The sequence below is a fragment of the Corvus kubaryi genome, unplaced genomic scaffold (genome assembly GCF_017639235.1).
Source record: "Corvus kubaryi isolate FWS band 111438036 unplaced genomic scaffold, C.kubaryi_AGA036_p1.0 37308, whole genome shotgun sequence".
Lineage (NCBI taxonomy): Eukaryota > Metazoa > Chordata > Aves > Passeriformes > Corvidae > Corvus > Corvus kubaryi.
The window spans coordinates 9237299-9288796 of record NW_024581096.1 but is presented as its reverse complement, the minus strand read 5'-3'; the positions used below and the strand labels follow the sequence as shown (position 1 = coordinate 9288796).

Sequence of the window (51498 nt, the reverse complement as noted above, 5' to 3'; positions counted from 1 at the left end):
ATGAAGAGGATGCAAAAGACATGCATTTTCTTTCTTTTTGTCTCTCAGCTAGTGCTATGGCACTGAGAAATGCTGCTGCCGTGGAGAGACACAAGAGTAAATATTGTCAGTGAAGGTTCAGTCAGAGACCTTTGGAAGAACCAGAAAAATCAGTTAATCTTTAAGGCTGAAAATCTTAGTGCCAGCAAAGCAGGCTGTTCTAGCTCTGGTACATCACCAGGTAAGATTATGGACAGTATTGTGTCTACTCTGTGATGCTTGCTGGAGAATTTCTTCAAATTTCTTCAGAGCTGATCATGAATATGCTTCCTGAGAGGCTGCAGGCTCTTAATGGAACCTGTTTACTAGATTGAGGATATAGGAGGTGAAACAAATCAATCCGCTTTTACCTGAAAATACAGCTGTTACAACATGCACCTCTTTGCATGTCTTTATTTCCTGACCTGTTTCCTGCTGTCACTGTGGTGCTAAAATGATATGATGTCATTTGTAAAATGCTGTGAAGAGTAAAAAGATTTTGGTCTTGTTGCTGCAGTTCCTTGTGATGCTTTTGTTTAATAATCAGGAAGGTGAAAGGGTGCCCTTTCTTGAGAGAAAGTGTTGCCATCATGCCTTTGAGCTTGGGGTGATGCACCCGGCGCATGAGAACTAGGCCTTTTACTGCCAGAGGCTTTGACTGTCATCCTGACAGCAGGTGACATCCTGCCCTGCATAAGCACCTGATAAGTCAGAGTTTGTCCTGAGAGATTGTGACCTTCTGGAATGCCAGATGCAATTTGTTCAGATTGCAGGGCCACATTAAGCATTTCTTGTTTTATCTTGCTGGCCTCCTGGTGTTAGCCTGCTGGGTTTGGAAAAACTGAACAGACTGTTCCTCACTTATTTCTGGTTCCCATTTTCCCCTATTGGCAAAAACTGTCCTAGAAACCTTAGCAGGTCTTATAACTTGATGTTTTTAAATGTACAATCACATGAACCGCTAGTGACATTGTGTTGCCTTTAGTAGTATACAAAGGCATCATTATGGTTTTAAAGCCTTTTTTTTTTCTCAGTATGTTTTCCTGCTGGTATATAATTTCATGTACATACCACTTAAACAGCAGTGTCATTCTTAAGTGTCTCAACAAAACTCCCACTCAATAGGTTTTATAGTTTAATTAGTCATAAATGGAAAAAATAAGTTATGCTCAAGCAATTCTCACCATTAAAGTAGTATAGACCCTTATAATACTTTGACTCTGTCCATTTTCTTTCTGTTTTCTTTCTCTTTTCTCCTAAACACTAGTTGTGAACTAGTTCCACTGATTGTTTTCCTATTGTCTTTTTCCCCCTGCTTTACAAAGTAAAATGAAACTAGATTTTTTTGCTTTTCATTGAGTTCTGCTGCACTCAAACAGCTGCTTTTCCTTGAACTGATAGAAGGCTGCTGGAACGGGGTGTAGCATTAAGCAAATCCGGGATAGATTAGTCAGTGAATGAAATGCTAGCAGCATTACATTGTTGTCTACTTTAAAATAGATTACTATTTTAGAACTTTAGTCTAATAGGAATAGCTTATAAAGTCATCTGCATGCCTCTAGTCTCAGATACATTTCTGGATAAATTCTCCTGCAGATTTCTTCAGGGAGAAGATTGAGGAAAGGTGAGAAACTGGAGTCTTTTACCTATAGACTGCTAAATAAACTTGGGATTTTGGATTGTGTTATGTGAATGGTTGTTGTCCACAGAACTGCATCAGGGGAGTGGATGCTTGCAGGGAAGATTATGGCTTAAAGATGTTCTAAAATTTTTTTGTGCTGTACTTCTGCATGTTATTTGCTTTCTGCTTCCTTACTGAACCTATACTCCTTGAAATCGTGGAATGTAATTAGTATCTGTGTAATACCGTAGAGTAATAATAGTTACATGTAATACCATGGATTTTTTTCTTAATTTCCTTTTTTGCAGATTTGTCAAAATCTCTTCCCTAAACTTGAACATTGAATGTGTTGTTACTCTTCACCATTTTAACAAAATATCAGCTGTAAATGTTAAGATCTTTTTTACTCAGATTTGCACTATTCTTTCTAATGGAACATAGTTCACATAACCCTTCATTTTCACAGTAATAATAGTAATGAGAACAGCAGCAATAATAATAATAATAACAATATTATTGTTATTATTAATAGTCTGAGTTCCAGGACAGATGCTCAACAAATGTCTATAAGATTACCTAATGAAATTAAATGCTAGCCAAATTGATTAACATTAATATTAATTCAATTCTGGAAGGCTTTCACTGTTTAAATGTGATATGAAAAGTAGGATGGGTTTTAGGGCTTTGAGATGCAGCAGATTTTTCACTGACTTTGTCAGTGGATCAGTAGCAAGGTCTGTATTGCTTGGAGCTCTGAAGTATTCCTCTTCTGCAGTTTCCCAGGTATTGGTCTGTGCTTGCCCTCAAACACTGTCTGCTCTGCTGATCCTCGCATCGGGAGAGGTCAGTTGCCTAAATGTGCTGGCAACTTTCTTGGCACATACTGCTGCGTTTGGAAATTCAGTCTGAGACAGCATTATGAATTTTTCAGTGCTCCAAAACCAGGTCAGTTAAAAAGGGAAAAAAAAAGGGTCCTAAAAGAAGCCTAGGATGCATGCGAAGCATTAAGCTGCAGCACTGAAGCCAAAGTTGTAAAAGAAGAGCAAAATCTAGAGTTGCGCTCTATCCTGTTTGGGTTAATATCCCTCACTTAGGATCCTTGTTGTGCACCACAGTGATGAAGCTGATAGAACATTTCAATTTGCAGCAGGCTGTCTTGGATGTTTCTTGCTCCCTTTGTACTGTTTCTCTAGGCCCCAGTTTTAAAAATACCTATCCTAATTTCACTTCTGTTCTCAATCCAGTGGAAGAGGAATCTTTGGTGAGCAAGATTTCTTTGATACACAGAGATCAGTAACTTACGACCTGTCAAATAGGATCAGATTTCTTCCTGCTAAGCTCCTTGCCATGTCCTGAAGATGTGCTGTGCATTAAGCAGTTTCCAGAGGTTAATCAAAGCTTCAGCAACACTGGGGAGCTTGTGCTTATTCCCCTGCTCTGTGGCTCTGTGCCTGCAAAGCTTGGGGAGGTCATACAGATGGCAAACCCGGTAGCAGTGCACTGCCACATGCAGAGGTTTTTCAGCATGTGGTACCCAAATAGAGCTCCAGAGATGGGAGCTGGTGTGAAGGACTTGTGCATGGCAAGGGGACCCCTTCTGAGAACATGCTTCACTCACAAATTACTCGAGAAATATGTCTGGGACTGTTTTCCATTTCCATGTTGTTTTCTGGTATATTCTAGACATTTCCAGTCTGATGGTCAGTCAGATAAAAAATACAAATACCTGTGTTTCTGTCTAGGTTTTTATTCTCTAAAAGCTCTAGAAGTTCTCAAAGCTGCAGTCACTTTGGGATGTTTAAAATTGGCAGGGGCAGAGAAGTTGCAACAACAGTTTCAGGGGATAATTCTTCAGCATTTTTAAAACCAAGCAGACAGTCTTTATGATGCTGCTCTCCTACCACTTTTATGTGGGTACTATATTTCTAAATCTGTGTCTTCTATTAGTGACTAATATAATTACTGTAATGCAGTGTTTTGTTAATACTGACTCAGGGTAAATATCAAGTGTCTTAGACATTACTCTGAACAATTGGAAACTCCAGTCAGTATAAAGTATATTTCAAAGTGCAGTGCAGGATTTATATATTTTCAAGTAGGTCTTTGGAGAATAATATCAGCTGCTTATATTCTGTCCAGTTACATTGAAAAATGACCTTAGAATGCTTAGCCTTTTAGTACTCAGTACTTTTGAGTCGTGCATATAGAGTGATGCAACTGAATTTGATTACCTTGTAAGAGGTAATCAGCCAGAGTTGTTCCTATTTGCTAAGGCCCAACTAGTAAGTGGGGAGTAGTGAAAGAAAACTGTGATAGACAATATAAGCCAGAACACTTTCTGCTTTCCTTGTATGAGAACACATTTTAGGTTTCTCTTCCTTGAAAATGATAGTATGTTTTTATTGCAGGCCATCTTCTTCGCAATGCATATCTGCCTAAATATGCAATCATTTTCTTGATGTAAGTGAAAACTGATTTCTTCAGTGATTTCAGCAGGACTCTTAAGTATTGCCTGTTTCTTACTTCTTGGACTATAGCTTGCTTTATCCAGAGGATTTATTTTATTCTCACTGAAAAATGAGTCAAACTAAATTTTAGTGAAATAACCAAATTGGTTGTAATTTTTTTCTGTTATTTAAAAGGCTAATAAAGACTTCGTTGCATGTCTGTTGACTCAGATTACATACTTAATGGAAATTGATTTTATCTTGGAAGAACAATTCTGAGTTAAATTGACCTCATTTGCATTATACGTCAAAGAAGGAAACAAAATAGACTGGCCAGGCTAAAGTTTTGAAAGGGAAAATTTAATTTCAAAATACAGTCAGACTTCAAATTAATCCCTCCCATGTATTTCAAAGACCTGGAAAATCAATGGGTTCTACTAATAAATTCTTATTTTTCTTTGTTTTTAATGCTATTTTCTGCATAATTCAAAGACTAATTAATTTTAATTCTCTTTCTAGCTGTTTTATCAGCATTGCTGTGAAAGGATGAAAGGAGTTCCCCCCCCTCCCCCATTTTAGTTTCTATTTCACAAGTCTTAATGTACTTGCTTGGTACTGTTTATGTTACATTGATTGCTATGCTTTGATTATCTTTTCCATATGCCCTGTACACTGCAGACAGCGGGTTTGATGTGAGACTCCACTAGCTGGGTGGCACCCAACCTGTGTTGGCAGCGTTATGTAAGCTCTGACTGCTGAGGGCTCTCTGCAGCCTTCCTTCATCTCGCCAAGAGCTTACTCCAGCCTGTCAGCAGATAACCCCTGGGGAGGTGGGAAGGTGAGTTTGTGCTGCACCCTGACACCAGTGTCGCATGAAGTGTCTGTCAGTGGCCCTGCAGGACTCCCTGAGCTGCTGCTGCCACACAGGTGCTGGCAACCTGAGTGGGTGAATGCTTGTGCTGGCCCAGCCTGGGGGTCCCTCTGCATGGGTCTCTGTGGGTCACGCTGTAGCACTCCTGGACACAGCCAGGGACTGCTTGTTGAAGATCATGGAGAGACCTTTTAGGGGTGGACCACAGAATAGGGCACACCAGTGTGGTTTTCCTCTATTTCTCATTTCTGGTTTTGGCAAGAAGGAAGTTGGACTAAATAAATGTGGGAGGTTGCTTAGATCTATAGTTTTGTGCTGCAGTGACCTGTGCTGGGTAATGCTCAGTCAGCAGGTCTGGCAATGGGCTGGTCAGGTAAAAGCCTTGAGAGATCCTGTTCCATCAGGTTCTAAGTAATTGTTTTTGTCTTTAGGGATCCATCCCAGAATGACTGTGGGGTCAATACAAAAGATGAACGTTTTAGTCTTTCTGCTGAGGTTAGGGGACACTTGAGTAAGCATCCACCTGTATTCTACTTCAGTATGAAGGGCTCAGACTTATTAAACTTCTAAATAGGTTGCAGAGTCCCCTGTCATCTGCTATAAGTCACAATTACAGAATTAAGTTGCAGGCAAGAGTTAGTGTGTTCCAGTGGGGAGGGGTATTTTTTGGCTGTTTTTTTCTTTTTACACCAGGATTTCTTGGGTTTTTTTGGTTTGATAATGGTGTGTAGAACAGGATTTCATTGTGCAACTGTTTGTTATCTCTTCCTGCTTCCCTTCTTGGTGCTGTGGCCAATAAGTGAGGTTTTGTACAGAAGCCTTGAAGGTGTTTATGTTCTCTTTCAGCCAGGGCTGATGCATATGTTAATATTCCCTGTTAATATTTGTGGGAAAACAATGCCATGTCTTAGGCTAAGAACATTGGAATCATTTAGGTTGGAAAAGATTCTTAAGGCGATTGAGTCCAACATGTCATGGTTTGACATTGCTCCCCGAGCCCTTGCTGCAGCTTGGATTTACCCATAGTCTGAAGTGCCTTAGGGCTGCACCTGCTTCAAGTGGAGCCATATCTGTGAGCCACAGTCTCCTCAGGGCTATACCTGCTGCGGCATAGATTCACTCAGGCACAGCCCTTTGAGGTGCACCAACTCCAGTGTGGCCTCCATGAGTCGTAATACCTCCAGAGGTGAACCTGCTGTGGCACAGTCACAACCGCAGCCACAGACACTTTGAGAGGTACCTGCTCCCATGTCATCTACAGGTCACAGTCCTTTCAGCTCAAGTTCACTCCATAGTTCCAGCTTGTCCAGTGCAGCAGCACAGAACCAGCAGCTATGCCCTGCCCACCTGCCAGCCCAGGCTCATCACTGTGGCTGTTATCAAAACATTCCCAGGCACAGCAGGAAGGTGATAAGAATGGTGTTCATTGTGTCTGGTTTTCATCAAGTGGTAACTGGCAAACAGAATGCTGTGCCAGCTAACAGTAGCAATTCTGGGATATATGGAAATGGGTGGTGTGTGGGCCTGGGCAGAGAGGGCAGGTTGTTTCTGGAGGTTCTGTTAGTATTTCCTCCTACCTGAGCTGGGAACATACAAGTCTGTGTTCAGCCTGGAAACACGCTATATTTTGTATTTTGAATAGTTGGGTCTTTTTAACAATTCACATGAAGCTCTGGGGTGTATTTTATATAGTCATTCTGTTTTCTGGCATTCACAGAAATAAGACTGAAAGTGCTTCTCATGTAAATCAAAAAAATGTGCTCAGGGCAAACTTTGAACAAATGTTGACTTCCTTTGGCCACAACAGCCATGCATTCAATATTACTTGCGCATAAGCAAGGAAGTGGAGCTATTACTTTCCCTGTGGTGTCTGTCTGTACAGGAGAGCTTTTGTGTCACCTGTGGTCTGTGCCACAGGTCTTGGGGGACTGTTCTGCTGGGCTCTCATCTTCTGTAAAAGATAGGTCTTCTATACACAGCAGTATACTAGGTTGCTGGTATTTTCTTGCAACAACTGAACTTTCAAAGCTATGATTAAAAAAAAGGGGTCGATATTTTTCTTGCAGATGACTTTAAAAAAATCCCTGCTACTTTAAATTCAGTTTTGTTCCAGAGCTGGGCGCATGGTGCATGTAATCTACTAACCACGAGACATGCTGTTCTTCAAGGGATTTAAAAAAATTGAACTAATCCCCTACCCTAGGGAAATACCTTAAAAATCTTCATCTCCTCAAACTAGACAGCAGAGGGGCTGAAAAGGGAGCTCTAGTGAATGAGTTGCAATATCCAGTGACATCCTCATTAAAACCACCTGGTATTCTGACAAAATGAGTGGTAAGAGACCCTCCAGTGTGACTTCCTTCATATTCACTGTAATAGGAGCTGCAGCAGTTTAAGCACTCAAAGCCAAGTGGCTTTTTGCCTCTATGAAAGACAGGTTTAATGAAAGAGACCAATTTGTAAAACACAGTGCTTGGAGCGCTGGTCTAACTGCTTCTGTGCTTTCATGTGCTCCATTCAAAGCTGCTTAAAACCAGGTCACTTTTCATATATCTATGAAGATGGGATTTTAGGAACCAAAGTCTGTATACCCAGTGATCTCTTTCTTGGTTTAATTCTTTTTCCCTTCATTCAGAACTTCCTCAGAGTTGTGATGCAGGGTTTAAACTGAGCCTGCAGCAGTGTTAGGCTGGCACAGGTCTTAAAGGATTGATACATTTGTTCAATCTGTCTTGTGTTGCTTTTTATGGTGGTTTTGTTTTGGTTTTGGTTTTCTTTTGTTCGCTTATTTTGTTTTTTAAAGTTACTATTTGGTCAGATAAATTCTTGAGAGGTTCTTCAGGTCACCAGTCAGCCAGACTGGAGAAAAAAAATTGTTGGTCCTTCATTGTATTTGGATCACTCTTGATTTCCTTGCTTTTCCTCTGTCTTAGAATTATTTTCTTTTACAGTCAGTGCCCTTTTATATGATACCAGGATAGATTTTGCTGGGTTTGATTACAGGAAGGAATGTAGGCCATAAATAGATGGTATATGTACTGCTAACACCAGGTATACTGAAATAGCTCATCTCAAAAGACAGGGGAAGCCTAGCCAGCTGGCCAAGTGCCAGGAGGTTGCAGGGTTGACAGTTAAGCATCAGTCCTGAAAGGGAGATTAATGGTAGGCTGTGCTCTAAAAAAGAGCATGTTGAGCCACAGGAGAAATTCTGCAGGAGCAAATTAAGGAAGAGCTGTGTGCTGATGCCTCAATGCAGTTTTACCTTTCTCTTGGCTCCTCTGTCCTGACAGGGTTCTGGAATTTTGTCTCTGTGATCCATGTGGACTGGCTAGCTGCCTTCTGTGCTTTGATGGAATGTTCAGGAGGGGCTTGTCTACACAAGTTTTTTGAAGGAAATCCTTCTTCTTAGTCAGCCTTTTCTGCACAGCCAGTTAACTGCAAGGCCCCTGATAATTTTTGCAGAAGATGGTAGTAGTTCTGTGTTTCTTCTTTTGCAGGAGCACAATTGTCCATACCTGCCACTCTGGAGGCTATAGCCGTAAGTTACAGCTATTCTCTGGTTATGAGGATGTCACTGCCCAACTAAAGACACTTGTTTAAATAATAGTTTATAGTTTGTACATGGCATGCCTGACATTGCTTGTGGAGGTTTCCAGGCTTTTCATACGGACAACCTGTGCTGCTGTTCTCAAGATCAAAGAGCAGAATGGGGCCAGAATTCTGCCTCGGAATTGCTGTGACACTGTACAGCAGATGAGTGGCTTCCCTGCTCTGCTAGAGTGTCATCCACCATTTAAACTGTGAAATAGTGAAATTTCATGTAAAGAGTTTTTTATTACCTGAAATACTTTTACAGTTGTGATGTCGAACAGATTAAAGCAGAAAACAACTGTGGGCCAGAATTCAGGCCATCCTGCAAGAAACCGTCCTTTCCCCAAATGGAGGAAAAACAGAATGTAAGGTGTGGGTTTAGGTTTTCAGTTTTCCTGTGGATGGAGTGTCCTTCCACATAGATTTTTTCCTCTGAGGTATAAAATAATAAAATTAGGGGGAACATTTGGTGCTAAGAAAGACCGGCTTGGTGGGAGAATACAGAAGAATTTTCTCATTTGTCACTTGGTCTCTTCCCTAATAAGAATTTCAGGATTTGGCCATTTGGCTGTATGTATACATACAGTATTTTTCACAAGTTTCACTCTATTTACATCCAGAGAATAATACAATTATGTATTATTTTAAGTTTATGTCAGCCATGAAAGGGCCCTTTTCTTCAAACATGAGTAAGCCAAAAAGAGTAATGAAGGCATTCTGGAAGAAGTACATTTTCCCTCTGTTCCAGTTACAAACTGCATCAGTTAAGTTTGCAGCACACACAGTAAGAAGCATCCCTGGTTCAGAGAGGTGAGAGAGTCACGGACTCTGAGGGGAAGGAGAAGCCAGGCTTTCTGCCTCACCCTGAGGCAGATTTGTCTGTTGGCAACGTGGCTGCAGCACAGAGAGGTGAAGTGGCTTGCAAAATTTCTTCAATGTGTCTCAAGGCAAGGAGCAGTGTCCCAGAGCCTGGGTCGGTCACCTTGGCCTCTCTGAAGGAGCAGACGAGTGCTTCTGTGCCACCCCAGTTCCCATTTAATGAAACCATCATCAGCTGCCTTTTCTTTGCCCTTAGGTCGTGCCTCTGACCTCTCTTCCTCTTGCTCACACAGGAGATTGGGGGGGTTTAGAGGGCAGCTCCACCTGGCAAAATGTCACATGCCCTCTGCTAGTGTGGCACCTTAGGTGACTGTCTACCTAAGCTTCAGGCATTGAGTTACTTACTGGTCTGATTCACTCCCCCTCAGTCGGGTGCATCTGCTCTGGCAGTCGGGTGTCTCCCGTGTCCACCAGTCGGGAGTGCTGCAGGCTGAGAGCCGGGGAGGTGAGCGTTGCCGCTGCCTGTGCTGTCTCAGAGCTCTCGTGCCCAGCTCACCACCCTCAGGCGTGTGGCTGCATGATCAGCATTTGCTGATCAACTCCTGCTTTTCAAGGTTAAAAAAGAAAGGTAAAGAAGAAAAAAGTGATGTGCTGCTTTAAGGGTAAGTGGTTGCTCGTGTATTTAGGGTAAGTACTTCTATGTCTGTGCTGCCAGAGTTAAACTGGTGAAACAGTATGGGTCATGCTGTCATTCAGTGAAGTGTATGGCTGTTATGTAAAGGTTTTATATACTTTCTTCATATGTCTGCTTAGGAACATCACGCGTCTGGCAAAATTTTGAGAAGGCTCAAGGCATTAAAGAAAGCTCATCTAAATAAAGGAGGGTTAACATGACATTGCAGTTACTTAATCCTGTATTGTCCTGCCATGTGACTGCAGGGATACTGAGGCGCAGCATTTCTTTTGCCTGGTGCACAGATTATGCTTTTCCTGTCATCTTCCAGAATCAGTTGCTTTGTTGAACACACCATGGGAAAGAAACGGAGGGGCAACGTAGTTTTTACAGCAAGGCTTCAACACCAAGTGACATTTCCAAGGTACAGTGACAAGCTCACAGGCTGAAGAATGAATCAAAGGCAATCCCTACAGTTAGCTTTTGGACTTCTACCAGAATTAAGGAGAACTACGCTCTTAAGGTCAGCTATTCAAAATTAACTAGAAGTATCTAGATTTATTCAGAGCAATTAATCAGCTTTCTGTTTGACCTTTATCTATCAAGTTAGTTCTCAAACCATCAAGCTAAAGTCTGAAAATTTGTGTCAAATATTTTGCATGTGTCAAATGTACTGCATAGACAGTGAGCACCCCACTGCTTTCTTGCACAAAGTTCATAGTTTTAATTGCAAAGCCTCTTTTACCTTGCAGCTGAAGATCCTGACACACTAAATCTGTTAGTGAGGAATGGATTTATACAGCTTCCAGTTTTATCTCTGATTTTGAACAAGAGGTGCAATATGTAGATGTGCCAGATTTGTTTTTGAACAAATTTACAAATCTTCAAACTAGTCTTTGGACTTTCTGTAAGCTGCATTTTTTTTTTTTTTTTTTTTTTTTTGCTGCATTTGTCACAGTGTCCATAATGTGCAGGATTGCACATTCATACAGAATTACTTCATTTAAACTTCAGGACATCTTGTTAAATGGGGAAGTGATTACCCTATAGACTATGACAACAGGATATGTGAATGAAGGAAGTCTTGGAAAATACCGCTGTTCCAGGTGGCATCATGAGGACAGCAGAGAAGATGATGGGCACCTGGAGTGCCATGAAGGAGATGAAGAGGGCAGACAAAACAGGCTGACCCCCTTTGAGAAACTAATGCAGGATATGTCTCATAATGAAAAAGTGGTGAAAGAATTAACCCTGGGAAAGAGAATTGCCTTCTATCGAGTCAGAGGAGAAATAGGAAATGGGAATTTCTCACAAGTGAAGCTTGGAATACATTCCCTGACCAAAGGTAGGCACCATTGCATGCTGAGTGCTGTATATAAATAGCTTCCAATGGGAAGAAAGATGCTGTGTGAACCCTAAATACATATATAGTGTGTGTGTGTGTATTTTTTAATGTTACTGAGTTTATCTATAGGCAGAGTCATACATGAATGCTCAGGGTTGGATTAGGCTTTAAAGAAACTAGGCATATTTTCTCTAGATGGAAGCTATTACAGGAGAAGGTCATCGCTGCACTTCATGGAGTTAACACATCTCATCCTGTGGCTCAAACACTCCACACTTAGAAGTGTGGTGTTGTGCCTCCCCTCCTACAACCTGCCCTGTCCATCTGCTCTCTCCCCTGCCCCAGCGCCTGGCCTGCAGGGATACAGGTGATGAATGCCCAGGACAGTGGGCCAGGCATGCTCCTGCCTGCAGCCAGAGGTAGCAAGGCTTCCTTTGTTTCATCATAAATTTTACTAGTATGGACAAAAATTGTATTTGGTCACAGTAATTTTGGTGAGAAGTGTTATGCCCACTTTACTACTCATTTGCTGATGGTTCTTCACTGTAAAAAGCTGGGATGGGGCTATAGGAGGAACAGGTGCAGGGAAACAAGCTCTAGTATTGCCAAACTGGTGTTTGTGTTGAATTGTCAGTTATTTTTCTCGTTTTAATTATCAGCTGTCCTCTTTCTTCTTCTGCCTTTGTCTGACAATAATATAAATTGTTGTTTTCCATCAGGGTGACTGGTGTTCTCTGTATCTTTGTACACTACTGTCTTGCTTTTCTTCTCACAGTCTTTACTTTTCAGTTTGATTTGCTCCCCTTCCCTTCATCCTCTTACAGGTGAGAGAACAAGATATGCCCCCAAACTGTATTATCTGTTGTTATTTTCTCTAATCACCTCTTTCAGCCCAGATATAAGAGGGGTGAAAAGTCACAGTTGTCACTCGGGTGCAGCAGTTGCTGCCCTGGGAATCTAAGTGGGCAACTGTTGGTACTTAATTTTAAGTACATTTAAGCCTGCCAACACCCAAGGGTTGCTTTAACTGTGTGTTGATTTTTTGGTTATGCTTGTTTCAGCAAAGCATCTCTGTTTTACTTGGCCCACAACAAGTTGTTTCCTCTTCTGTGATTTTTTTTTTTCTTCCAGAGGTAACTGTTTTGTGCTTACTGTTGGAGGAGGTGCTGCTCCTGTACTGGGAACATAAGGAATGCTAATGAAAGGCAGTTAGAAATTTGATCAGGATGAACCCTTTACTTGCTGAGCTTACTTAGGAAACAGGTTGCTTTAGTATCTGAGTAGAGCTGATTGCTCAGACAAACTAAATACCAAAACCAAAACTGTACTTTTTCTGGAAAAGGTTCTTTTTCAACAGAAACCTCTCAAATTATTTTTCTTTTGTTTGTTTGTTAACTTTTTTTGTTCAAATATTCACTAGAAAGGGAGTTGATTTATTGATGCTAAGTTTGTAACTGCCATGGGGAAGGAAGAAAGAAAGATAAACATTTTCTGACTTGTTTCTGCCTGTGAGCTTATCTGTATCTAATAAAATACGGTACATGGACAGAAGAACAGGAACGTGCACACAGGGATTCATGTATACACACTCACCACCACCACACACAAAGAGGATTCTGTTTTTTGCAGTAGATACACATTGTTGTGTTGGCAATGAAATGATGTTCCTACACAGTATTAATGAGCGCAAGTCTTTTTTTTAAATCTGATTATGTAAATAAAAGGCTTCATCATTAATACTGTTTGGATCTCTGTGGTAGAGGGTGGTATATGTGTCAGAGGGCTGTTCAGCTCTTCAGTTACTGCCAGTTTTGCGTGGTCTCTCCCTTACATGTCATCCTGTATCAAAAAAATAAACAATTTTGGTTTTTTACTAAGATGAGCCTTTGCAACAATTACATCTATGTGCTTTTCTGTTGCCCTTGTGATCTGTTGCAGCAGGACACGTGATTTCTAGCAGAGGGAGGGGGAGAGAGAGAGAGAAAGAGAGAGGAAAAAACTTCAGGATCATACTGGGTGATGAACCCTGTTTCCCTCACAAGGGCTGTCTTGGTTGTTTAGAAAACAACAGAATAATCTTTGGTGCTCTGATGCGGATGCCATGTCCCATGGCTTGGACAGGTGCTCTCTTCACTGGATAAAAAGCTGGCTGGCTGGCTGGCTGGACCCAGGGGGTGGTGCTGAATGGAGTTACATCCATCTGGGGCTGGTCACTAGTGGAATTCCACAGGTCTCAGTACTGGACCCAGCCTTGATTAATATCAGTCAGTTTGCAGGTGACACCACATTGGGCAGGAGTGTTGATCTCCTGTAGGGCAGGAAGGCTCTGCAGAGGGATCTGGACAGGCTGGATCCATGGGCTGAGGCCAATGGTGTGAGGTTCAACAAGGCCAAGTGTTGGGCCCTGCCCTTGGGTCACAACAACCCCAGGCAGCGGCACAGGCTGGGACAGAGGGGCTGGAAAGGAGCTGGGGGTGCTGGTGACAGCAGCTGAACATGAGCCAGGGTGTGCCCAGGTGGCCAAGAAGGCCAAGGGCATCCTGGCCTGGATCAGCAATAGTGTGGCCAGCAGGACCAGGGCAGGGATTGTCCCCCTGTACTGGGCACTGGTGAGGCTACATGTCACATCCTGTGTTTCATTCATTTTGGACCCTTCACTACAAGAGAGACACTGACGCGCTGGAGTAGGTCCAGAGGTCAACAGAACTGTGGAAGGGTCTGGAGCACAAGTCCTTTGAGGAAAAGCTGAGGAATTTGGGGGTGTTTAGCTTGCAGAAAAGGAGGCTCAGGGGAGACCATTTCACTCCCTACAACTGCCTGACAGGAGGGTGTACCCAGGTGGGGGTTGGCCTGTTCTACCAGGTAGCAAGGGACAGAACAAGAGGAAATGGCCTCAAATTGTGCCAGGGAAGGCTGAGGTTTAGGTTGGACATTAGGAAAAATTTCTATACCAAAGGGGTGGTTGGGCCTTGGAATGGGCTCCACAGTGAACTGATGAAGTCACCATCCCTGGAGGTATTTAAAAGATGTGTAGATGTGCCATTTAGGGACAACATTTAGCGGTGGGATTGACAGGTTGGACTTTATGATCTTAGAGGTCTTTTCTGATTTATGTTTCTATGTGTATTGTGTTATTCAGGGGCATTGCCCACTATATTAACCTGAATTTTGGCAGAGATTTTCTCCAGATATCCATGGAGTTTCTTGCTAAGGACTGTTACATTCCTAAGCCCTGTATAACCTTTATTTTACATGCCTTCCAGCTGACAAAGGAAGAGTGAGAGCGCAGCTGAATAGAAGTAATTAAGAGCATCAAAAATTTACAGCTAGCAAGAAGTCCATCTAACGTGACACAAATTGGAAAAGTAGGAATGTCCAGGCACCCAGTTTACTTTTTTTTTTAAAGCAATTTTAACTTGGTTTTGTGGTTTTTTTTGTTCTGCCATCACAGCATACACCATTTCTTTCTGAAGTTATTTCCCAACCTTTTCCTAGTTTCTCTTACTAAGATTTCACCTAGCACTTTTCAGACCTCAGCATACACTGCATATAGTCAATCAAAATCTCTTTCAATTATTTTTGTAATTATTTTGGTAAATAAGCTGCCTGCTAAAAATGCCTTTCTGTTCAGCACAGCTGCTAAGCAAGAGTAATAGAGGATTTGTAAACCAAGCATTGTTTGGAAGGAGAAAGGAAGAGTTCAGAATAGGAAAGGAATGTGCCAGATCTTTTGCACTCTAGGTTTCTTTGCATATCATGCATTTGCAACTGCACTGATGTAGATTTAAAGGGGCTTGGTCTGAATTTATGGTGGTGTTTGAATAGGATCAGGCCCTTAGTTCTAAACATTTTTTTTCCCCTCCTCTTTCCTTTTAAAACTTTGCAGGGAAACTGACCACGAGGAAAAGTAGATTCCAGAAAAATGAAAGGGAAAAAAATATAACTTAGAATACTTTATTTTAATGCCCAAATATCCCCAATTTCTAAAGATCAAGATGCAATGATGAAATTACATGGTGGAGATTGTAAGAACCATAAGCATTTAGTTGTGCAAATATAGCCTACTGCAAGCTGCTGCTCTTCCCTCTTGGTTTGAGATCAATGTACTACGAACATGACGAGGGTCTTTCACTAGGTCAGCAGTCAGAGTGCTGCCAGCACCACTGTCAGTAGCTGCATTTCCTCCTGGTTCACCCCACCTCCACACCACGCAGGACGTACTTGCTTCCCTGAGGGGCTCCCTAGAAAGCACGGAACAAGTCCTAGAGAAGCAGTGTGGCTGGGAGAACTGCCCTGTACTAGCACAGACTCCTGAAAACAGGCACATAAAGGGATAATTCAGCACCTTCCACCACAAGAATCACATGTGCTTCAAGCATCTGCTGCACTTCAGTAGGGATATCAATTGATGCATGTATCATACTAAAAAAATGTAAATATACCAAATGTGGCATTTTCTTGATCTGTACAGGTACACACGTAAGTATCCTTTACATGCATAAGTATCCTTAACATTTCCTTTATGTATACTGAAATACTAAACTTGAGTTAAAAACTTAATCACATTCAGTAAAAAAGTCTTAAATGCTTTTATACCAGAACATGTGTACAAATGTAATAGCCTTCTCACTCTTTTCTTACAGCAACAAGTGAACAATACCTTTTTTCCTAATTTATTCCCGCTTACTAGAAACCAAGGTGAAGTTTTTTTTCTAAAAGATTTATTAAAAGTGATTAATTAGTAAGAAATCTGATTGTTTGACTAAGATAGTCTTGAGGGAAAAAAACAAAACAAAACAAAACAAACCAGAAATCCCTTCTTGCCAGGAATAAATAGTTGTTTTTCTTGCTGTGATGCATTTTAATTTTGCTGTCCTGACAAGTTATACGAAGCCACTGTAAACCTGTTTTAACCAGACTAATCCTTCAAATAGCAGCTGTATTCAGAAGAGCAAAGACAAAAGCTGTAACCTACAGACTAATATAGAAACATAAGGGCAATTGTGACTGACCTACTCATACTGCTCTGAGCTACCCTGATGATGTGGTGCAGCTGCAGATATATATATGTGGTTTATGGCCCATGGCTTCACTTTAGATATGCTCCAGAAACATGTAGGACTTAATAGCAGCTTTGTATTACCAGAACAGCTTATGCTGGCTAGATTTGCTGTTTTACAGGATCCCTGCGACTTACTCTACTTCACTGCTCAGAATAAAATAGCCAAAGCCTCTAAATTCCCCGCAAGTTTGTCTGTCTGGTCTGAAACAAAGCACCCAAATTTAGCACCTCTATTAGCCCCCAAGTACCTGGCTCATCTGAGGAGCTCTGAGCTAACAAGAAAAGCACAGACTTTCTCTACCAGCACTGGACACCAAAACCAGATGCTGTACCTTCAGACCTGTCACAGCGAAGCACACCAAGGCAGATGATTTGATCAGCCCTTGTAATACTCTACCAGCTTTCAGCTTCCTCAGCACTGAATAGAATGTCCTAGACAGAAAGGGGCAGGGGTTGTATGGAAGAGTGCAGGTAGGCCCCTGCAACTTAGTTTATACTAATAATGAGAAATTTTACTGCACTTCTACAACCAAACATAGTTGTAAGTAAATAGTATTACTGTTTGTACCTATTGCATTAACAACATGGAAAAAATTTTTTTCTTCTCAGAGAAAGTTGCAATTAAGATTTTGGACAAGACAAAGCTAGACCGGAAGACTCAACGTTTACTGTCTCGTGAGATATCCAGCATGGAAAAGCTGCACCACCCAAATATAATCAGGCTGTATGAAGTGGTGGAGACGCTCTCAAAACTGCACCTGGTGATGGAGTATGCAGGAGGTGGGGAGCTCTTCACTAAAATCAGTACAGAAGGAAAGCTGCTAGAAACAGAGTGTAAAATAATCTTCTCCCAGATTGTGTCTGCCGTGAAGCACATGGTAAGTTGCTCTTACACAGGCACTCACTACTCTTAGTACATTTTGTGGATATTTCTTTTGACTTTCAACAGTAGGTTTACTGTTAGCCAAAACTTCAGGCCCACAGCCTGAAGCAAAACAGCTACAGAAGAGCTATGTTAAATGTATCTGAGAGTTTTCACATCCACCTCGAGTTACTGCCTCTCTGTTGACAGCTTTTAGAAGGAGGCTGAACTGGGAACACCTGGGTGGTGGAATCATCCTTTTAGCAACAGTGTTCCGTTTGCTTTAAGGTGCTGTGGGCACCAGTGAACAAAGCTTTGTTTCTTCTCTCCCTGTTTCAAAACATAGCATCAGTCACTCCTCTGCTTCCAGAGAGGCTGCTTAGGTGTTGCAAACATCCGGCTTACTTATTAATGAATATGGGAGTCTGTCACTTAAAGACTGTCAATTCCTGGTCCTTACTTCAATGCAAATCTGTGAGGTTTGACCCAGCAAGTCACTTCTTGCCTAGTCTTCAGTATATACACTTAGGATGATGCTATCTGTATAGAGCCCGAAGCACCTTGTCAAGGCAGAAAAGGAGCAGTTAACTACTTCGGTACATCTCCTCTAAACTTTGCAGAGTAATTACAGCTACTTCAAAAAAATAAAAACACGGAGAACTGTTCTACAAGTCTGAGACGTAGCATTCGTTAAAATTGGCTCAGGGTGCCCTCCGGTGGCTCATGTTCTCCTTGCCACGCAGTAGCTTCTGGCGAAGTCAGGAACAAGGGTGTTCCCAGGTCAGACATAGAGAAACTGCATCGCACGCTGCTCGTGGCTTACATAAACAGCATGCATTTCTTATGGTTTTTGACGAAATGATCGTATGTACTTTAAGTGGTGGATTAGCTTCAACACCTTATTCACAGGACAGGCATCCTGCAGCTACAGGAACTGAATTTACGTGTCAGCATTACACCACATCTATTTCTTAGAATTAAACACAGACTGTTGAGCTGGCTAACCTCCTCACTTGTACATAAAGGCTTCTGCACATTTCACTTTTGCTAAGTCATCACATCCAGGTTACATAAATCCCATCTCACTGCTGCCAGTCCACAAGGACAGAGGGTCCCTGGCTGTTACTGATGAGAGTTGAAATAGGATGCCAAAGGGTTGCCGTATTGCCTCCAGATACTGCACGATGTTACTCCAAAGGATAAAGCAGAGAGTGCTCATCCATTCCTTCTAGTTATTCCAAAGATGAATCTAAACTCTTACTTAATCAAGACAGCAAGTTCAGTTTGAGTCCTTAGCTACTTCTGACATTTCCAAGGGAAAAAAGTAGAAGTTACGGTGTATGTATTTTAGATTTCTAAAACTAGAAGAAGACACCACTAAACTTGGGTGTCCTGCAAAATGAAATACTACGAGGCACAAGTCTATGGTCCTTTTCTCCTGCCATCACCAATTCCTCATAGGACATTAGATCACAGAATGTAATTGTCGCAACTTTCTTACTTTATCTGTGATAATGTTCAGTTGGTGAACTAAATGCTTAAATCTGTAAGTTACATGTAGTAACTGCAAAAACAAGTGCTGTGAACTTATTTTGCACATATTTGAACGTATTTTGCACATGAAGGTGTCTCTTGTAGAATAAGCCACATTGCCCTCATACATTTGCTTCATGAAAATAGTTATGATTAGTTAACAAGTTGAGACTGCTGTGCTTAAAAAGTCCCAGCATCCTTCTTCTCCCCCTACTCAATTCTTCTCCTATCTTTGGAGAATTAAGTTAAATTTATTTATATCTTCCAACTGCAATACTAGTTTCTGACTTTGCCCAAGATAACTCCCTTTCTCCCATGGGGTAATTAACAAATTAGAGGTAGCCATTGAGAACTTTCTTGGGAACAAACCAATACCAGCTTTTCTTCTTCTTCCACAGCATGACAATAATATCATTCACCGGGACCTGAAAGCAGAAAACGTCTTCTACACCAGTAACACCTGTGTTAAGGTGGGAGACTTCGGATTCAGCACAATAAGTAAAAGAGATGAAACTTTAAAAACTTTCTGTGGCTCTCCTCCTTATGCCGCTCCTGAACTCTTCCGAGATGAAAACTATATTGGCATCTATGTAGACATCTGGGCACTGGGAATCCTCTTATACTTCATGATGACAGGTAGCATGCCATTCCGGGCAGATACAGTAGGCAAACTGAAAAAGTGCATTCTTGAAGGCACATACACTTTGCCTCCCTGTCTCTCAGAAAATTGCCAGAAACTGATAAAAGGAGTCCTTCAGCCAGTACCAACCAAGCGATACTCTGTCAAACTGATTATGAACAGTGAATGGATGCAAGGAATACAGTTCCCCAAACCCTTACAGACATTTAAACTGGATCCAAAGTATTTATCAGATGTCAGTACACTCAAAGAAGAAGAAATTGAAGTGAAAAATATTCTGGAAGATTTGGGAATCACAGAACAGCACATTCAAAACAACCGGGGAAGAGGAGCACGCAGCTCCGTAACAGGGGTCTACAGAATTGTGTTGCACAGAGTACAGAAGAAAAGGGCACTTGAATCTGTTCCTATCATGTCCCAGCCAGATCCAAAAGAAGACGACTCAAGGAATGGAATCAATTCTTACAGTGGGATTAAGCACACATCCAAGCTGTGTTCTATTTTATAAAATTGCACTGCAGGCTTTATGCTCAGCACATTTGACAAAGGGGATTATTCACTTATCCTTAAATTCTAGTGTTACATTTTTTTGTAATTTTTGAATAAACCAAAAATGCCTCATTTTCTTTGCATTTCTCAAGTGACAGTGAAGCACTCAAATACAGAGCTCTTGTGCATTTGTTTGACCCTTTCTCCAGACACTTGGTATAGCCAGTGCAAGAACCCAGTACCTGAAAGGATCATGAGTGGAGGGGATCTTTTAATAAACACCATGCTACTGCACTTAATCTGCTTGGGAGATTCTCTGTACAGGCATGTTAACAGCTAACTTCTGAAAAGCTGTACCTAAGCTTCTCACAACTTTACCTCTGCAAACCAGGACAGTTTTTGCAGAGAACTAAATTTAAGCAGAGACCAGCCCATAATCCAAGCAACTGCAAATTCTGCTTTTGAACTTCCTCATCAAATTTAACAAGTTCATTTTAAAAAAGCATTTTATTTTCTTTCAAGAAACAGCAAAGCTGTTGTTGGCTGCAGTTCCCAACTTGTCATGACCCCAAAAGACAAATCAGGATTCAGTACTTTAACCCTGCATGTGTGGGTGCCTGACTGGTTGGGCAACCATCAATTACCCTTCTGACACCTCTTCCACGGCTTGCACGATTCTGCCAATCTGGAACTGCTTGGACTCCAGCTGCACTCCAATAAATAAAGATTTAAGCATACTCCAAAACCCATGTAGCTTTAAGTTCTTGCCTTAACCCGTTACCAGTAGCTGAATGCAAGCATATATAAGCAGAATATAAGCAAATCTGCTTATATCAACTGAGCATTACAGGCTTGTCCTCACTCCTGCCATCCTGCTTTGGCAACCAAAGCTGGCACAAAGCTGATTTTGACACTTGACCACTGCACGTTAAAAGCTGGACAGTCTGACATCTCCAGTTGTTCTGAGTATCACCAAAATGCAGATACTCCAATTTTCAGCTTTAATGGCTTATTCTGTACTTATATCTTCAACAGCATCAACTCCAGTGCAAAGGGCAAGTGTGGTAGCTGTTCTCTGGACAGGGACAGCTGACATGCCTAAGCTAAGAGGTAGAACCTGTGAGTTTAGTTAAGGTAAGATACCCCATACAAGGTGTACACAGGTACAGCTGGTGCTTTCACATTTAAAGGCAGATGCCTTATCTGTCATGACACCGATGAGACAATCAGTTCACTTTAGGAGAAATAATTCATATAAATGAGCAACAGAATGACTCAGAAAAGCCACCCATGGGAAACTGGACTCAGTGAGGCTCAGGTATGTACAAAGCAAGAACTAAGCCTCCTTCACAGAGTTTCTGAGGGTAATAAAACAATACATTTTTAATAAAACAGTAATTAATTCCTCCACTATAAACAGTTTCTATATAAAAGCATTTAAGTTATCTTGAAACATGGCCCTGATAAAATTGTTTTACACCAGCCTAAGCTACTCCTTTTTCCACTTTCATAACGGAATGACACTAAGAAGTAAGATGCAGAATGTCTACACAGTTTGTGAACCCGAAACTTTGGGTTTTAACCAGAGCCAGCTTCCTCCTTCCTGTTAAAGAAAAAGAAATCCATCCTGAAAATCCAACAAGTCAGCACTCTCCAACAGGTTTCAAATATCTCAGACTTTATTTTAATAAAGGATCAGCCTCACAGATCTGTGAGGTCTGTGCCAGTAGCTTGCTTCTTGGCTTGTCCACTGCCAGCAATGGACTTTGTTCCATGACAGTTTGTTTTACAGGTGCCAAGGTTAAGTTTCATGAGGGCAACCTAAACCAAAATACTTGCAAACACTACCATCATGCATTGCTCCATCACTGTCAGCAGAACAAACAGATTAGTATTCATCGGTTTATAATAAACAACTATTTTACCAAGGCTTGACTGTACAAATACAGCAAGTTATCAAATCCTATTGAGTGACAGGTAATACAAACACTTCATTACACACACCAAAAAAATTGTAATTAACAGAGAAGTTATTTTTTGCTACTTTATATTAACTAATGTAGCTTTGTAGAATTAGCAAAGAAATAAATTCAATGAAACTTCATTCTGTACATTAGCTCAACTTAAATATATATATATATATGTATGTATGTATATATATATATATTACAAGCTTAAAAGGCTCATATCGTAGTTCATTTCCAATCTGGGCTTTAAAAATCAACCAGAAAGGACTCCCCATAACCACTGTATATTTATCTACTGCTTGTAAAATGGATAGCTTTAGCTTGCACATTGGGGGAGGGGGGAAAGAAATAAAAGACTCCACTCCTACAGTATTACCAACAGTAAGAAGGACTTCAAAGTACAAAGCCAAATTCAAAGCTAGAAAGAGTCTTTTGGAAATGTGTTATATAACAACGAGTAATAGGCCAGAGTTCCAGACAAAGTGATGAAGATCACTCTCTTCCTTCGTTAGCCAATTAAAAGAGCTCCACAATATCTCTAAGTTTTATATGAAAATTCTGCTGTCTTGGATATTTCTACTGAACAATCCATTATGGTGCCAAATCAATGATCCCATTTCTTTAGAAGAAAAATTTACCTCCCTTCTTCTTCATCTTTCCTCCCAGACTCCTGTGACTTAAAATGCAGGTATAAAACACATAAAATGTTAGGAGGAATTACACAGTGTAACTAACACAGTGGATCACAGAGTTTCTTCTACAAAAACCACTTGTTAGCCTAGCCATTTTTGATCCAGTCACTTTGACAGGGAAGAGACATCTATTCCAACAATGGATGTTCTTGGTTCTATGCCTGTCCCAAAGCAATGGGGGGATGGGAGGCAGACTGGGATATGAAAGGGAAGGTGATAAAGTGAAAGAGAATTGCAGTATTCAGAAGGTTGACTGCTTATTGTCAAGGCACTGAGAACCCTAACATTAAAAGCTTGGAGTATTTTGCACACACTTGAATACTAGTAAAAGTAGAAGTTAAAAGTGTAGGTTTCAAGTCATTTTACATGGAAGAGCAGGCAGAAGATTCCTTTTTTTTTTTTTTTCTTTCTGTATATGAAGACTTTGTAATAGACTACAGCTACTTCTCAGCAATTAAAAAAAGTTCAGACATATTAAGGAATCCCCACAGCACCTGGCAAGTCCCTCTATCTCCAATATACTCCTGATTTTAGTGTTCTGAAAATAGAATAAAATCAGCAAACCATAATATGATGATTTTTCTCAAGGAGTTTAACAGTTTTTTCATGCTCCAATTACATGCTTTACACTGAAACTTCAGTGCTACTGCAATCCTTTTTCTCTCTCTCTCACCCTGCCCTCACACCTCGTTTCTTTCCCCACCTCACAGAGGTATCTTAATGCTCCCCATTGGAAATGGCGACAGTAACGCCTTCAGATTCTGTTGTTGCAGGGATTCTTGGCACTTTCTTAGCAGGGCTTGGGATGTGCTAAGAAGAAGGGAAAAAAAACATTAAATACAGTTTTCTAGTTCACAGACATTCATACTTCATGGCTAGTCCAACTCTTAAACAACATTCATGCTACACTGGACGGCTTGGCTTTAAGTCAATCAAATTGGTCATGCTTCATGCAAACAGATTGTGTGAGAAGAGCCAGTTTGTTCTTCTTTCATTCTTGTGCAGTTTTTTCTTTTTAGGATGAAATGTACTTTTTAAAATTGCATGTTCAACTTTTTACTTCTGGCTTGCATGTTACACATGTTAACAAAGTACTCAATGTAACTCATAAAACCACCTCCTCTTAACATACATGCACATGCTAAGACAAACATGTAAATGGTTCCAACCATTTACATCAAACTTTAAAAGAGTGCCGAGTGTTCACCTCATGAACAATGCCTGGGTGGACAACTCCAACTCTTGCTTCCAGAGGTCCATCACTCATGAGTGGGCGCCGGGCGTAAGTTCTCCTGTGTTTTTCATCCACACGCACAAGGTACCATGTTCCTTCAAAGAGATCCTCGACTGAACACTGTGGAATATAATTGGCTGTAAAAAAAGGAGTAACACATTGTTAGTTGTTTCCTGGTAAGAGTTTTACCCAACACAGGCCTTTCCAGATTGGCTGCACTGAGACAGAAAAAAACAAGCCAGTATTTTTACTTCAGACGTATTGGGCCAATGAACACAAGCTACTCAGAAGCAGAAAGGGTTGGACATTTCCTTCATTCTACATCCTAAGCGTTTAAAGTCAGGTGGATTAAGTGATGAGAATTTTGCTCTAGGATTAGTAATGATGTACATTTATTAAGTTCTTACCCAAATGATGTGTTTCCTGTCTGAGCTTCATGTTTTCAGCAAAGACATCAGGTGCAATACATTTTCTTGAGTCAAGTCTCGTTTTGAGATCAGAAAGGCTGGCAGTTATTTTGTCCAGTGCAGAACCTGCAATATAGAACCATCATGTAAGGTGGAGCCAGTACTGAGAACTGCACACTAGCATGTGAACATTTCAAACCCAAAAAGCACTTTGCCTTACAGAATCTCAAGTATGAGACATTTAAAAATATTCCCAATTACCAACTCAAAACATTTAACAGTGTTTGAAGAATATTATTTATTTGTTCAAGACATTTAAACACTCCCTGGAGCTGCACATTCTCACTGTGGCACTGCTGTCATTAAAACTGCTATGCAGGCTTATTTATGCTAGTGGGTTGTGTAACAAGGCATCGAGAGCAAGCTGTGCAAGGGAGGTAGTTGATATCAAATCCTGTCACTCACCAGGAGTGGCATCCTGTGTGACCCTGATGGAATACAGGGTAGCAGCAAAACCAGAGCCATATGAGAACACACTGATTCTCTGTCCCGCAAGCTGCTCTGGGGAGTACCTGCAAATCATACAACAGTTTTTTGAAGTCAGAATTAAGCCAAAGTGCCAATTTTAAATACCTAGAAACTGCAGCTAGCTTCAGAAAAGCAGCCAGCAAATTACAGTGTCTATAATACACAATTAGCATGCTATGTGCATAAATGCTGACTTTTAAAAACACAAATTCAAATCCTGCTGTTACGTGATGGGTTCCAAAGCTGCCTACAGCAAAATATGCCTGAGAAATGCCCAGAATATGATGAAAGCAGCCAGATATCATTCTTAAATAAACTAAAGCCTAAAATGAATAAACACATCATGGAAGACAATGTCAGAATGAAGAAAAATGGAGAAAAAAGAAGAAAAAAAGAAAACCCAGGAGGAGTGGTTTAATGTAAATGTAATATGATTTTGCAAAAGACTGTATTTGAAAAAAAAAATTAATTAAATGCTAATTTAATGTGGCTTTGCTTATTATAGTAAGACAGAGAAGAAATTTGAATTTTCTTTTCCACTTCAGGAGTACTTCTAGAGGAAGGGAGAGGGGGAGGGTTGGGGCTGAGAAGAGATGCCACCTTACAAATACGATCCTACTTTGCGAGGCAGTGGATCAGTTTCTGACACAGACATTTTCACTCTGCTTGTCACTTGAACTGAATGTGTGTGCAGAATAGTGTCTTAACTTTAGTTTTTCTGCTTAAGGCAATCTCATAGGAAAAGGTTTGCTAGACAATGCTTTTAAAAAAGACTTTCTGAAACAAAAACCTTTTATGACCTTATTCATAAACAGCTTTTCCTGATTTTATGCTTACTGGGCTAGAAGAGAGGCAAGGCAACCATAGACTGAAGGGGTATACATATTTCCATTCTGATTGGATACAAGTAATGAAGCTTTGGTTTTCTGATTGAAGAGCTCTGCACTAGCTTTCATAAAAGCTTTTTCCACATCTCTGTCAAAGTATGTATCTTCAAGTTTTATATCCCTATTCAAAAGAGAAGAAAAAAAAAGAAGTTCAGAAACAGTTACTAAAATAGCAGAAAGTAAAAACACACCTTGGATGTGTAATTGATTATGTGAATAAGGAAGACAGCAGCCATTCTCACCTGAAAGCTTCCAGACCACTGAAAACACCATTTGCTGTTTCTGGGTTCTGGTCACTGAGAAAGTCATTCAGCAAGAGTCTAGCCACGGATTTCTGCACCAGTTTACAGTACGGAGAATGGAAGATCATGAATCCAAAGTCATTCAAGGTGAAACGTCTGTCTGTCCCCTCTGGAAATGGAAGAAGTGTTGAGTTACAACCTATGTTTAGTACTCACTTCAATTATGGAAATAAAGCAGGGAGCTGTCAGGACACCAATTATCCTAACATGTTGGCATAGAAGAGACACAAACATACAAATAAGACTAACTACTGCTGTCAAGTGCACTTTACATACTGCACTTCTTCTATTTAAAAATTCTTTTCTTAGCACCTTTTGTACCAGCTAATGTTTGCTCTTATTCTAGAATAAAAAGCTATGTTTAACAGAATCTCTGTATTCCTATCCAGTATTTTGACTTAATTTGCCTCTCTTCACACCTATGCCTCTTAATATAATTGAAGCAATTATTAAACATATTGGGTTAAAAAAAAAAAAAATCAGTATCATTACGTAACATTTAAATAGTAACCTAAGTTTCTTAAAAGCCTGGATGGAGGTGAGTAATAGCATGCTTTTAACCAAGGTACTGTATCTTACACCAACAAATGCCTGTGGAGATTACCGCTTACAGACTGCCAGAAACTCAGCCATGCCAAAACAGAAACAAGTAATTTCTTACAGGAAAGAGCAAATATTTCAATTGCTTCAGAACATACAAATACGAAGAGACTTCTAGACTAGTCTTTAGATCAGATACTAAAACTGTCTGTGTAGGACACACTCCAGCATTTGCCAATCTGCAGTATCATCAGGAGAGGCTACGCACCCTTCTGCCACTGGGCGTGGATTTTGTTGCGATAGACGGTATAGCAGCGGTCTAATGCACTGAGGTAGCACTGTATGGAGAGCTTGCCATCCACTACAGGATATTCAGAGACCATGTCTGGTTTATAGAAGTCATACGCATGCTGCATGTGGGTACCACGCAGCCCTGGTGGACAGAAATTGACAAAAGTTGAAAGTTAGTTCATTCAGCTGCTTTGAGTCAATTGGGATGCGCCAGTTGGCACAAGTGGGGAAAGAAGCAGTTTTGGTGCCAGTCCTGCAGTTTTTCGTAGCACTTCAGGCTTTTTAAGGTAAGGTTTCACAGAGTTCTCAATTGCCTGCAAAGCAGAGTAGGACTGAGCATGACAAACACATGCAATAAAGGACTGTCATCCAATTGTCCTGGAAGTAGAATGTTGTGTTATTCAGCTTTAGTATTACTCTATCAATTTTATTGGAGAATCCTCAAGGAAATAAACAAACAAGACCATCTCTAATTGTTCCCTGCTGTGTCCTGTAACAGGACTTGGCTGAATTAGCCCAGAGCAAGAGGAGACAAAGAACAATTTCTGACATTACTGGGAGTTAATCCCCTGCTTCAGCAAGGCACAAAAAACAGGGAACTGGCTTCAGGACAAATGCAGTTATCTGACCTGAACAGTGTATGTTCTCCCACAGAACTAACCTCTCTCAAAAATCAATGGTGCATTTGGGCCGACCAGCATTGCAACAGCACCAGCTCCCCCAGTGGGCCTGGCATTTCCAGAGGCATACACAGCGATGTCTCCAGCCACCACGAGGGCATAGCGTCCTGGGAAAAACACACAGAAAAAATGGTGAGAAGGAGCCACGAGTCTGGCATGTCTGAACATCCATCAGCAGTTTTTAATTATTGAGGAGATGACACTGAGATTAAAGGGCTTTTCAATCTTGACTTTTCCCCCACATTTCAACTGGGAATCAATAGAATTTACAGAAAACCTTTACATTAGTAGCTAAGTCATTGTTATTCACACTGTGACTGAACTAGTGGCAAATGCCCAGGGCATTTAAGAACAAAAACTGCAGAAGAGAAAAACAGTTTACCCTCTGGGTTTTATATGGTTGAACATGAACTCTGTCATTGTAGGGCAGACTGATGTAAAGATGATGCAACTTTTCAAGAAAATAGCCTTGACTTACCATCCCAGGAACTGGACTCAATCCAGTTAATAGCATTAAAAAGAGCAGCAGTGCCTCCATAGCATGCATTGGTGGTGTCGATTCCTTCCACATCTGTATTACCAGACTCTTCAAAAAGCTGCATCAGGACAGTCTTCACAGATTTCGATTTATCAATTATGGTCTCCGTTCCAACTTCTAACCTCCCGATACAATCGTAGGAGAGGCTGTTCCTCTCCATGAGCTTCTGAACCACAGTCAGGCAGAGGGAATTGATATCTTCCCGGTCAGAGCAGAACCCCATCCTTGCCTGGCCTAGCCCAATGGTGTACTTCCCAGCATCCACGCCATCATACTTCTCCAGCTCGGTCTGGTCAACATACTGAGAGGGAAAATAGATTTCCAGTGCCACAATTCCCACATCTTTGGGCCAGCAGGACTCAGCATTCACTGGAAGAGACCCAGGCATCGTGGCAGATCTTTAAGAATAAAAAAGAAAACCATAAACCCATGTGATTTATTCACATATATTTAGAGGGAACTACTTTCAGTTCCTGTAATTTTATGGAAGAAGTTGTGTTGCACAAACTCTATAAGGTCATTTGCAAAAGGCAAGCCTTTGCCTCTGGTAAAGCTTTGGCATGAGAGTAAGTTTTTCTTAATTAAGTGAAAATACAAATTTCAGCCGTGGAGATGAACAGATGTAGGTTAAGCCCAAGCTATCTTTCTGAAGCAAAACACACACTTACTGAGTGTTAAGTGTTTGAGAAACTAGTGTTCATTATCTTACTTCTGCTTATATGCAAAGTCTAAATTTTGCATATAACCAAGCTGGAAACACTGGATATTTTTATTAGCATTGCTAGCTGAAAACCCTTACTAGGAAACCACCTTCTTAAAACAGGCCAGGACTCTTCAAAATAGTTTTTATTTTTAAACAAAATGACATAGGTCGCTTTGTTTTGCTTATACTTGCAACAAGGCAGAATTATTTCTGTGTTATTTCAGTTTTGTTTTTGTTTTGAGGGGCGTGTTGGTGTTCACTTTTTGGGTTTTTTTTTTGTTTGCTTTAGGCATACTTTATTTTGGCATTCCAGAACACTGGAACTCCTAACACCACGCCTGGAGGAATATTTAATGCGCTGAGATGAACAGTGTTCTCCCTGATAGGCCGAGTTTCCTTATTCCAACCCCACAACTTCCCTGTCACCACACTAGAGGATTTAATACCCCCAAGGACATACTACATCCATTACTTCAACCCTACCTCAATTACACAGCCCGGCACCATCCTCCTTGGCTAACATCCTTACAGTGCACTCGTCCCTTCCGTGCCCAGCTCCAAGCACCGCCGCACTTACCTCACCAGGCTTCTTCCAGAAGCCAGGACCAGCTGTGTAAAGGGACAAAGAACGGCCCTACAGCCAGCGCCCTGCGCGGTTTTAAGCAACACAACCAATTTCACCTTGTTTCCGTCCCCTGCCGGCGCCTCCCCCCACACCACAAGGTTATCCATAACCTGCCCGGCAGCCGGGCAGGTGCCGCGGGGAGGGACGCCAAGGGGGTCGCACCGCGCCCCATCCGCAGGGTAGGGTGTGCCGTGCCGTGCCGTGCCCAGCACACCACACAGCCGCCGCCCTCCCGCCGTCCCACCTCTGCCCTCAGGCAGCCGCGCCGTCCAGCCCTTACGCGCTCTGGAATCCCATGGCCGGCTTCTGGCGGGCTGCGCATGCGCGCCGCGAGCAGTGCGCGTGCGCCGGGAGGCGCCACGCCCGTACAGGACGGGGCTGCGGGAAGCGGGACACCGTGCTTGGCTTCGGCACCTGGCACGGGGCAAAAACCCCGACAGGAAATAAATCTGAATTCTCCAGCACCCCAAATCCCAGTTTGAGAAGGCTTTCTGTGTGGTTTTGGTTTTGTTTGTTATTTTGGACAATCCCTCGGCACCTCACTTCTATTTGCACAGTGGAGCGGTGCCGTATCTTCGTATCTTGCTTCAAACTATACAGATTTAAAAAACCCCCAACAACCCACACAGTGAGCAAAACCATCATTATTCCTGCGTCCTGGAAGCTGTCGGGCAGGATTATGGATTTGTTACGGCGCAGCAGCAGGCTGATGCTGTGGGTGGAGTGGCCATCACCGACTCGTTGAAACAACGGCCAGGGGAGGAAGGGTGCTGGTCCAGAGAGCCCCCAGGGGCTGCGGGGAGAAAGGGCACGTCCTTTCTCAGCAGTACCGTGAACAAGTCACACGGCTTGGGGACACAGAGCAGCGCTGGGGCCCAGATCTTGGCTCCAAGAGCTGTGTTTTATCCCAAATCTGCACAGGCATTGCAGGGGAGGAAGAAGCTTTTTGGCTCCCATGTGAATGTAAACACACTGCCCACAGAGAGATCCCAAGGTACCAGCTGGGAAAAGGCCTTTGGGGTCCACCTCTCCTTCTGGCATGAAACACCTCATTTTTTTCAAAAGGATTTTTTCGAAAAGGAAATACCAGCTCATCAGTGTCTGGCAGCCACATTGAGGGTGAGCCACGTACCCAGAGCAGAGCTTCTGCTGCTCCAAGGGCCAGAAAGCTGAAAGTTGGAGGCTGCAGAGAATCTCAAGAGGCTTAATTTTATTTAAAATTTATACAAAAATAATTGAATAGTTTGGGTTGGAAGGCGCCTTAGAGACCATCTCATTCCAACCCCCCTGCACACCTTCCACTAGACCAGGTTGTTCAAAGTCTCCAACCTGGCTTTAAAGAGTTCCAGGAATGGGGCATTCACAGCTCCTCTGGGCAACCTATGCCAGTGCCTCGCCACCCTAACAGTAATGAATTTCTTCCTCATATCTCATCTAAATGTACTGTCTTTCAGTTTGAAACCGTTCCCCCTTGTCCTGTCACTACACGTTCTTGCAAGAAGTCCCTCTCCCTCTGTTTTTTAATAAGCTCACTGAAAGGGTGCAGCAAAGCCTCCCTGAAGCCTGCACACAGCATGCAATGGACTTGACAAGTAATGGGCAAAGGAGAACAGCAGCTTTCAACCAAGCAGTGAATTATTGGGAAAATCAGTATGCTAAAAGGAACTGCAGTATTGGTGAGAGCTAAGGAAAACCAGTGTGTTCTGTGCTTGCTCCTTACAGAACTTTGAGATGCTAAAACTGGCACTCAAGTGATATTACTTGCTGCAGTTCTCTCATCAGGAAACTTTGTGCAGAACACAACTAGAGGGAGGGTGTTTCCGTCTTGTTCCCAGGCTCACCAAATACCAAGCTCACCAGTCACACCTAACAGGACAGCAGTCTGTGCTACCGGGCTGTACTGCTATGAGAAGCACTGCTTTGTAAGTGTACTCTGACCACTGAAGGAAATGGGACGTATGACATCTTGAGTCAGTCAGTCATTGCAGAAAAAAAATTGTTTACTCAGTGTAAAACAGACAGTCTTTTGTCTTCCTGGTCAAGCAGCAAACAACATCCTATCCCTTTCACTGAAAATAAAAACCTTCTCAGAAGTATGATTTGTTTTAAAAGACCAAGAATCCCAAATGCTTTTATTTATGGAATTGAGAAACCTGCTTTGTTTTGTGTCTCCTTATGATTCCGCTGGGAATGAATGAGAAGCGCAAGACAAGCAACCCTTTCTTTCTGCTGGTGTTACCAGAAACACATTCTCTCCTAACAGCTGGTAGCATTATTGTCTTTCTCAGGAATATGAGCAAATTATGTCAGTAATTTGACTCTGTTATTTCTTACCTAAGTTTTTAATTCTAACGGAACACTTTACTCAAAGGTAGAAAATAAGTCTCGGCCCTGTTTGCTATAAGCGATGCCTTTGGCTCCAGAGGACCAGTGGGACGGGCTGAGCCCGTGGCAGCCCCGGCTGTGACATCACCGCCTTGTCCCCGCACGGGCCCGCAGGGGACGCTCGCACGACACCGGTGCCGCCACCAGAGGTCGCCGCGTCCGCCGGGACCGCGGCCACATCCCCGCGGGACGCTCAGCTCCGGGCGCCGGGATGGGCCGCGACGGGCATCCCCGCGGGATGCTCGCTCACTCTGGGCGCCGGCAGGGGCCGGCACGGGCATCCCCGCGGGATGCTCGCTCACCTCCGTGCGCCGGAACACGGGCAAACTGCGCAGAGCCGCGGGGATGGAACGTTGGATGGAGCCGTGCGGCCTCACCCGCGGGGATGGCGGCACATCCGAGCACGGGGCTCCGTCAGCAACACGGGTGGGCGCCGGGATGCTCACACCCCTGCGGCAAACGCCATCAGGAAAGAAGGCGGCGGCATCCCTTGGGGAAGCACCCGGCTGCCTTTGCCTGGGCGACGGAAGGTGGCGTGAGCAGGGGGCCACGCTCGCTCTGCCTTTCCCGACTTGGGAGGGCGACGCTGTCGCGACACTGAGAGGCAATTACGGAACACACCGAAGGCTTCTCGGTGGCCTCCGAGGCGGGGGCAGAGCTCGGCGGAGCCCCGCAGCAGCCGCTCACCGCAGCTCACACAGCCGCGGGCCTCCCGCGAGGACAGGACGGGAGGCAGCGGCGGGGATCCCCGTCCTGGGATGCGGTTCTTTCGGGAGGCAGCGGCAGGGATCCCCGTCCCGGGATGCGGTTCTTTCGGGAGGCACCTGGTTGCCCGGGCAGTGAGCGTCGCCCGCTGCGCCGCCCCACGGGCCGGGATGCTCTGGACAGCGGCCGGCGCGGGGTGCAGGGTGACACCTAAGTCAGGACCCTGACACACCTTTTTGGGGTGTTTTTTATCCTTTTTTTCCTCCTCTCTTCTTTTGCATTTTTAATTTTTTTTTTTTTATTTCCCCCCTGCCGCGCTACGGGTGTTCCTCCAAAGGCGTTCCCATCCACTGGAAAGACAGCTCCCAGCTATGCCCACCCTGCCTGCGGCTCCCCCTCCTAGCCCCGCCGCCCCTCGCGTGCTTCCCCACCCGGCTCCGCAGCCCCTCGCTCCCGGCCCGCGGGCCTCCGCGGCCCGAGCCGCGCTCACCCGTCGGAGGTGATGGCTCCCGGTGTCGCTCCCGATGTCGCTCCCGGTGTGGCTCCGCACGCACTCAGGACAGCACCGGCCTCCGGCGGGCGTGCGGCCCCTTTAAGCAGCTGCGCCGCCCGCCGCCCGGCGCGCGCCCTGAGCGGCAGCGTCGTTGCCCAATCACAGCCGCGGCCGCCCCAGGTCCCGCCCCCCGCCCGGCGCGCGGCGGGCGGAGCGGGCGGGGGGAATGGCGTGAGAAAGTGACGCGGCGTGGGCAGAGGGCGGCTCGCCAATGGGGACGCGGCAGAGGCGGCGGACTCCCAATGGGAGCCGAGCGCCGCGCGGGGACAGCCAATGGGAGCGCGCAGCCGACCGCGGGTGAGGGTAGGAAGGGCTCGGGCCGGGCGCGAGGCGGTTGCCTAGCAACGGGAGGGTCCGCCTGTCCCGCCCGGAGCCGCCCGGAGCATCCCGGCCCCGGCGCATCCAGGCCCCGGCCCATTCCGGCCCTCGTTTGTCCCGGCTCCCGGCGCATCCAGTCCCCGGCGTGTCCTGACCCTGGCGTGCCCAGGCGCCGGGGCTCGCACGGAGCTCTGCCAGCAGAATTGCTTCACGGAGGATATGATGGATGTCCTGCCCTGCCCTGCCCTGGATCTTCTCGTAACATTTTCGTCCGAGCTCGTTAAATCTTCCATGTGGCAAGCTGCACATCACGGGTTTGCTGCTGACAAATTGGCAGTTAGCTAATGCGTGGATTCCTCCTGCGAGCCTCGCTTGCCTTTAGGCCACGAGATGATTTATATCCACCTACTCCACTGTTGCACATCCCCAGTGAACTGGGAGCACAAACGTCTGTTGTGAATGGGAAGTTGCTTGACAGAAGTCAAACACAAATTTTATAGCGTGGATAATTGGGTTGTAAACCACTGCTCAAGTCAAGGAAATGTACTCTCTTGGCAGCTGTCAGGTTCTGTGAGATCTGACTGCTATAGCTAGCAGAAGATACCACCTTGCTCACCTCACACCACTCCAGGGTGTTAAACTGCCATCTTAGGGGCAGGTAAAAATACTGCAAAGGAAATGGAAAAGCCATCATTGAAAGTGTTAACTTCTGTCCTGTTTGTTCAATCTGTTTTGAACTTGTAGCTGTTTGCTGTGCCACTGTCATGCAAAATCATCACAGATTTGTCACATAACTATCTGTAGTGCAAGGATTGAGAAATACCACTGAGAAATCGAGAGAAGTTTTTTCTGCACGTCTCCTGATAAGCTTGTGCCAGTCAGTGTACAAGCCAATTCCATTTGTTATTCTGAAAGAAACATGTTGACAAAATGCAAACTTGGTTGGTGATGGCGTAGTTACATCATGTTACATCATGTACACTGGTGCCTCCTGTGCCTACAGACCAAAGGGGCTTGTTAGGAAAGTTCATCTGCTCCGGGATTCTAGAACTTCAATTCCTTCTTCTTTTCCATTCCTGCCAACAAACAAACAAAACAACCAACCAACCAAAACCAACAACAACAAAAAAACCACCAAAACCCAACCAACCAACCAAAAAAATCCCACAGCAAAAGCAAAACAAAACAAAACCAGCAGCAAAACAACCAACCAACCAAAACAGCAACCCAAAAAACAAACAAAACCAAAGAACCAGAACTAGAGCTGTATCCTTGTTCTAGACATCAAAATGGGTTCCTAATACCAGCCTCTCAACATGCACTTTGGTGGCAAAATGTTCCTGACATGGGGATGCCTGGACTGTCCTGGTTGTATGGAAGATGTGCTGGGAAGCAGATGGAGCAGCCCATCTCCCTGCTCCCTGGGGGCTCAGCTGGCTGTGCACAAGGCCAGCTTTGGTTCCCACATCTCAGGTAGCCTGGGATGGGACTGCCCTGGAGAAAGTAGTCTGATGGAGCTGTGAGAAGCCTCCATGGCCACCTCTTCCCTTTCGCTTGGGAGCCGTGTTCAAAGCTGGGCCTTTGCCAGAGGGGCATCATGAATGTGCCTGTGCCTGGTACGACCCTTGCTGATCCTGACCCAGTGACTTGACCCCCCAGCTTCACCTCCAACCTAATCATCCCTACAAACTTGTCTGGAAGCCTGGACTCTTGGTTGACCCTGTTTTGCTGTCACTGGCCCTGCTCTCTGTGTTTGTTTGGGCACTGTGAGTGCGTGCCCTTGGCCCGGTCACTGCCCTGCCTGCCACCTTGTAACTGCTCTGGCTGCACCTGCTCTTGCTGCTCCTGGCGATGTAAACCTGCTCACCTGGGAGCCTGCACTCAGGTGGGGGTTTCCTTCTGATAAATGTCTTATTTGCTTTCAAAATGGTGAAGTCAGAATTGTGTTTTGCAGTTCTTTTTGTGTGTGTGTGTGTGTGTATAGTCAACACTAAATGCAGATCTAAAAAATAATCTTTTTTATTACATCTTCTACTGGTCTCATTAAAATCCCTGACAAAATTACTAAGATTAGCTTGGGGAGGTGATCCATATTACTGCTTTCTTTCCCATGGTCTATGTATCTCTACCAGATATTTAGAGATTTACCTGGTCATTACACTGCTAAAAGCATTGCTTTTGTCTCCTCAGGATGTTTATGGATCCAGATGCTAATTTAAATTTGTATCAAGTCCAGATGTCCTCCTCTTGCAGACTAGTTTGATGACTAAGTCTTATAGCCCAAGATCTAGAGCCTACTTTTTCTTATTAATCAATACAATTTATTTTATAATTGTTGTCAGTAGTGTTGTTCTTTTTATCCAGCTTTATGAGACTATTTACTTTTCCTGCCCCAGAGTGTATTACAAAGGAATACTTAAAAAAATTACAATTGTTTCTTCACAAGAAAGGGTCTGTCTATGCTGCTGTTGCAATAGTCTACAATTGTTTTACACTAATTTCTTGTAAAGATTGCATTCATATCATTAAAGTTGTTGGTGAATCTTATTCCAAACCTCTTAGGTAATTAATTATAGTTCTCTAACCAAATTGTGCTTTGGACATGTGATTGCTCTATTTCCAGCCCAGCTAGCGAGAATGCAGGTCATTTTCCTTTCATGGCTGTAGAGTTTAATCAATCTGCCCAGGGAGATGTATAATCAAAAATTGTATTTGCAAGTTCTGTTTGTTAATTTGGACTAATGCATCAAATTGAGTGTTGCACCTCAGTAACCTTAGAACTGGAAACCTGAGAAAGGACAGGTTGTTTTAATAAAGATGGTACTACCAAAGAAACTCAGCATAACTCAGAATAACCTTGTCTCAGAAACATGCTCAGGTGTGCTACTGAGAGGGCAAGCACATATCCTCTTCTTCTGTTAAGATCCAGGCTGTTTTGATAAAAGATGGGTTTGAATTTGAGCCTCTATCAACGTTTTTCAACTGTGTAAAAGTGTGTGGGAACTCCTAACCTAGTACTGCTTTGAAAGAAAAGTGTTTGCAGTGTTATGACTCACTTTCTAGTTTTAAGCAAGAGTATCAAATTCAGGGTGCTGGTTTTGCCTTAATAGACCAAACAGGTTCTTTGCTTCTCTTTAGCAGTTCTTAGGCAATGCTATCTGTGATTTTTTTAAAGCATCTTAAAAATGACTTAGAGGCTATCACATTAAGTTAATAACTGTTAAAATAAATGAAAAAGCCAGATTATAATAATCTGTTAAACTGTTTCTTAAAAGTGTGTAGGAGTGCCTTTACTGGAATTCTCAAGAATATTAATTACAAGCCTAATCTGGAACTTAATTCAATGGAAGTTACACTTCCAAGCCACTAAAATACTCACTGGGGTTTTCAAATGCAACCAACTACACCTTGAAGCCACTGAAACCCATTGAAAAGAGAGCTTTATTCAGCATTTTCAGGGAAAACAAAGTAATGAGCCCTAATAATCTCTTCCACCAAACAAGATGTTGAGATGAGTTTAGTGAAAAAGGCATTGATTTTATTTTGTTGCTAAGTACAAAATGGCAAAGGTCAAAAATAATGCTCAGGTACAGAGAGTATGAGGTCACTCAAGTGAAGGTTTGGAAACTGGAACATTTTGCTTCTACATGGTGTGTTTCAGGGTTTAGGGATAAATGAAACTGTATGAGACAGTGGATCTTTCAAGTGCTGTTTTGATACTTCATATGCCATTACCAGGGAGGAACCTTTTTTTTTAGGTTGAATGACTGGTAGAAGTTTTTCTAATTCAATTCCTGAAAGAATGCACTGGAACCAAAACTTGAAATACAGCTGGTAGGAGGGAGTGGACTTTGTAATCTCATAATCTCTCAGTTTGATCTACTGATTCCAGGAGAACCTGATAGAAGACATCACACTGAAGAACTCAAAGATGTAAACAAAAATATCAAAGGTCCAGTAAATGCAAGTATTTCAATAACATTTGAGTTGCAGGTTTGGTTGGGTCTTTAATTTCAAATATGAAGCAGGAATTGCTGAACTGATAAGAATCAAAGATGAGGAGGCCAGGGAAGCTGACAGTACAAAAACAAGTCACCACCAGTATCTGTACTGCTTTACAAACAGAAGAGAGAACTGCAGCTGTGCTGTGAACCTACAGCTGTCAGAGGACAGGTCTGCAAGCCAAGAGTGCATGGAGCTTCCCAGCAGCCTGTACCTAAACCAGCATGGACCCTTTCCCTTTCCCTTTCCCTTTCCCTTTCTCTTTCCCTTTCCCTTCCCGTCCCTTCTCTGGAAAGGTTGTTCCAGGCTCTAATCCTGTGAAATGCTCTCTCTCATAGAAGGGCCATGGAAATTGGGGTACAGTCCATGCTTTAGTCAGTATGTTGGGTACACTATACACTCAAAAGATCACTGGTTGCATTGATGGCACAAGTCTGAGGAGCTCAGATGCCATCATAAACCCACCCAGAAATCTGAGGGAAGGAAGCAGGTAAAATCTGGAATGCAGAGCAGAACATGAGGAAGAAAATAGAACTGCCAGAAACAGTAAACTGCTGCTGCCATATTGTAAAGAGCTTCTGCAATTTAGCATTCCTGGTGCTCTGCTGACCTAGGCCCAGGGGGGTTGGATTCTGTGTAATACCCATTAGCTAATTATCCATGTGGTGTCCAGGCAGTGCAAATGAAATGGTGGAAACCGTGTGCTGTTTCAGCTTACATCAGCCAGGGTCACATCCTCTGCCTCAGCAGTGTGCTGAGCACAGCCTTGGGAGGAAGAGCCTCTGTGAGGCTCAGAGTCAGAGACGGCAGCCCCAGCTCCTGGTCCCAGCAGCAGGCTTCCTGGATACAGTTGCAGCAGGCAGAGGATGGAGCTATGCCATTGTATGTGCTGTACAAAATATTCCCTAGAATCTGGAAGAAGAGTTATATTAGTTGCCTCATCCCTGTCCAAAGGCTGTTGGCTCCTAAGAGCAGTAATGGTTTCTCTTATCTGTTTTGGAGGGAGTCAAGTTTCTCTCACCAGATTTGCATCTGTAAAGTATGGTGCTTATCTCTAGTGACCTTGCTTCGGTTTTTCATCTTCTTTCTTATTTAGGGAACATACCAGCAGCTGCTTCTATCCCCTATCATTGGCCTTGCTTTCTCCCATGCTTTCAGGATGTAGTTTTACATAAAAATTTCAAAACAAACACAAGAGGCAACTCAGAGGAATTCACTTAAGTCAGATGCAGTGATTGAAAAAAAACAGTAATTGCTGGGGGAAGAGGAGAAAGAACGGAATTGTGCTGCTATAAGTATTTTTGGCTCACTAGATGTATGCATTCTATGGCACTTACTCTTTTAAAAACCTCTCTTCTCCGTCCTCATTTGCTGCTTTCTGTGTACGTGTCTGTGAGGAGAGGTGCTGTTGATGAGATGTCTTTGTGAAAACACTAAATTACTTGGAACTTTCCAGGAAGCAGGGAGGAAATCAGGACTGTGCCACACAGGAGAAGGCAGTGCTGTGCAGTGGAAGAGAGGCTATGGAGTGGCCAAGCTGTCATCACTGCTAGTCTTCAAAAAAGGCCTTGAGGGACACACGTAAACTTCAGTCCTAATTATGAGAAATTCAGCAAAGAGAGTAGGAAGGACCCATCTGAAGGATCTGAGTAGGGAACTGAACAAACAAAAGCAATAGGATGATCTTTATTGCATAGCTCTGAATGCCACACTTTGAGTCCTATGGACAGGCTTGGATATTATCACTGAAATTACATTTCATAATAGTAACAGCTGGGAGCAGAGATTGTTTGGAATAGGTAAAAGACATGTTTTTGGCAAACTTAAACTGTAACTGTCTGAAATTGTGTTTGTAAAACTAGGTAAGATGAAGAAAAAAGAAAGATTAATGACTGGAAGAATATAAACGAAACAGGCAACAGCATGAAGATGATTGCAGACAGGGAAGAATAAGGACCAAGGATAGGACTGGAAACAAATGGAGGAATGTGAAGGAACAGTATGTTAAAACAGAAATCACAGGGGAGGTTGCGATGAAGGCAGGGTGAGAAAGAGGAAGATTTAAGTCTGCCAAAAGATCCAGGAGGTACAGTGAGCACTTGCTACAAGACATTACCAGGAACACCTTGTCATTTGTCTGATAATCTGATCAGCATCGTTCTGAGTACAAGTGATGTTTTCTGCCTCTGCTTTCTCTGGCACATAGAGATTTGAAAAGTTATTTTAATGCAACAATCATCCATCACTGGCAAAATATGGTATCCTTGCTTGCAGTGCCCTATGCCACAGTATCTTCATCATGGGGCTTGCTTCATCTTGCTACTGTTTCCGTTCTTTCTGTTTGGTAATTCTGATTCTTCTCTGCTTTCTAAAATGAGATTTGATCCTGTGAATCTTGTGCTTCATCTTCTTCATCATTTTTTTGACTTTTCTATTCCATGGATTCACACAGAACTTTTTGCCTTTTATGTGGAGACTGACAGAGAAAAAAATGGTTGTCAGTTTCAAAGAAAAAAAGTAAAAATCCCAGCTTTTAAAAATCATCATACTTATCACTCACCTATGAAGACCACAAAGTTGGACTTGGTTCATCTTAAATTATATTTTATACTGTATTTATTCACTTTTTCTTCTGGTTTCAAATATGTTAGGATCTAAGTTTTACATTATTAAACTTACATTCCAAAATCTGAAAAAAAGCTTTACTACTTCAGTGCAAAAAGATCCACGGTGCAAAGCAGTACATTTCTATGGCCAATAAATAAGCAGACCACTGTATAATTATTGACTGTCATGATTATCATGCAAAAGTCTAGAAAATGTACCAATTTAATCCAAACAGTGTGACATTGTACCAGAAAAAAAAAAAAATAGAAATAGCTTATTTGCGAAAGTAAAGCTGATTTAATGAGTTTAGGCAAGGTTTTTAGGGGATAAATAATTGGAAAAAGCAGATAAATCTTAAGGTGCATGAGTAATTTCTCAGTTCTAAAAATAAAACAAGTGTCAATGAAGGCTGAATAATATTCAGTATTATTACTGAAAAAAGAATTAAATTTTAACAATCAAGTTTAAAGAGCACAAGGAAGGACAATTCTTAAATCACATACAATGTCAGTTTTTGAATTTGTGTTAGCTTTCCAAGATTCTACTTATTTAAATGCTGCCTAATAGATTTTAACTTGCAGTATCCCTTTCACAGGGAAGGACACAAAATATCTCTTACATAACAGCCTCTAGGTGACACAGGCCATCAGCTTTCTGGATTTCAAACCTCTCCACTCTTCTGAGAATTCCTTTCGGAATTTCATCTGAAATTTTCGTGCAACAGTCAAAGGCCCCAGGAAACAAAGCTAAAAAGAGGAATAGCAATGTTAGAAACAACACAGATATGAGAGGGACAAGTCATAGTTTGACTGCACAGAATCACAGAGGGGTTGAGGTTGGAAGGCACCTCTGGAGGTCATCTGGTCCAGCGCCCTGCTCAAGCAGGGACATCTGGTCTCTGCATCCTGCTTGAGCTTTGCTCCCAGCCCCTGATAATGTGGTTAGCTTAATTAACTCCTTTTAATGAGAGAAGCAGCCATTCTGTGACCAAGCAAGTCATGTCTTCATGCCCCTTCCCTCATTATGAAGCCCTGGAGGAATTTCCTGAGAAACAAGAGACAAACCAATCAGACTTCTATTTCTGTTCCCTACTAGCCCCCAGCCTCCCATCATTTCTCCCTAGATGCAGGACTTTGCATTTCCCCTTGTTGAACTTCATGAGCTTCCTCTCTGCCCATTTCTATGTCAGCAAAATCATGTGGTACATCAGCTACAGCTCCCAGTTTGTTATCATCTGCAAACATGCCACAGGCACATTCTGTTCCATCATCCAGGTCTTTAGTGAAGACCATGTTGACCTCTGGGGTTTGTGGCACCAATTACAACACTCTGAACCTGGTCCTTCATTCAGTTTTCTATCTGCCTCAATCTTTACTTGTCTACCCTATACTTTGTCAGCTTGTCTATGATGGTGTTACAAGAGACAGTATCAAAGACTTTCCTGAAGTCAAGGTACACAAAACACATCTCTCTCATCTTGACCAATATGCTAGTCATGTTACTGGAGATGGCTACCACGTTGGTCAAGCATCATCTCCCCATCATAAATCCATGCTGACCACCCCTGATGACTGTCTTGTCCTTCAGATCTTGGGAAAGGCTTTCTCAGGGGATTTTCTTCATCACCTTCCCAGGGACTGAGATGAGGTTGAGCAGCCTATAGTTCTCTGGATCTCCTTCTTGCCCTACTTGAAGATAGGGGTAATACTTGCTTTCTATCTTCAAGAACCTCTCCCAGTTGCCATGACTGTTCAGAGGTAACTGACAGTGGCCTCCCAATGACATCAACCAGCTTCCTCAGCACTGGTTGTGCCCCATCCTATCTCTCCTGTGGCCTTATATGTGTCCAGTTTTTAAAAGTGGTCTCTAGTTTGGTCCTTCGCTGCTGACAACAAATCACCCTTGCTGCAGACATTCCCTCTGGTCCCAGGAACCTGGGATTCTTGAAGCCCAGTTTGCATGGTAAAGAGTAAGACAAAGGTGGTGTTGAGTACCTCAGCCTTATCCATGTAATTTGTCACCAGTTGCTCTGTCTGATTTAGCAGTGGGTTTTCATATTCACTCCTCTTTCTTTTGTTATTTATGTACTTGTGGAATATTTTGTCACATGTCACATCCCTTGACAGATTCAACTCCAGCTCAGCTTTTTCTTTATCTTTCCTAACCTTATTCCTGCATTATCAGAGAACTCTCTACTCCACTTGGGTCACCTGGCACTGCTTCCACCCCTTTGTTTTTGCTTTCCACACATTGTTTTTACATTCTGGTGCAGTTAAAAGCTCTGAGGACATCCAGCCAGGTCTCCTGACACACTGCTTGGGTTTCTGTTTGTCAGGACAGACCTTTCTAATGCTTGGAGGGGTTGACCGTTGAACATCAGCCAGCTCTGCTTGACCCCTCTTCTATCCAGAATCGTATTCCATGGGATTCTTTCAAACTTCTGAAGAGGTTTTAAATCTGCTCTTATTAAATCCAGAGCCATCCATCTTGCTTTTTGCCCTGCTCACTTCTCCTAGAATCCCAAACTCCACCATCTTATGGACACTGTAGCCAATTCTGCCTCTGATTTCAGGCCCCTGACTAGGTCTGCCCTGTTGGCAAGTATCTCGTCCAGCTGAGTGCTTTGCTGTGCCAGTTCCTGGATTACTTGTCATGGAAGATGTCATCAATGCACATCAGAACTTACAGATTGTTTGAGCACTGTTATATTGCCCTTGCAGCAGATCTCAGCATAGTCAAAGTCCCCCCATGAAGACTAAGGCCTGTGAATATGAGGATTTTTCCATCTGTTTGAAGAAGGCTGCAGCTTCTTCTTCCTGGTCAGGAGGTCTATAGCAGACCCCCACATTACCATGTCACTCCTGTTGGTCTGCCCACTAATCCTGACTGTAAGCTCTCAGCTCGTCCCCCATCCCCAGGCAGAGTGCACTCCTGCTGCCCTCTTGCATAAAGGCCAACTCCCTCTCCTTGCCTTCCAGCCTGCTCTTCCGAAAAGCCCATGTCCCTCAGTTGCAGCACAGCAGTGACATGGGCCAACCCTGCACATGTCCCTGAGCTCAGTGCAGCTGCAGCCACACATCATACTCTTGTTTGCTGCCCATGCTGCACGCCTGAGTGGAAGGGCAATTCGGAGTGCTGTCAAGGGCTAGTTATCTTCACAGCTTTTGTGGTGAGATACTGTCTTTTCAGTTTCTCCCACAAGAGAGATTGGTGGTTTAGTTGTTTAAATAACAGTTTCCTTTACCCCTCCTTGTGCATGTGTATGTAAAGGTTTGTTACAGTTCTATAAAAGTAATTTTTAAAGATTTATTTTTACTTGTGGATCACCAACATTAATGACATAGAAACTGTCAGGAGTATAGTTTAAAAGCTCTGCCTTTTGAGGTCAAATCAGGCCCATTATCTTTTGTTATCTTTTTGAAATTATTAATGTTCTTGTTCAGCTTTGTGTTTTCTTTTACCCCAAGGGCTCCCAGGATTGAATGTGCCTTCACTATGGAATTATCTCCTGCAGATTTTTTCCTGTTTGCTATTACCATTTTGAAAATAAAATGTCACCGAACTTTAAAAAGCAGATCATAAATCTAGGTGGGCTTTTATTTTTAAAGATAAATACTAACATTTTGAGGTTTGATTTTCTTCTGTGCTAGCACAGAAATAGATCTTCTAAAAGGGATTTCCTCCATCAGTTCAAGGACAAGCAAAGCTGTATTGCTCAGGGATTTATCTAGGATGAAGGTCTCAGTATTAAACCCACACTTCAAAGTGAGCACGGCAAGGACCCCTGTGTCTCAGACCTTGAACTAATGTGGGAGAAGTGGGGAGAGAGTCTTCCTATTCGTTTTCATTTTTCTTCCTATCCGTGCTTTCCCTAGGTAATCATTTAGCCTTGAACACAAGAGTCGTGAACTAGAAAAAAAAGCCAGAGAATCAATTTCAGCTTCAGTAAGCAGGAGATAAGAAGTGTGTTTAAAAATTTTCCTGTAAGCAAGACAATTGTGTGCTCTGCACCTTAGAAGAGTGCTTGCTGAATGCTGGAATAATAGATGCTGGCACAGCTGTAGCAGTGAGCTCGAGCAGCCAGCGATGGAGCTGCAGTCGCTGGAGAGCAATAACATTGCCCACTGCTGCTTGCAGGGGCATTTTGTAGCCGTGGACGTGATGACAAAGCCCTGGGATCTCACAGTCAGAAGGGAGGGGGAAAGGCAGAAGCTGGCCCAGCAGTTGTCTCCTCAGCAACCCAGAGAGGAGGGCTATAAATAATCATATGCTGCAGAAGGACTAATTAAGTGTTGAATGTTACCTGTTATTTCCCCATTGTTCTTTGTTTTTCTCTCTTCAACAGCATACTTCTTAGGAAGCAAGTTAATTGATGTTCACAAATGGAAATTCAGCTCATTGAGCATCACTAAGTTTAAGGTTTTTTCTGGGTCCTCAAGGTAGAGTTGGTAAAACTAAATTATAAACTTTAGTCATTGCCAGCCAGCTCCTGACAGAAGGATTCTGTCAGATAAAAACTTAAGGAAGAGTAATTATATTTTAAACTCTATCTATCTATTTTAAACTCTATATTTAAACTTGCCTGCTGTGCTTTTTGGAGAGGTCTAGTTCTGTACTTCTTTGGGGTCTAGTAAACTAAAATACTTGGCAAGACCAGTACTACCAGCTCCTGTGGAATGGCTGAGTATTACCAGAGGTATTAGGGAGAACCAGCTGTCCCCTGAACTATTCCTCAATTGGTTTTGCTGATGCTTGGCTACTATATCTTTCCCTCATCCTACTTTATATACTTAAATACTATACATCACTTGCTTTGATACTCAGATCTGAACTATCAGCATTGCACTTTACAGTGCACTATATAGCACCATGTTAGCCATTTGTACACTTTGTAACTGAAAATTATGAAATTAATATTGATGTACTTTTATAGCTTTGTAAGGAAAAATATACACAGGCTCAACCAAGGAGAATAAAGCAAAACTCCTGATGCATCCAGCTGGGCTTGTGTGTGTCTTGCTGGGCACTGCTGACTGGCTGCCCTTTTGCAACAAACTTAACCAACAGGAGTTGCATCCTTTAGCAACTTGTTTAGAACTCCACCTTCATACACCACTCACATGACCAGAGTTGCCGTTTTAGAGCAATTCAATCACCCTCTGCTCAGTCAATCTTTGACCTGGAGCATTGGATGCCACTGACATCCAACCCATGCGGCTGTACAAAAGCTGTGCCCTGCAGCATAAGCACAAGCAACAGGCTTCGTGTGAAATTGGGGAATGCCTCAACGGAAACCAGGCTGAAATTCTGCATAAAATGTAAATGAGTGGTGCTTATGTTCTTGCTAACGAGGCAAGAGAATTTCTTAGGGAGATTGAGAGTCTGCTAGTACTTTTTATTAGAGGTATGTGCCTGGGGAGGCTTTCTTGTCTTCACAGGTATGTATTCATTGAGGAGTTCTGATGTGCACTGGTTTTTTGAAGAAAAAGAAGCTGTCACCTTTAAATATTTTTTTTGTATTTTTGTTATGTGTATGAAAGCACAGCTACAAGATGGAAAATAGACAATCTGTGAATCATAGATGAATGCATGGCATGAGGGTCTTTCTGTCGGAGAACACGAAAGTGTCACCAGCAACCTTCTGTTGACAGAGGCACTTATGATAACTGGTACCTTTTTACGTGGAAGTCAGTTTTAAAAGTGATTTTTTTTCCTGTATGTGAAGAATGAGAGCAGTGAGCCAAGGAATTCCTTTATTTCCCCAGAGACCGGGAGAGCTGATGCTGCTCTCATGGAGCATTGAGCCATCCTGCAGCTCCATTGTTACTATAATTTCATTCTAATCCTGCAAGTGGGAAGAAATTAGGAGGTAATAAGCAAAGCTAACCATTTCAGCCCAACCCAGGGCCATGGTCTTTTGTGGTTTCAGCAATTAGATCAGGGTTATTAGTAATTGTTAATCTAAACAGTGGTTAAAAAGAAAGGACTGTGAGTTTGCACATGGATGTTGGAATGGCCTTTTTTGTGCCATTTATCAGTCAATGGGATTTTTTTGGTGCTTCTGATTTCATTCGTCTCTGTCACTCAGTGGCACAGTAAGAAATACACAGCAGCTCACCCAAAAATTATTTAGACCTGTTGTGTAACATTGAGACTCCTAAAGCTAAAGGAGCTGCTGAAAGGACTGACAAGCTTAGTGGTGGACCTTGGGACAGAAGGGATTCCTCTGTTGTTATCTGTTGTTATTTCAGCAGGTGATATTACCTATTTTGGTATTTCTTCCCTGGGAACTCCAGGGAATGACCTGTTGTTTTCAAAGTTATTTAGCACATTCATTAAAAAACCCCAAAAACCAACACGAACAAACAAACAAAAAACACCCCAAAAAACCAGCCAGAGAAATAGTCCTTGCACAGAACAGAAGGAGTTGGAACTGAATGATCTTTAAGGCCCCTTCCAACATAAACCATTCTATGACTGAAGTGCAATACTTGGGAATGGAGCACAGTGAAAACAAAGCCTCTCCTGGAACAAGACCTCCATGAGTACTGTCCATTACATCTGTCTTTACATTTTAGTGGATCATTATCAAATCTCTTTGACTGCCTAAACTTCTTTTTCCATTTCCTATCTGCTTCCTGACCAAATTTACTCCCTAGGAACTTGTCTTACCCTTCCGCTCTATTTTTTTCATTGTCGTGCTCAAACTTGGGAGCCACATGTTAATCAGCCAGAGGAGGCTGGTCATTTACGGTCAGGCAAGAAATACTAAAAACAATTATTGGTGCATGCGCGGCTTCTGGGGCCCCAAAGAACTTTTCCATCCTTCTTCGGTTTCAGGCTGATATTCCAAGATTTGCCAAGTCTTTTGGGGGAACTGTCGTGCCTGATGAAGAGCCCTCTTGTGGCACACAGCGGGAGCATGCTGGGCTCTTGTACTGCTCTTGACTGCAGTTTCAGGCAGGTGGGACTGGGCAGGGGGAGGGCAGAGCACTGGTAAGGAAAGACATGGCAGTTAGTGGTTCTGCCAGCCTCCTCCATAGAGAATTTAACACAGCAGGGCAGGTCTTTGCCTCATGAAGGAGGGCCAGATAGAGAAAAAAAGAGGAGATGATGCCACATGGAAATAGATGGTGAGTGGTGGAGCCATTGTGTCCCCAACCCCTGTACTTGCTCTTAACTATTGGTTTCATTTTGGTCTTTTTGACTAAACATGATAAAGAAATCCCTGTGCTTTAAGCAAGAACAGTACAGAAGGCATTTTTCCTTCCTTTCTCCATTCCCCTCCACTCCAGACCCAACCCAACTGCCTTAGGCAGGACTTGTGCAACTCTTCACAAGTTTCACTCCAGCAGTCAGTGTTTTCACCAGGCTTCTGGTGGTCCCTCCTGGATCCTGCTGGCAGCACACAGCATCCTGTCAGTACTGCTGGCAGAGCACCTGGCTGACCTTTGTGAACTGCATGTAACCCATGAACTGCTGAGTGAAAGGCTGTGCTGTATTTGTTCTTTTACCAGGACAGTTCTTGAATTTACACAAACTAAGGGAGCCCGGCAAGTATGGATAACATTATCAAGCAGGTTGGGTTCTCCCAACACATTGTGTGGTCTGAGGGAATGCTTCTCTTCCATGGTGAGATCCATAAATCTGAGGCACTTTATGTTTCTATGTTGAAATGTGAGACCTGCCTCAAGTTCACCCTGAATGAACCTCTGCACACATTGCACAAGTTTGGCACACCTGTGCTATTAGCAGCAGGCATTAGGTGTTTCCTAGTGGAATTCTTTTGTGGTTACAAAGTAGGCTTTGTACATCTGGAAAGAAAACCCACACAACTTTGCACTGATTAATCAGATTGACATCTCGCTTATTCAGAACATTGTGTGATATGCTCTGGTATCAATACAGCCATTTCCACAGACGAGTTTCACTAGTCCCATGTTGTTGGCTTATGAACATAGAATCCAGGCTCTGCTCTTGGAGGGAAATTTACTATCACATCACCTACACTTAATAGTAACTACTGTAAGGCAGCTTATTTAGCACTCATTTCATTAAGCTATCAGAAAGTGTTCCTCTCATTTAAAACAAGCTTGAGGCTATTTTAAGAGTTCAGCACATCAAGGCAGGTTTTTTTCAGCTTAACCTAAAGCAAGCCAATAACTATTTCATTATGCAGAAGGCTCTGATCCTGGTTGACAGGTGAGCAAAGAAGGATGCTAGGATTCTTGGCAAATGCAGCATAGACATAGTCTGTAAAAACTAAGGAGGTTGCTTAATAGCTGGATTTGAGAGGCGAACTCAAATGCTGAAAAATGTTCTAATGCATCCTACTATTTTGACATGGTAATACACACAGTTAAAGCACAGTTCGGAGACAGAGTTTAAAAAAAGATAGAAGGGGTTCTAAGCTATAACCATATAACCATAAACAATAATACATATATATATATAAAGCATGCTGTATAAAGAATAAATACAAATGAAGCTATGCAGTGATGCTTTTCGTGTTTTGCTATGAGGACTGCTGTTAATATGGACATTTTCAAAGCTGGAAGGCTGACTGGAAATGGATAGATGTCTATTTCATACAAGTCAGGATTTTCACATGGGTCTTTGTCCATCAAATCATGATCAGTTTGCAAGCTGTCTGTCTCCATACAACATCCTTGGTTCTTGAATTACAGAGCATCAAGGAAATGCAGGCTGAAAATTGGCAAAACAGAGTGTAATACTAATGTAGTCAAAAACCCAGAAATATCTACTACCTTAACAGAAGGGGAAATTTCTGGTGTTCCTAGCAAAAACAAACATCACAATGTCTTTCATATTAAGATGCAAAAAGAAGCTGTCATGTGAACATAAATCTGGTTTGTTTCTATAAAGCAACACATTTTGAAAAGAGGGAACCCATCTCCCACACTGCACAGACCAGACTAACATTACTGGAGTACCTTCAGTAGGATAACTCCAGATAACTCCTTTGGGAAGTCTCAGACAGTCTTATTTAGTTGTTATTCCTATGCAGTAGCATCAAACATTTGGTGCGGATGTTATTATTGTATGTGTATTTCTCTCTTCATATCTTCAGGATGAATACATGTAGGAGCTTCCAGAAGAGAACTCTGTCTTCTCAAATTGAAATTCAAACCAACAATCTTTGGAATAAGCTCCATTGTCCAGCCTGCTGCATATTTCATGCAGTGCTGCCCCCTTCACTGCAGGTGTAGGACCCTGTAAATCCCTGGCACTGAGATGTGATCATGGAAGATTACCAGGGTTTTTTAAAGTAAAATTGCAAAAACTTCTTTTTAATTATATTTTGGGACATGGGGGTAGAGGGGTGGAGGTTGTGGAGGGGGAAATCCCCATCACGCTCTACAGAATACCTCAATCTTGTTTTCTGGCCTTGCCTGGCTGGGCCATGTTTAAGCCTGTGGCTAGGTGTGATTTTGGCCAACAGATGGCTTTCCTGGCCTCTCTCAACAGCTACTAATTCACATCCATAAGCAAAGGAAACTTCTGCAAGTTTACATGTACGAGCCCAAATTTTACTTGTATATCTACTGTCACCCTGAAATAAATGGAAGCATAATGGTGAGCCTAAGAAGCGTAAGCCTAGGTAGGGTTAAGCCCAAATCTGGTTCAGCTCAGGGTAGGGTGTGCCTGTGCCCAGCTAGCCACCTGCAGTTCTTCTCATTTTTACTGTGGGTTCTGCCATTTGAGTATTGTAGCCAAATATGGAGCATGTCTGGATGAGGAAAGTTAGGTGGTAAAGGCATTTCCCCTGTGTCAGGTGGTTCAGTGTGAAAGAGCTATTCTAAGAGAACCTTTACTTTGACCTGTGCATGTACGTGTCAGTGCTATTGTGCAAGACCTTGCTGACTGGCCAGATCATATATCTAGAACAAAAGCACTTGCAGAGCCTTCCTACGCCAGCAGGTGCAGTGGCCATTTTAACAGAATAGAATTTTAAGGCAGATTTTTTCCCTGTGTTGTCTAAATCTTCAAAGAATTCCATAATTCCTAATCCTACTTAAGCCAATAGAGCCTGAGAAAGGATCATCCTCCAGAATCTGAGTTACCTTCTCTGTGAACACAGTTTACTTTACAGTAAAAACTTACAAAGAAAAACTAAGAATTCAAGTACAGCATTGCCTAGTTGGTTTTGAAAACTTTTAAAGTTGTTCTATTTTTCAAAAATTTTTAATAAATTTTAAGTTTAAAGTTAAGTTTGCTTTTCAAGTGTTATTTGATCTCCTGAATCCTTGAGACATGCTGCACTGAATGCACAGCAAAGTTCTGCTGGGAGAAATGAGTTACTTGAAGTTTGTCATAAAAAGTTTTTTGAAACCTCTGCCACCCAGGGCAACTTCACTTTAAAGGAAAAAGACCAAGTGATTTTCTAAACATATTTCCTCTGGGAAGCTTGTAAAGGAAGAATTTACACCTGAACTTGAGAGATCCCTTTAAACAAATACTGACATTTTACTAGGTGTTCCCTCAGGAAATCACTGCTTTAAAGGTCTTACACCTTAAGCAGCTAAAATTTTCGTGATACGTTTCCTATGACAAATAACTCACATGACTTTTCCTTGCTTAGCCACTTCACAGAATTATAACCTGTCCACACCTGTTGTGGAAACATCAGGTTTACAGAGAAAATTCTCAGGTTAAGCCCTGACTCCACTGACAATGCCAATTGCTCTGTGCAGTCAAGGCAGCCAGGTTTGACTTTCTGAAGAAAAGCAGCACAGACCTTTATGTTATCACTTCTGGTCCTGTGTAGAGCTGCAAAGGCTCAAGCAGACACTGTTCCGTGTAGCCACACTTCAGGTCTTTTTTTCTTGAAAAGATTAAAGTATAGAGATAGATGAAGTACAGTTTTACTTACTCTCAGACGTCTGACTAACCGTGACTGCTAGAACAACCAAAAGAGTGACAAATTTCACATCCATTCCTCCTTGGAGCTGCAGGAGCACAGACACAGATCAGGCGGTGAGCTGCAGGACTAACACCTGACCCTACCCGCTGGCTGCTGGGGATGAACGTGCGTTAAAGCCCCACCCTGAGCAGCAGCTTGGCGTCGGCTCCGTCCTGTGTGGCACTCTGGACTTCAGCAGGATTCCTCCTCTCACCTGTAGACACCTTCACCTGTATTCCACCTCTTACCTGTATTCCTCCTCACACCTGTAGTGTGGTTCAGTGTTTTGCCAGATGGGAAGATAGGCTGTATTCCACACAGTTCCCCAAGATGGTACTGCCTTACAGCCAGATCCCCGCAGCCCTCCTCACTGATGAGGCTCTTCAGCAACAGACTTGCAGTGTAGGAGTACTTCAGAAACAAGTACTTGCAGGATTAAGGATTAAGAAAAAAACTCCTCTGCTATTAGGTGTCAACTCCATGGAAGCTACACGTGAAATGCTGTGGGCCAAACCTGCTGTAGTACAAACAGGTACAACCTCAAGGAGACCCCAGCCTTGCGCTAGCTTTGCCCTGTTCATTGACCTATGAATTTTCAGTCTGTAAGGACCATGTTACTCCTGTCACACTTGGCTTTCA

The 51498-nt window shown here is 42.8% G+C and overlaps 2 protein-coding genes and 1 long non-coding RNA gene across 11 annotated transcripts; 1 reads left to right on the top strand and 2 right to left on the bottom strand.

Annotated features, from left to right (window-relative positions):
* The first annotated feature begins 1472 nt into the window (after positions 1-1472).
* On the top strand, positions 1473-20103 carry NIM1K (NIM1 serine/threonine protein kinase). Of its 6 annotated transcripts, none has more exons than XM_042028414.1 (6): positions 1473-1642; positions 2415-2482; positions 10372-10563; positions 10999-11385; positions 17057-17325; positions 19241-20103. In XM_042028414.1, the coding sequence occupies exons 4-6, from the start codon at positions 11094-11096 to the stop codon at positions 19988-19990; spliced, it is 1311 nt and encodes a 436-aa protein (XP_041884348.1). In that variant the 5' UTR covers positions 1473-1642; positions 2415-2482; positions 10372-10563; positions 10999-11093; the 3' UTR covers positions 19991-20103. The 6 variants fall into 6 exon arrangements, with proteins under 6 accessions (XP_041884348.1, XP_041884346.1, XP_041884345.1 ...); XM_042028415.1 differs by lacking the exons at positions 1473-1642; positions 2415-2482 and adding exons at positions 2495-2584; positions 8455-8495; XM_042028412.1 differs by lacking the exon at positions 2415-2482.
* Positions 20104-21628: 1525 nt separating this feature from the next.
* On the bottom strand, positions 21629-33053 carry HMGCS1 (3-hydroxy-3-methylglutaryl-CoA synthase 1). Of its 4 annotated transcripts, none has more exons than XM_042028404.1 (10): positions 32946-33053; positions 27978-28435; positions 27481-27606; positions 26797-26961; positions 25929-26097; positions 25637-25807; positions 24737-24843; positions 24272-24397; positions 23838-24001; positions 21629-23440 (listed from the first exon to the last, which is right to left on the bottom strand). In XM_042028404.1, exons 2-10 carry the CDS (start codon positions 28423-28425, stop codon positions 23348-23350), a joined length of 1569 nt encoding a protein of 522 aa, XP_041884338.1. In that variant the 5' UTR covers positions 28426-28435; positions 32946-33053; the 3' UTR covers positions 21629-23347. The 4 variants fall into 4 exon arrangements, with proteins under 4 accessions (XP_041884338.1, XP_041884335.1, XP_041884337.1 ...); XM_042028401.1 differs by lacking the exon at positions 32946-33053 and adding an exon at positions 29646-30197; XM_042028403.1 differs by lacking the exon at positions 32946-33053 and adding an exon at positions 29610-29663.
* A 3789-nt stretch (positions 33054-36842) lies between these two features.
* LOC121664827 lies at positions 36843-51276 on the bottom strand. The gene is made up of 3 exons (XR_006016146.1): positions 50830-51276; positions 40555-40681; positions 36843-39804 (listed from the first exon to the last, which is right to left on the bottom strand). It is a non-coding gene; the product is annotated as an uncharacterized LOC121664827 (long non-coding RNA).
* Between the last annotated feature and the right edge of the window lie 222 nt (positions 51277-51498).

Excerpts from the sequence above, each read along its gene's own strand:
- NIM1K (XM_042028416.1), top strand. The coding sequence starts at position 10,493 with ATGAATCAAAGGCAATCCCTACAGTTAGCTTTTGGACTTCTACCAGAA. Across the intron at positions 10,564-11,146 it reads AGGAGAACTACGCTCTTAAG|GTGGCATCATGAGGACAGCA; the intron begins GTCAGCTATTCA and ends CCGCTGTTCCAG. Across the intron at positions 17,326-19,240 it reads TGTCTGCCGTGAAGCACATG|CATGACAATAATATCATTCA; the intron begins GTAAGTTGCTCT and ends CTTCTTCCACAG.
- HMGCS1 (XM_042028401.1), bottom strand. The coding sequence starts at position 30,010 with ATGATGGTTTTGCTCACTGTGTGGGTTGTTGGGGGTTTTTTAAATCTG. Across the intron at positions 26,098-26,796 it reads CCACGCCCAGTGGCAGAAGG|AGGGGACAGACAGACGTTTC; the intron begins GTGCGTAGCCTC and ends TTCCATTTCCAG. Across the intron at positions 23,441-23,837 it reads ACCCAGGCATTGTTCATGAG|CACATCCCAAGCCCTGCTAA; the intron begins GTGAACACTCGG and ends CCTTCTTCTTAG.